Consider the following 71,757-nt stretch of genomic DNA (forward strand, 5'->3'; position numbering starts at 1 on the left):
AGTCAGAGCACAAACTTTATATATCTACCAAAAGACAAAAGGACTAAAATGGGAGATCTTGTCCAAAAGGATTCTAGGCCTTGAGGGAGGCAGGTCATTAGGGAACTCCAGTGGAGTTCAATGAGAATGAAAACAGCAAGTTGAAGGCTGAACAGAAGGAATAGCATTAAAAAAAAAAAAGTGACTGGGTCAAAGAATAAAAGACAACCGAAGCATCCAACCATCATCCAACATTTATCCTACACAAACCCAGCAGCTTGCTAGGACAAGAGTTCAACCTGCCACAGGTTTGCAAGGTCAGTGAGTGGATGGTGCCTCTGTCAAAGGCCACCCTCTAGTGCCCGATGCTGGCATTTCTTTGGCATTTCAAACCTCTACAATTTCTCCTGCTTTGAATATTTTTTTTTCTAGTACAAAGGGACATTGCTCCCATGGGCACCAGCTCTACATCTGCTCTTCTTGTGAGGTCTCAGTGCTGTGAGAGCCTCGGTATTCTCAGCCCAAGCAGCAAATCCTTAGCACCCATTCATTTGCTGGTCTAATATCAAATCATGTCAGTTGAAGGCCTCGTATTTAAGGCAACTTTGCTTTGCAGTCCAAATAAAAAAAAAAAAACCAAAAAAACAAACACTTTAAACACCAAGTGGAAAGGATTAAACATTTATTTACATACAGATACACATGTAAGCAATTTCTAAGTATAAAAAGGACATTACAAATAAACATGAAGCATCATACATTCATCATCCTGGTCCATCCAAAACACATTCCTTTCTCAAGCCCACTGTACCAAACTTGACCACAAGAACTTAAAGAAGAGACAAGCCAAATGCTTCTGACAGTGAATGATTCACAGTTTGGTGATTTTCTAACACCTATACCGTCCCCAAAGACAGCACTACCCCAGTAACGAGATCAATGGTCTGACCAGCTGTAGTGCATTTTTTCCACTGAAATGGTTGTGCTTGATCAACAAAAACCACATCCTCTCCTCATCCTTCTGGCCACATGTCTAGGAATCAGAGTTCTTGCTAAAATTCTGTACATTGTGCTAAATTCACAATTGTTGGGGAAAAGACAACAGACTTTTGTGGGGAAAAACTCCAACACAGGAAATTCCTTTAATGCTGTGACTTCCCTGGCATGGAAATCACAAACAAAATGCTGCTGTTAGGGCTTAAGCAGATTTTTAAACTACAATTCAAACTATAGTTGATGGTATAAAACATACTTTGTTCACACTGTAAAAGAAATTACGTGCTTCAATGTTGATTTGATAGTAATCAAAGCTGAGGGTAATTCAGGTTTTCTCCTGAGGAAAGGAAGATGCCTTTGTAGCATCTCTAAAAATTATCATAGCTTTCAGGAAAGAGGAAATGTTTTAGATTCAAAAGTCTAAAGGTAATGCAGAGCACGACAAACTTGTCAGTTAGATAACATTACAAAGGGAAACAAGCCAGTAAACATAAAATCAAAATGCCTACTCAAAGTATTAATGAATTCAAATGAGAACTGGGTGAGTCTTTCTGTATAGATCAAAGGCAGTTTGAAAAAAAATTTCATGATCTGCAAATTCACAGAACAGCCAAATATGTGCAGCAGAACAGAGTGAAGTGGAAATAAAAGAGCAGAAAGAGCCTTGTCCTATATTGACAGCTGAGTGACTGCAGCTGCTCCAGTCTCAGGGTTTTGGGTTTTTTTTCCTTTTGTAAACAGCTGTGGAGAATAAAATGGATGTGACATATCTGCAGTGCATCTTATTATGCTAAAAACTATGGCATATTTTAAACTACTTCCCTAATATCCAGAGATATACTTGTCACTCCAAATCAGCATAGTAACAAGCACTGGGCTTGCTCCATACTCTCATTAGAGGGCCTTTTCTCCACTAAAATGTTGGCTTCAGAAGTTAGTTTTTCCCCCTTCAGTGCTGGCTGTGTGTGAGGATGAATAGTAACCCTTTCTTCCCAACAGTCTGCAAGAGCTGAGGCAATGGTAGTGCCTGAAATCATAGCAGCTCTCTCCACCATAGACCAGGTATTTTATTCCCCCTCTATTAAAATTTAAAAATGGCATTCCCTCTCCTCTGCTTGCCCTTCTGTAAAGACTCAGCTGCTGGGACACTGCAGGACACTACATTTACTACATCTCTGTGCCAGCGACGCAACCCCGGCCCTCGGAGACACTCACAGCACCACCCAGTGACAGCTCCTCCTCCACACTGCCCCCAAGTCTCACTGGACGGAGAGCAGCACCCACCTACTCACTGGAGAGCAACTCATTTGCACCGAACTCCCATCAGACCTTAATGTCTGAATCTGTTGTATTGGTCCTGTAAGAAGGGAAGTATTCTTTACAGGGTGTCCTGGCTGGAAAGGACTTACTGAGTTAGTAAGAAGCTTGAGGTGGCACAGAAGATGAGCCTCTGATGCTCTTCTTTCTAACTAAAGCAGGAGTCAGATCCAGTGGTTCATGCAATCAGATCATCCCTCCACAGTGCTTGAGGCATGAACAGTAACTAGAGAAGAGCAGATTCATCAATGAGAGGTATTAGAGGAATCAAGCTTTGAAAAGTGCCAAGGTTTGCATTCATATGACACCAGACACTCCCGAGCCCTTGACTGCTGCCCATGAAAGCATAAGAATACTTTTAACATCCCCTCTGCCCCAGGGAACCATGCACAGCTAAAACCATGACTGACACAGGTTTTGGCCATGCCATTTTTTGCCTGAGGACCAGGCATTCAGAAAACGCTCACCAGGGACACTACCACAGTGTACTCACGAATGTGCAGGTCCTTGAGAATGTTATCCCAAGATAAGCAGAAGTGGAAAAAGCAAAGGTGCAAATGTAAAGCTGGCATCTGTTTTTGAGTAATATTGTAGCACTAATCAGAGCTAAAATTATCGAGCTTACTGGAAAAGGATAACTGGTTCAAAAAATGTGGTCACATCCACCAAGTCCTAATTGCAAGTCATTAATGTGAAAAGAGAGACAATGTCCAAGTATTGTTAACCCAGCTCTTGTTCATCCAGACAGATAAGCTGAGCTGTTGACCCTGTCTGTGCTCTTAAAACCAGTCTAATTTTTCACTGACAATGTTTACAGTCAAAATTACACTCATTGCCATCTCATTTTCTGCTCTGTCTGGGTTATCTTCCCCCCGTTATTCCATTGACTGTATTTGAAGGAGCAAGCTTTAGAGATGAGGGTTTTTTTCTGGATATGTGGCTCCCACTCGGAAAGAAACAAACACCTGTGACTCACATGGCATAGTTTTTACTTCTGGTTTAAGTTACATCTCGCTTACATGAGGGGGAAGGTTGTGATGGCATCTGTGAGTGATGACAGCTGGTGCTCTATCCCAGCTGGATATGGTTTAGTACAGCAAAGGTGACTTTGGGTCAGGTGAGTGAAGTGGTGATCAGAGGGGTAAGTCAGAGCAAGGCAGCGTGCTGCTTTGGGAGCCCTGCATCATGGTGAGGATGACTACCCTGCTGTCTGCTTTCATAGCCAAGCTAAATCCTGAACTGAGGCAGATGTGAGATCAGTAACATTTATGGTACATTTAGCTACTGCTCAAGTGGATGATTGCATTTTAAAGACATCACCAGTTCCAGTTGAGGCTGCTCTGCTTAGGATGCACTACTTGCTTATAAGAAATCAAGCTATTGTTTTCCCACCATTCATCATCATAAGACAAGACTGTCCTTCAAAATGATGATCCTTTGCTGCTTGCCAACAGCAGCTACAATTATTACCCACAGCAACAAGAAGACAGAACTGATGCAAGGAAAAAGGGTGATGTCAAACCCCAAGTTTGTTGAGATAACAAAGTTTATAAAAAGAGGAAGAAAAGATTTTGATTTAACTGGGTTTTCACTACTAGAACTGATTAGTTATTTCCTTTGGCTCTTCTGGTGAGCCCTTATGTACAGAGACATTTTAAAAAGGATGAAGAGTTTCCATAATTGCTCACTGGGAACTCACAAAGTATCCTCTAGAAACACCTTTTTCTAACTGAATTAACTCAAAAAGGACTTTGTTGGTAGGAGCCAAACACATGAGGATATTGGGTGCTTTGACTCTAAAAGTAAAAGGATGCAGAATTTCTGACTAAATTTCAAAGCAAACCCTTATGAAAGCCCAGAGCAATCAATATCGAATCCATAGATGCAATTTTAAAGGAGGATGGTATGGAGAAAATCCTGAGCATGTGGAACTATCACTTTACTTGCATTTTCTACTCCAGAGGGTCATCTTTCCCTTGCACAAAGGGCTGCAGCATTCATTCTGCCCCACAGCCAGGAGAGGATTTCTGTGACAGTGTCTCTAGCCATATCCGACCCCGATGGCACCACAGGTGCCCAAAGGGCAGCATATCCTGCATGTTTGCTCAGCCTATGTTAATAGCTAGAGAATTTCACCTATTTTCCAACTGAATTCAGCCTCTGCCTGCAGGAATCATGCCAGCTCAACATTTCAGCCTGATTTACATACAGTCCTTCATACTGAAAAGAGAAGACAAGTGGAAAAGCAGCTGAACAAACAGTGGTCCTTAGGGATAACAAACAAGGCAAAACCCAGTGGATTTGACTCTAACTAATTGCATCCCTTGTCAGCAAAAGCTCTGGAAAGCCTGTTGTCCCATGTGCGTGCCCCCACCGTGCTTCTGCATCACTAACTTTGACTTTCCCTCTTTTCAAATCACTGTCTCCTGTGTCAGCCTCAGTCTGCTGCTGTTATTACTGGTGCTGAAGGAATTCGATAGCCATTAACTGCTAAACCCAGACTAGCGGGAGCCAACTGTTACCAATACAGCCATTTCCAAAAAATCACAAACAGCACCAGCAGGCTGACAGATTTTAAGGGCTGTTTCACGTGCTCCACAGCAAAGAACAAAGTATTGCCTGACAATTTGTCATGTGTGGTTTTCATTAAATAATGATCACAGGGCCATTTAGCATTCAGCACAAACACATATCTGCACGCTCAAGCAGCTTACCTGGAGGTCAAATCAAGACTTCAGGGTTCCAGGTAGGAAGAGGCACCCAGCACACTCTTTGATTACAGAGCTCCTAATTTCACTTTTTCCATCTTATTTCTTTGACCTGAAGATTTTTTTTTATTTGAGTTTTTTTCCCTTTCATGGGGGAACACAAATATGGACAGAAGGGAGTCATGGCTTGTCTCAGCAAACTCTCAGTGTCAACACCCAATGCAAAACTTCACAGCAAGTACTTCACACCCAGTGATCTGAAGCACTGAATGTTTGGTGGTTTACTCAAGATCAGCCTGACTGAATCAGTGACTCCCACTGGAAATCAGAGTTTAGACCATCCAGTTTTCAGAGATGCTCTTACTAATCTCTGCAAACAGGCTTGCTAGATTAAGCAAACATCTGCTGATCATCCAGTATTGGCTTCTGCTTGGACATAATCATTGTGCTAAAAATGTCAAGAAAGGGCCTCATTACAGGACTACAACAAAAATTAACATTCAGCCAGAAATAAGATTACTCCATGGCTGTGAATATATCACCCTCAAAACATTCAAATCCAGCAACCACACTAAAAGCTTGGCTCCCATGATAGTAGAGAACATTCCCAGTCAAATTTGGCCCCATTATATCAATTCTGCATGGGTTTTTGATACTTTATCCAGCAAGCATCACAAGGCTTTTACTGACAGCTCTCTCAAAAATCTATCAAAGTGTTTAGTTGGAGAGCTGATTATCACATAATTGGAATTTGTACTTATTTTATGTCCTTTTATTTTTCAAGACTCTGCAGTTGATAAAGTTCTTCTTCCAGCTGGGAAGCCTTCAGCAGTGGATCAGACTGTAGAAGAGAAGATAAGCCCTCAGTGCTACACAGAAAGTTTGGCTGTATGCACTACAGAGATATTCAGAGGTGTACAAAACTACAGCTTTGGTTTATGACCTTGTAAAAATTGCTGCACATACCACCATTGTTTCCTTTCAACTTTTTAAGTCTCCACAGAATAAACACTGAAAGAAATCAGTTCAAATTTGACTGGAGAAGCCAGGTAATTCACTTGAACATCAGCCCAACCACAGCACTCCACCCCACCACAAAAGCACATCACTGTCTGGAGTCCTTACACAGAGATTCCCTAGCAATAAAAAGAACCAATGCTTTGAGGTTGCTAGTAGGCAGCTAGTCTCCAAAATAGTCACCTACAGATTAGGAAAGCACTGGGAAAAGATTTAGGCTTCTAGAAATCTCAAAGTAAACATCCAAGAAAATAGTTAGCAGTTTCTGCTATTTGACCAGCTCAGTTTGTTCAGTCATGTTAATGCATCAGAGTTCCACTTCCAGAAGTGATGCAAGGAGCACTTTAAAATGCATTTATACTAGTACACTTGGCAGGGATGAAGAAATACCTGCCCAGCTTTGATCTTTTTGGAAACCAGGCTGAGTAACCCATGGGTTTTTTATTGGGCAGTCTCCTTCCTCCCTGATTAAGCTGATCAAAGAGCCCTGCCCTATTTGTTATCAATTATATGCTGACAGGTCCAGCATCGGGGAGTAGGGGCTACTACAAATTAAATACATGTGGTATTGATTTTTAACTTGAGTGCTACCTGCCATGGAACACCCTGAGCCCAGCTCTAGAGAACTACCTAAGAGCTGTGTAGAAACAGCTGTCTTGCAGTTGGGTGCTCCTCACAAGCTCAAATTAAGCTGCATTTGGTGATTTAGGGAATGCTCAAGAAGATACTGCTCTTCAGCACAGGCTGTATCACATGGTCCAGCACAGCAGAAGCCACCAAGTCCCACACATTTCCAAATCCTCCAGATTACAACATGAGCAGAGACTGAAAAGAACCAGAGCAGAGCAGCAGCTGACATGTTCCCCAACTTCTCACACTTACAGAAGCTCTTTGCTAAATGTTACCTAAATGACAAACTTCATACCACAACTTCTACATCTTCCTTTTACCACTAGTCATGAAAATGACCTAAAAATAGCAAGAAAATATTAAAAATGGCCATATGACAAACCAATCCCCCCTCTCTCTGACACAGTCAACTCCCCGTTACATATCAAAGGCACAACATGATACAGCCCAAAGAAATCTTTCCAGGAAACAAAAAAAGCATTTCAAAATGCCTCTTTTTTTCAATTGCTATTTTTTTTCAAGATGTACTTACTGGCAGCTTTTTATGTCAATATAAAAGCTCTGTTATAATCTTCAGTAAAAGCCAAATAATATTAAATTGATTAAACTGCAGCATATCATAGCCATGTAACTGCCAGGAGAGATTTATCCAGATTAGCTAAACTGAACTCAAACTCCTAAATATAATTGTTTATGTGCACATTCACTATCTTCTGATTTCGCTTCCATGCCAACGTGTAAATTTGCAATGCGTTGTATGGCACTAGAGGTGGAGTAACATCACAAACTCCAGGGTGCTTCCATTTCAGGGGTTCTGTAGGAAGAAGTTGCCTAAACAGTTACATGTACCAGAGTTTGGGATTAAGGGTGCAAGCATCAGGTAAATAGAATGACTCTACAGCCCTGAACCTAAAAGCTACCCTAGCAGAGAGACTAGATGCCAAGAAGAGACCTTCAAGAGCATCTTTGAGAGCAGTTCCACAAGGTGAGAGCTGGATGGGTCAGACATGGAATAACACCACTTGCAACCCAGTGCTATTCCCACTTACCGTCAAACCCTCTGCAGATTTGTACTCCTGCCTGTCAACAAGAGCTGTATCTACAAGCTTTGTTTTTCAGCTGGGCACATTGCAGATTGCCAGTTCACACTGTGCTTCCTTTGAACCCTTATACACAATCCAGGCACGCACAAGACTTTGGTCATGTCTGGTGCACTTTTGCCAAGTCCACCAATAATCTTTCCCAAGGCTAACTTTTTACATCAGGACATGACTAAGTAGAGGAGGAGTGGTTAATTAATTTATTTATTTTTATTTCTGGAAAGTCTTTTCATCCTTTGTTGGATATCAAAGAAGCACACAGTCCTTTCCCACTATGTTCAGGCCTAGAAAAAGAGGTAATGAGATTTTTTTTATTTTTATGAACAATGGTAATTAGTGTTTTTTCCTAACCAGTCTAAGTTACACATTCAGAAGACAGTAATGTGGTAAGACTACATTTGGCCTATGGAATATTTGCTGAACTGCTAGCACCAAAGGGAGCAACTGAGCTGTATCCATGTCTTCTTCAATCTTGAAAATGTTGCTATCTGCAACTTTTTTTTGTTTATTCCACGTCCATGAAAGTGCCGGTAGATGAGAGACATAACACAATTTCAAACACCAGAGTCCTCCATGAGGACGCAGGGGCAGACGTTATGTACACGTCCTAAGAGCTTGCTCGCTGACAGCCCAGGAGATTGCCAGTGTAGTCCAAAGTCAGTGTCCATTGTTGCGTTTTTTCTTACTTTGTTTTACTTTAAAAAGGATCAAAACACATTGTTCTGCAAGAGAGATTTTGATCTCTTCAGTATCTTCAAGAAAGGCTGGTCTACTCTCCCCCAGAAGGAAACAAAACAGCTCCTGTTCTGCATTACGTGAAACACTTGTGCAACTCTTCCTTTTCTGACCTGCTCCACAGACTGCAAGAAAAATGAAATTTAAACCCTGTTGTATTCTGCTACATTGCCATGCAGCTGGAGCCATCAGCCTGCCATGTTTCCAGGACTGTAACCTGACTCTGAGTAAACCAAATGGGTCAGATTGGCAGGAATTCCTTCAAGTAGATAAATCCCAGCATAGAAAAAAAAAAAATCCACTTGGCCCATGGCAGAAGGGGCAATCACATGCCAGCTCTTTAATTAAAATTACAGCAAGTCAAGTAGCTGATACTTTTCCCCTCTCCTGGTAAGGGGGATGAGACATTGTTCACAAGGGTGTTCTGTCGTGCCTCGCTGATCAACCGGCAGGCCAAGTCCAGGAAGAGTTTTTCCACATTATCCGATTCTTTTGCTGACGTTTCCAGATAGTACATGTCCTGTGCTTCAGAAAACTCTGCAGCTCTTTGCTGGGAGACTTCCCTCTTATCAGCTAAATCAATCTTATTACCTGCATTGATAAAATATTTTAGAAAAGGAGTTAATTTGATTTCAAAACCAAGAGAAACTGAGATCTATAAAGAATAAATAAGAGTTTGGTTCAATATATGTATGGACAGTGGTTTGGATATGAAACTCCCAGTGCTTGCTTTCCCCTCCAAATAATGGATTCCCTGAAACACCCAAGTCCACTTAATATAAGCTCATTTAATGAAATATGCCCTGTGAGCATCCAAGTCAGTTTGCTTTAATTTAGCACCAGTGCATCTGTTTGCTGCTATCAACCAACATTAAAGGATTTCCATTCTAACATCTATTGAAAATTCTCCTGTGCTTGCTCTGAGGAGCACTTAAAATGTCAATTATAGCATATGAGACACTAAATGTGATATTCATCATGTTGTTACAAGCTTTTAAAAAAGCCTGGCATGGAAGGAAGCTTCCCTACTTCAATATTCCTGTATAGGATTCGGCTGTGCAGGCTGGAAGATGGATGGGCTTGGAGGGCACTTGCACAGCAAGGTGGGGTGAGAAACCCAACCCTTTGGTTCAGAGAGATCTGTTTAGCAGAGAGTTGATTAAAGCTTCAAGCAAGCATCTGATATGATTATGCCCTATTGCTGGCCACTTAACTTCAAACGTGGTGTTTCTGCCATAAATTAATCTCACAGCAAAGGTAACAGACCAGGACCTGCAATAACAGGCAGCTCTGCCTCCAGACTTAGCAGGCTCAGGAGGAAACATCTCCTGGCCCCACTCCTACCAGCAATTTTGTGAGAGCTCATGGGAAAAGGTGGTGTTTCCACTGGCAAGCCTTGTCTCATTGCCTTCCCCTCATCCAAGAGGGATCCAAGATGTCCTTCTTTCCCAGTAAAGCAGTGTCTTGGACCCACTGCATACACTAAAGTTACCTTTCTAAACAGACTATCACTCAACAGAAGTGATTTATGGGTGTCACCATCTTTGAAGCGTGCGTTATGACTAAAATATGATTTATATGTTGTGCTGTAGATGCTAGCAATTAGCTTAATGTTCACTGAAAAATTTAATGTACATTTGTTAGTCACTTATTAATTATTTGTACTAATTTGTATTAATCATTGTACCCAGGCCATACTCAAGGAGTATGAGTTTCTTGTATGGAAGCTCTATAAAACCCACAGCTCACTTGAAGTAGCACTGGGGCATATAAAACTCAAAAGATTTTTTTTTTTAAATACACTTTTAGACACTTCTTACAATGACCTAGATTTTTTCATTTAAATAGCAAACTATTAAAGGTCACACTGTAGCAGGAAACTTCTTAGCTTTCCCCAAGTTATTTTTCCACTGTTCTTTATATATTCTTGGACCTTTAAAAGGCAAGTCCCAAGTATCAGATGCTGAAAGCAGAGCATGGAAAAGCACTGGTAGGCAAAATAACCTTCCCCTTCCTTGTAGCAGACAGATGGCCTGAGGTCTGTTTTGCCTTGAGTTGAAGCTCTACAGATTAATATAACATTCAGTTATTTATTTTTAGTTTCCCTAAAACCCATGCAAGAACATCCAGTTTTCCAGCTCTGCCCCACCTGTGAATGCTATGATCCACACAACCATCATGTCCTGATGTGGTTCACAGATCCTTACCACTTAAGCCAAGACTGGTTGTCCCATACCTATGGGCTACAGCAACCTGCAGACATCACCAGCTCGAGCAGACCCTCACATATTTGTAGAGATCTGATCCTGGAGTCACAAGGGGAATTGCTCTATTCTTAGCTCAGTGGTAGCTGCACCATCTACACTTCAGTCCTTTATGGAGCCAACGGGTGGTCCCATCCCCCTCTGCAGGCAGTAGCCTTAGACCCAAAACAGGACCACACTTTAAGAAGTGGCCGTGGCATCCTGAACACCACTATCAGCATCCTGGGGTTATTTGCAGAAGGAATGGTCCAAGCACTGCGTTCAAGGCCATACACTGTGCCCACTGCAGTTACAAGCAGTTGGCAACAAGATCCAGCACACCAGGTCCAAGCATCCTGCACCACCAGGGGACAGATGCCAGGTTTTCCTCCTGCTAACATCTCCACCTGCCCCCCATCCCAGGCACGCACAGCTCGCCCCTCGCACAGCTCCTGGTGGTGAGGGCCAGCGGTGGCTTACCCACGAGCACAGTGATGACCTTGTTGCTGGCATACTGCTCGATTTCCCGCAGCCACTCGGGCAGGCACCGGAAGGACTCCTCGCAGGTGATGTCATAGGTCAGGATCAGCGCGTTGGCGCTGCGATAGTAACTCTGCGTGATGGACCGGAACCGCTCCTGGCCTGCCGTGTCCCAGATCTGCAGCTTTTGCCATAGCAAGGAAGGGCAGCAAAAGGCAAAAGAAGAAGTTAGTTACATTTTTTTTATTTGATAGCAGCACCATTTTGACCTAAAAAAAATCCCCTTCAGGGCAAAACCCATCCTGGGAAAGCACTTAGCTCTTCTCCCTTCAGCTTCCCTTCCCCCAGCATTATTTGTTTCTGTTCCTGCACTTGTGGATTGAAATGCAAGGCACAAAGTCAGCTGGCACTGAGGCTGACGGCCCTGGATGCTGCAGGTCTGTCAGCTTCCATGCAACTTCTAGCCTCTCCCTCTGCAGAGGGCAGAACTGCCAGCCTGGAGGGGCTAGAGGGAGAAAGTCACTTTTCCCACCCCTAAAGTCCAACAACAGCAGCTTCCATTCCCAAGAAGGAATAGGAATGCCTCTCCTTTAGCCCACAGATCTCGTTACAGTTATCCAGAGACAATGCAGTGATGGGTGGAAAGCACAGGACTGAACAAGGAGCTCAGCTGAAGGCTTATCTAAGGTTGGTAACACATTTTCTCTCTACAACTTCAGCCATCTCATCCAGCTGCTCACTGTTTGCCTTCCCAGCACATAGAATTGGCTGACATGTCCTTAACTACATCAAAGAATCCTAAAATGGTTTGGGTTTCAGCCCCCCAGCCATGGGCAGGACACATTCCACTAGACCAGGTTGTTCAAAGCCTCATCCAGCCTGGCCTTGAACACTTCCAGGGATGGGGCATCCACAGCTTCTCTGGACAGCCTGTTCCTTTATCTCACCACCATCAAAGAACTCATGAAGGTTTGCCAAACCCTCTGGATCCACAAAGACAACATACATTTCCCAATACAAACTAGACTTATACTGGTTTTATATTTTGACCATCTGATAGTTTTTGGTGGGTCACCAAAACCTCAATTCTTCAAAAAGGAAGTCCAAGAAACAAACACGCGTGATTAATATAATTTCAAGATAAAAGATTATTTCTCTGCTTCAGCTTTTATTTTTTTAAAGAACCTCTCCCTGGAATTAAATATGTGGAAGGATGATTTCTAGCCAAAATCCTGTGTACTTTGGAAAGAAAAAGGTAAAGTATTTAAGATTTTTTCCATATATTCAGCAGCCTGTACAGAGAAAAACTTATTCTTGCCCAGTTCCAAAGCTGAGCTACGCCAGCCAATCATCATAAATATGTTAGTTTGAAACGAGAGCTCTCAGTAGCAGCTTTTAGATGTGGGGTAAAATTTTGAAAAAAAAAGCCCACTTTTTTTTTGCAGAGAAAGTAATTGTGGTGGCTCACAGCTCCTGGGCACCTTTGTGCTTTTAATCTCTTGGCATAGTTGTACTCAAATGGCTGAATCTGGCATCTGTAAAGTGACACACAAACCTGTAAGTGAAATTACTTGCACATGAAAACCAGATAATGAATGAGTCCTCCTTAAAACAAAACCAGCCTCCAAACTCTGGCAGATGGAAAGATACAGATAATTCTGTTGTTACTCAGCTGTTTCCCGGGAAAAACATTTAATCACTGTCTACTGGCTAACTCCAGCCTATATATGTTCTGCCTTTACTGACATGACCTCTAAATTGATAAAAATTTGATGTGAATTTGTTCTTCTATTGCTTTAATCTAAGACATTGAAAGCAGAAGAGATTGTGCTGGGGAGAGCAGACATGAGTCCACCTGTGAGCTGGGTGCAGAACACAGGGAAGAGCCCCCAGCCTTACAGTCACTGATAAACTCTTCCTGCACACAAAATACACATCTCACACTTTCCCTCACTGGTCATTTCTGTCAAATAAAATATTTCACAGCACTTATTTTATTTGTACAATATTTTTTCCCCAGAATAAGCAAAGACAGTGTCTGACTCAGCCTGAAGAAAATCTAGATGTTTATTTTTCTTGGTGTCAGCCGATGCTTCCTGCCCTCCCAACACTTGCACACACATTTAGCTTTCCACTAATGAGATCACTGGTCCATAGAGCACAGCCCTCTGCTTGCAGCACTGAAGGTGCTTAGCTTTGACCAGCACAGTAACTGCTATCTGCTTTGCTTCAATTTGTGGGCCCTCTTGGTACAAGTACTGCACACATTTCTTGGAGTTTATTAGAAGATGCCAGGCAGATCAAAATCCCCCACAACTGCACAGTGCTCTCAGCTCATTGGGCAGTCAGCTTTGGTAGCTGCTCATATCTGGCAGAGCTGGCACACAGCTTTCATACTAGGAAGTTCCTCTCCACCGACTGTATAATGCTATTTTGAAAGCTGGAAAGTATTTTTCCCCAGAAATCCATAATTTATTTTCAAGTCTGAAAACTTTTTTGGTAAACAGCTCTGCTCCCTCATTCTGGATCACAGCAGACATGCAAGGGAGGCTGCCCAGAACAGAGGCAAGAGTCATGGCTTGGGCAGTGCTAAATAAGCTGACAGCCAGAGCAGCTCTGCTCTCTGACTCCTTTCTGTTTTTCCCCTCTCATTAAATGTTTATTCTCACAAGCACTGCTTACTCAAAAAGTTTCATCTACAAGACCACTGAAAGAAATCTGTTTGCCTTCCAGACTCCAGAAGGCTCATTCCAGTGCCCAGATGTATCATACTAAGCTCCTATCAAGTCTTGGTCATTGAAACTGAGCTCCAGCAACTCCAATTTACAGCACTGGCAGGGGCAGGAGAGGGACTTTCGGAACCCAGTATTGGCCATGCAAACTATAGCTGATACACCAGCTAGCACTTGCTGAGGCTCTATGACACACAATCCTGCCCCAAGGTGATTCAGAGAGGACACTTGTGCATTGATCAGACATTTGCAGGGCAGCAGGGACTTTTCATGTAGCTTGTAGAGCTTCCCTGAACCATCCATGCCCCTGAGACAGCCCACACTGGCACAACTACTGCCAATATTCTCTGAAGAACTCTGCACTCCCAGTCCAGATTAGTCTTAAAACAGGATTATATCACAGGAGCAACACTTCAAACACAGACAAATCCTTAGGGCAAGTTCACCAGTACAAACTCCAGACCTCATGTACAAGTGATGTTCTTAAGGCTCCAGCCAGATGCTTGAAAAGGAGAGATACCTGAAGTAGATGGGATTCATGTCCCCCAGGACTTCTTTTCTCCCTCTAATGATCAGGACAGTCTTGAGACTGCTGGTTTAAACTGTGTTTATAAGGGAAAAGAATGAATTCCACCTCCAGTGCAGTGATTAAGCCGTTTACCAGCTCAGATCCTCTGAGCTGCTTTACTGGAGCTGGGTTTGACTGAGAGAAACATCTCTGCGGTCTATGAGCTTGGGACAAGCAGCATTCATGTCCTGGCCAGCCCTGCTAATCACAACCACCAAGCTGAACACCAGCACTGCAGGGGCTACACATGATCTTCACTGCTTCCCTGCCTGCTGCTCTGGCCCACCTGCACAGCCATGTGCTGAGTATCAACTTGGTCTTTACCCAGTAAAGGATTTCTACATCTTGTCCTTCACCTCCTCAGGTGAGAAGGTCTCCTGGTGACACACCACCACTTCCCATAGGTTTGTAAGCTCCTCATTCAGCAGAGTGGCAGCTTGCTGACATGACCATGGCTCTTAAAATATGTCCTAAACTTAGCAACACAACACCCCATTTTCTTCTTAAAAACCCTCTGTGGTGCTGTAGTACAGGTTAAAAAAACCCCAGGGCTGAAAAACTGTCCAAGGGCACTGTTTCCATCCCATTACTTACACAAGCCTAAAAAACAGGTCTCAATGGCACACCCAGCCACTGTCACACTGGTGCCACTCTCACATTGGGTTTGATATAGGCAGCAAGGGGAAAACTGCTGGTTTTCACTTTGATGCCCCTGAATTTCATGCAGGCAGAGTAAATCCAGGAGCAGCTCAGGGACCGTGGACACCTTGATATTAGAGGCTCAAACAACCATACTCTTCTCTCATCTCAGACACCACAGTAGCTCAAGTGAAACCTCTACTAATGAACAAAGTGGTAGCAGCCAACATTTCTGGGTTCTGGAACCCAACCATGGATCCCATTAAAGCATGAGATTGGTCCCCAGTGTGTTTTGGCCCAGGCAAAGTAGTTCTCTGCCAAGTGATGCTCAGGCTCAGTTTGGGAATTAGCTCAGGACAAGGACAGTTTCCCAGCAGTGGTTTGGTTGCAACCACCCTATTTTAGAGGGTGAAAGAGTTAAAAATATGGAGAACTTTGCCCTTTGCAGTTCAACCTGTTGGCTGAAACACAAGTACTGTAATCATCTCTGCTTCTCCCAAATCCATAACTTGGCAGAAGTGGAAGATGAGCCTTTGTTGTGCAGAACCATACAAGAAGCCTGTTCTCCCCAGTGGCCATCTTGGAGCTCACAGGAGAAGATTTTCCTCAAGCACAGCCCAGTGGGAGTGCAAATATTTCTGCCTACCAGAAATACAGTGAGCAGACGCTGCACTGAAACACTTTGGGCTTCCTCACCTCCAGCCAGGCATGACCTTACCGTCTCCTAAGCAAGGACAAGAGCTTTGCAAGATCTCCCTGTTCCATTTTCTCCCCTCCAGTAGGTTCACTGTTACAATCCTGATGGTAATGGTGGAGAGGGGCATACAGACTGTTAGACCCTGCATTGCCTAAGCCACGCCAGACAGCTCTGCGCTTCCTTGAGTGTCTTCCAGCAGTGGAAAGGCTGCAGCAAGAAACCTTGCCTATAGTACTGCCACGTGAATTTACACTTAAAGTCATCAGGCTCCTACCTTTACTTTTTCACCGTTTATCTCCACAGTTTTAATCATAAAGTCAACCCCAATCGTGGCTCCTTGCCCTGGTGGGAAAAGCCCCTGGAAGAAAACAAGAGTTTGATTAAACTTATTTCTACAGCAAGACAAAACTCTCACTGGGTGCCAATCCTCACCCTTTTCCATCTTCAAAACTATTCATCTGTTGTCCCCTTCCCATGACACTTATTTCCATCACATTTAGAGTGTGACATTTCCCCAGCATGAAGGTTACCATAAATTCAACCCTGTTGTGTTTTCCCTGCCTAATACACCCCTAAGTTATGCAGCAAGAGTCATTGACTTCAGAGGTAGGAAAACAGGAAAAGGAGGAAAAAAAGAGAGAGGGAAAGCCCTTCTACACTTCTGTGCAGTTGGAAGAGGCAAGGGAAGGGTAAGTGAGGACCTTCCATCCTACTTCCCAATGCACTGAAAGACATGTGAACATCTGTGTGGGATGAGATGCATTTGCAACCTTTTGCAACCTCCACAGCACTTTTTCCCCTCTTCCCTCCACAGCACCCCATGGCACCAACAGGCATTTCTGGCAGCTCTCAACAACAGGGTCACATCTCTGCACAGCATTTCAGGAGTGAAGCACAGACCCAGCCATCACCAGTGCCACAGTCATGGCAAGGGACAGCACAATGCTGATGGTATTTGATTGCAGCACCATCAGAAAGGAGCAGCAGCAAACGAAATGAGAGTTGGAGTTTTTGATTTCTGGTCTACCAAGTCATGTTGATTTTGGGGCACATCTACCCCCTACAGCAGCTGTGCTACCAAATAAGCAGAAGTGGCCAAAGATTTTTGCTGTTAACCTTTTGGGTTTGACTAGCCTTAGTGCCACTGACTGCCACATGTTTTTGGAGAGCATCTAATATCACTATAGCTTTAAAACTAAAATTAACAGTGAAGGAGAAAATTGCTGACAATTCCTAGTGGAGAGTGCAACCAAAACCCTGCAACTTGTGCTTTATGATGCATCATGTAAAGCCTTCCCTTCCCCTGGATCATAGAAGCATGGTCTTTTCCCTGCTATTCTGCCACAAAAAAGACACTGGACTGACAGCTCAGGACCCAGATTATCTATTTACTAATGGCAAGTAACAGGGAGAACTCTGTGCAGCAAAGGCTGGGGAGAGCAGGCAATTTGTTGGTCCATTGTACTGGTCCAGAACACCACCAAAATAGGAGGAGTTGTCCCAGTGGCTTTTAGAGGGGACTTTCCACCTTCAGAGAGGAATGAGCTTTCTCCAACACAAAATCCAGAACAGGGCCAGGTGCAGCATTAGATACAGAAGGGCTGCTTGTGCCAGTATGTCACTGTATGTGATGAATGCACCAAGGGTGTGAACAACAAAATGCTTCGGACCTGCGATGCTGGCAGAGCTCTCAGTGCAGAGCCACAGGCTCCATGCTCCCATCCCAGTGCTGTCCCCATCCCAACATTCCACAACCCAAGAGGTGGCCAACCTTACCTGAGTGAAGCGACGGACTAAGCAGGTCTTCCCCACACCGGCGTTGCCGATTAAAACAATTTTGAAGAGGAAATCATAATCTTCCATACTCATTTACGCAGCTGCAAGAGAGACAGAGAGCATACCACTGTGTGAACCAAGTCAGTGGGGACATGCCCTTTTATCCCTGCTGAACTTTATTACTCCAAATATTCAGAACAAAGGTCTCTTGGCACACACGTGGCTCCTCAGATAAGGGAGAAGAGCACTTTTCACTCTGAGCCGGGGCATCCACATAGTCAAAGTCAGCTGCTGTGAAACCTTGGCCCCATTTTGGCTCTCATGCAGTCTCACCTGACTGCCAACAAATTAGAGATGCTGGTTGTCAGCTTTCCAAGCAGTGCTCCACAAACCTGAGATAGTGATTCCCAGATGTTCCCAAATGTTTGTTTTGCTTTTAGCTACACCAGCTCCAAAGGACAGCGTGGACTTTGTCACACTGTCTGAGGATCATGTAATTTACTCCTGTTAGGGAAATATCCCAAACCGCACTATGAGCTCCTCCAGGAGCACACTGGGTGCACACAGAGCAGGGATTGGGCACACATGAGGGCAGAACAGGTAAGGGACTTCATTTTTAAGCAAAAGCAACAGTGTTTGCCTTAAAAACAGAAAGAGTTTATGTGCTAAAAGTGTATGAAAAGTGGGGTAATAGTTTAGCTGAAGTACGAGAGGTTTTTAGAAGAGAAGAAATAATGGACACTAATAGAAATATTATACTGTGATAATTTTCTTTAGTTTTGTGAGGAATATTTAGATTGCTCAAATGGAAAGTGAACAGAGAGGAGCTTAGGAACTATCCAGCATACTCCATGCCCAAATCCAAGCTCCTTGGCAGGATGCAGAGACTGATATTTCAGCAATGTCACAGGAGATGGGCAGGGTTGCCTGCATGGGGGAAGACCCACACAGCTTCCTACACCACTCACAGCACAGGGAGGACCAAAAAGACAAAGGCAGAGTTTGCTGCAGCTGAGCAAGTCATGAGGGATGAGCATCCATGCCTCCATCTCCAGTGCTCCCAAGGGTGCTGCCAACGCTGTGCCAGAGAAGGGGTCTGTAACCTTCCAGGAAAGCAAAAACAGCCAGAAGAGATTCAGCTGGAGATTTTAGGCAGAAAGAAAAACTCAGACAAGGGAGCAGGAGGGCAGTGTCCAAACCCAGCTACATCCAGGAGGATCCAGCTATTACACATGGCACCAAAGACCTGTCCTCAAGAGATCAGAAAAGAGACAGATTTACACGCCATCAGTTCGGATACCATGTAAGGCAAAACCAAAACATCAGTACCTAACCCACCAGTATCTATAGATTAGGTAAAGAGTGAGGTGATAGAGCCAAAGATGGTAAGTGCAGCAGAAATATGGGGCAGATGGGTGGGGAATGGGGGGAAAAAATGTATAAAGAAAGTCCTATCCTCAGTAAATCCCCAGATAACTTAAAGGATTTTTACAGAGCTGATGGAGCAAATGCAGCCTGGGTGAAACCAGCTTCTCATGCTCAGTCCAAAGTCAGGGTGCTGTCTCCCAATGCCTTCAGAGGTCCTCCCTTTGGAGGGTTCACTGCAACACACACCAGAAGGCTCCAGCTACAGTCCCACCAAACAGCTGTGATAGGCTTATAGTCAAGCAACCAGAGAACACAGGATAAAGCTGAGACAGTCTGTTTCTGCCTGGCAGGGCACATTGAAACAGCTCTCCAAGCACCACCAAGAGTCTGGTGGATCTGAGGGCAAAAGAGATAGAAGACTGACTCAGCTGCTTCACATCTAAGTGGCCCTTGGCCTTTCCAACAGCCTGAAAAAAGGGTATCCACACCAGTTAGTGACTAATGAGCTGCATCACATCAGCAGATGATTAGTAGGAACACAGCTGAGTCACTGCATAGACGTGTCACTTCACCAGGTCAGGGACACAGTGCAGCAAAGTGCCACCAAGCAGTAGCAGCTGGAGGTGTCCTGAGGATGCTCTGACTTCACCTTGCTCCAACACACATGTCCTTGCAGATCCTTCTTCTCTCGGCAGAGTGAAAGAGTGGGACATTAAAGGATAGCCAAAAAAAAAACCAAGCCCTTTTTTATTTTCTGGGGTTCTTATTTTGTGTAATCATTTCTTATCTCTGTGACTGGCTTTCCCAGAGTGGGAATGGATAACAGCAGTATTAAACACATGCTGACAGTGCTCTTAAATGAAGACTAAATATTAATACAAGGTTTCACACTAGCTTCTTCCATGAAGAAAAGTGTGATCATCCACTAAAAACTATTTCAAGGCTAATGATACTCACGCAGCACCACATAATTATTCCTGGGATTCTTCATATGCCAGAGGGTATGCTCCCCCTGGAGAGATATCAGTTCCATTACTTGCACCCTAAACAATCCAAAATTCAAATTTATCTTCTTAGGAAGCTTAAAAATAAACTTTCTCTGCAGATCTTAGAGGTCAGAAATGTTAAATGGCTCAGACATACCCTAGAGTTATGTCTGATCCCGTTCATTAGGCTCTAGGACAAATCACATGTGATAATGACCCCAAACAGGAACTGAAAGATGAGCCAAGACCATAAAACAAACCATGCAATGATGAGATAAAGTCAGGGCATGGGAAAGGAGCAAGCAAAGGAAGCAGCACGGAAGAGTGCGAAGTGCTTTGTGGGGCAGAGTGGGCAGGTGAAGCCGACCATCGCTGCCCTGCCGCCCCAGCTGGTGCTTCTCCCTCTGAGCGCACACATGCCACCCCAGCAGTGATGCTGGACACACAGGCACGGCCTCAGCCACGTTACGAAATCCTCTCCTCCTGCACGCCCAGCCTTGCAGCCAAGTGACCTTTGCTGCTGACTCAGGCTCACTCTCCCCTCCCCTCTCCCCAGAGAAGATGTGTCTCAACCTCTACCCCACTGGCCACAGCTGGGGAATGTGCATCTCAGCAATACAGCACACTGAATTATGTGCTTAAAAAGAAAACCCCAAAACAAAGGCAGAGCACAACTTTTCTATTTGTTTTTGTTTTCTTGGGTTTGTTTTGGTGTGGGTTTGAGTTTTTTCTTCCCCTCGCTTTTCTTGTGTTTGCAGGTGCAGGGCTCTGCCTCGCATCCTGCAGTGGCTTAAACTGTTCAGGATGCAGCTGCCTGTCCCACTCTCTGGAGGAGACAAGACCCTGCAGTGAGGGCAGGGAATGGGATGCCAGTCCACGCCTCAGCCACCCCTCACCACATTCATTTCAATCACAAACACTGCAGCACAGAGACATGCCCTGTCATGAGATGAAGCAGGAGTAGAGCCCAAGGCTGGCAGCAGGGCAGAAAATTTGGTTTCACAGCTGTTTTTCCCCAAGGCAGTTTATGCAGCTGGCATCCCAACCAGCCTCCGTGGGCTGTTCCTGCCAGCCTCACAAGGGATCTGTTTTGCGGGGTTTTATTTCATTTGTGTCACTGCTCTGCTTCACTCCATCATGCAGCCCCGCACATGGTGACTCTGGACAGAACAAGAGGGATAAATTGAAGCAGGCTGACCACCTGGAGAGGTGGTCCATCAGTGGGAATGCAGCTGAAGGACAGCTGGACATGTTTTAGACTTAGCCAGTTTTCACAGATTCAAAGAATCATTAAGGTTGGAAAAGACCTCCAAGATCATCAAGTTCAGCACTGCCAAGTCCACCACTACAGCATTTCCCTAACTGACACATCTACATGTTTTTCAAACACTTCCAGGAACAGTGCCTCCACCACTTCCCTGGGCAGCCCGTTCCAGTGCTTCATCACCCTTCTATGAGAAAATTTTTCCTAATACCCAATCTAATTCTCCCCTGATGCAACTTCATGCTTCCTCTCATCCTACTGCTTTTCATATGTGAGAAGAGACTGACCCCTACTTCACTACAGCCTCCTTTCAGGCAGCTGTTGAGTGAGAAGGTCCCCCTGAGCCTCCTTTTCTCCAGGCTAAACACCCCCAGCTCCCTCAGCCACTTCTCATCAGACTTGTGCTCCAGACCGCTCATCAGTTCCATTGCCCTTCTCAGGAGATGCTCCAGAACCTCTGTGTTTCTCCATTTGGGCAAGACAGTGCAATAAATGCTCTTGGTGTTCTTCAGTTATTAATTCCAATTCAACCAAAAGAGTGGCGAGATCCACCCAAACCAAAAGCACAGGGACCAGGGGCTTTCACCTCTCCTTCTCTCACCCAAGCTTGTACTAACAAGCTCCTGCTCCCACAGAGACACCTGAAAAAGGAATGCAGAAGCTGTGGGCTGCTTTTCCCATGCTCATGTTCAGCTGCTGTTGACCAGCACCCCCTGGTCCTTTTCCACCGGGCAGCTTTCCAACCACTCTGCCCCCACTTTGTGGTGCTGCCTGGGTTGCTGCAATCCAAATGCAGGACCCAGCACTTCACCTTGTTGAACCTCACACAGAGGTTCAGATCCAGCTTTGCCTCAGATCCAGCCTGTCCAGATCCCTCTGCAGAGCCTTCCTGCCATCCAGTAGATCAACACTCCCACTCCCCTTGGTGTCATCTGCCACCTGACTGAGGGTGCCCTTGATCCTCTCTCCAGACCATTGATAAAGATATTAAACAGAAGTGTCCCCAAAACTGAGCCCTTGGGAATACCACTTGGGACTAGCTTCCAGCTGGATGCAACTCCATTCACTACCTCTCACTGGGCTCAGACATCCAGCCAGTTTTTTCCCAGTAAAGAGCTGGATGAAAAACAAAACAGAACAAAACCCAAACTGTCCACAGTTGCAAAGGTTTCTCCACATTTAAGGATTAATACCAATACCATATCAAGCCAGGAATACTGATAACTTGCACCTCAGCTCTGTCCCACCTCAAAATCCCATTACAATCTACTGCTACAGAAGGATCTGCAGCCTCTTCACCTGTTGGATCTAACCAGTAGGCCAGGGCAGGTTTTGATGTATTTATACAGTTCTCAAGAAACAAGTATTTTCTGTCTTTCATCATCCAACAGCTATAAACAAAAACAAATTTACCCAAACATCTCAAGTTCAAACAGCAGCAGTTATGTATATAGATATTACAGACTGCATACACCATAGGAGCCACAAAATTCAAAGCTAAGGCTAATATTTCAAGCAGAAAATTATTCCTCACAGGCCAGAAAATCGCAGGGAATTCAGGTCTGGACATGCTGCTGCATTACGTAACTCAGGATAAAATGTTTTAGTTTCCAAAGCACCTGCCAACCCAAGCAGGCTCCTGCACTCAGCAAGCACAAGCCCAGCTCATGCCCCTCAAGCAGCCTGGATTTCCCTCTGCTTCCCATCTTCCTCACTCTGCTTTCCCTCTGCTGCCCATCTTCCTCACTGCTCATCTCCACAGGGTTAAATTTCACTTCCATTCACACTAGAAAAATTAAGAGAGATTTAATTCCCAAAAAAGTCTGGATCATGCATGCTTCTGTGCTGATGGTGACAAAGCCACAAGTGCATGGGATCCACACTCTCAGCGTGGTGCAACATTATAACTCCAGGAATGTCTTCTCCAAAATCAAAGGAGAAAGATGTATTGTAGGCACTCAGGGTTGCAGAGCTTGACATCTCTCAACTCCTCCTATCACACTTGCCATTGCAGGTGAGCTAAATCCAGTTGCCTGTGCTCTGGCAATCCTAAACATACCTCTTCAAGGAAGGGAGAAGGTCCCAACAGTGCTCAGTAAAGCCATCCAACACTTCCAGGAGCCATCAAGTAACTATGCACATAGTACAGGAAGGCATTGGGCTTCCCCATGCACAGCAGGCCCAGCAACACTGGCTGATGAGCTGCTGATCATTGAAAAGTCTGGACACATTTTAAAAAGTGCATCTGGAAAAAAAAAACCAGCTTATTACAAAAACCTCAGCCCTATCCTATATGGAGAGATTCCTGCTCCTCAACGCTTTGCTCAGGATGTTTCTCCTACAGCAACCAAGCAAGTTGAGTAGGTACAACTTGTCATGTATCAGATGTATGTTCTATCCCACAGATACATTTCTATAAATAAAAGAAAAGCTGAAGCTTTAGATCAATGACCATACAGATCACACAGCCCTTACCTCTTTTGCCACCATGGAAAATTTGCAGCTCACTGGACTACTTTGCTCAGGTCATGGCTCACACGAGTTGGCCTCCAGGAGCTTGTGCAAGTACTACAGAGGAACCCCCTGACCAGCAACTACAGCTGCTTCACCACGGAACAAGCAGGTAAATCCAGCACCAATATCATCCCAAAGAAGAGCCTGGAGCCAGAGCTCCAGAGAACAGGATGCTCTGCTTTGGTGCTCACACTTACCATGAGACACACCAGCCTTACCTCTGGCTGGACACCAGATGTAACTGCCTGCAGACTGCCCTCTCCGTCTGCCTGCTTTGCTTAACACTAGAGGTTACAGATCTCACATTCAGGAGCAATCCTTGGATTTTCACATATTCCTGACATCCCTGATAAGGGAAAAGGCTTCGTGTCCAGTCTGTCCACTTCTGGGCAAAGTCCTCTGTGGGGCTTTGGTACTGCTGGAGTCAAGAGCAGCGTTAGCACACAGGATTAATCCTTTTTGGTTGGATGGTGGAAAGATGTGTTTGGGTTGGACACACCCTTGAGGATCAGCACCACCAAAGATCCTTCAGGAGAGATCAGGCAACTCACAGCTTGCCTGGTGCAGTGTCCTCATCTAACTTTCTCACCTCCTGGAGGGAAAGGGGACTCAGTGACATTTGTGCACGTCAGCATTGGGAATGGCCACGGAAGTGCTAAATATCACATGCAGACAGCAAGTTATATTCCATCAAACACATCTGAGGACTGAACTGTTAATCAATGATAATTCTCCTCGCACAGATAAACTAATCAGATTTCTGTGCTGCATAGGAATAATGAGGTACACACAGTAGTTACAAAATGATAAATAGAAAATTAATCTCTTTAGGATTAAAAAAATCCTGCTGATATGCATAGTCACAATGCCTCAACAGTGTCTGACTAAACCACACACCAGCACCCCCAGGACACACACCATCTTCAGAAGCATGAGAACAGCCTGACACTCCATTTACTGTCAGAATCTGAGTTTTCCCTGCAAAAAAAGTTGGTGCAATATTAACACATGCTTTTATAAACACCTTTTAAGACATGCGTGGAGATGGAGACAACACTGCATGCTCAAAACAACACTCCCTTGGTCTTGACTACATTTTAGCACATCATCTGACCACCAAGCTGTATGCTCTGCAGCAACATGTTTTTGTGTGTTGAAGCAGTCACACTCAGCCAGCACAGCAGACAGGCTGACTTCCAAGTGTGGAAAAAACTGCATTGCCAGAAATCCAGCCAAAAAATGCTGTTTCATCCACTCAAAAACAACAGCCTCTTCCCAAAGGGAAAAAAAACAACAAAAAAAAACCCAACAGAATTATTTTTTTAAACTACAGCCAAGAGGTAACTGAAACATATCTTGCATGGAAAAGCCAGGAAAGCTTACTTAATCCAGCTCTCTATGTGAAATGAAGCTCCCACACCAAGACATGACCCACCAAAATGGGGAGCCCATCAGCAACTTACATGAGATTTTGGGTCCTTAGAAACCAGGTGCAGAATCAGGCTGAACCCCAGGTGTCTCCCATGAGGTTCCTGGGGACAGTGCACCTACAAGCAGCGAAGCACCCAACTCGCAAGGAGGCAAAGCCAGTGGAGAAACGAATCCTCAGTTTAGAAGAAAGGCTTGTGCATGTCAAATATATAAAAAGCAAAGAAGTCTCCTGATGCATTAGTTTGCTGGGCTGGCATGGGTTTGAGTGGCATCATGATCATACGTGGAGAAGTTTTGAAACTAGGTGACAAGGCTCTGCTAAAAAACTGGCAAGATTAGACAGCCTCACACCATTTTTGAAAATAGATGAGAAAAGCTATCATAACCAAAGAATTTCAATAAAGTATTTACAGGAACATCGTGACTCAAATGAGGTTGCAAGTGCAGAATTAGCACAAGTGTAACTATGCCATTTAGCAGTGACATAAGAATCACAAACGTATTGTGAAATATGAATATGAGCCTTAGACACACTTTCATAAGCCAGCCTATCCAAGAAAATTTTCTTGAGTTTTAACTGCAGTGACATATCTTACTGCTGTTGACCATCTTGTTTCCATTGTGTCAGAGACTGGGGTATGAACAAAATAAAAAAAAGTTCAATAAGGTTTTATTTAGCAAGAATGCTTTTTAATTGAAAAAATAAGCCATTATTTCCATCTCTTCACTTCTGCTTAAGTAAGCTTGTGATTTACTGGGATTTACATCACTTCATCAAACCTATTAGAAGTAACAAGTAATTAAACCTCAGCTAATTGCACTTTCAGGTGTCTGAGGTCTGGGGTGTGCTTGGTACCTCACAGCTTGGGCTGTGGGCTCCATGCAGCCCTGTGCATGATGCTCCTCTGCCATGCCATACCACTGGTGAAAGCCAGGTTGTGCCAACTCAACAGCATCTGGGAATAGCAATCAAAAAGCTAAAAAAAAATGCTTTTGGCTCAGGACAGATATATCATACCTAAAGTCTGAAGATAAAATATATAAATATATTCCAAAATACATTTTATATATATATATATATATTTAAATATATAATACATATTTCATATTATAAATATGTAATTGAAATATAGTAATAAATTAGCAATACCAGCAGCAGAGGAACAGGCAATAAGAAAGATAAAAAACATAGATCCATACAATAGTTTAGGTTGGAAGGGACCTGTGAAAATCATCCCTGGAAATGTTCACGGCCAGGTTGCATGAGACTTTGAGTAATCCAATCTAGTGGAAGATTCCCTGCCCACAATACGGGAGCTGGAACCAGCTAATCTTTAAGGTCCCTTCCAACCCAAATCATTCTAGGATTCTACAATAACACTTCATTGAGAGGAGCTCAACCTCTAACCAGCTCTTCTCATACATTTTGTTACGGTGTGCAGCGATGCAGCCCCCTCAAGACAATTGCTTAAAGGAACTTTATCCAGGAGCAAGCACCAAAAATTATCAGGGCATTAATTTGCAAAGTTCAAGTAACCCACCTTCAGTCAGGCATCTGCATTTGGGTCACAGGGGCAGCTTCTTCCTGGTGACTCAAGAAGGTGGCTGTCACTCCCAGGAAAAACTTTCAGGCATGCCCCCTAATTCAAGTGCAAGCCTACTACTACAGAGTTGGATTGTTAAGAGAAAAGGGTTCTTTGTTGTGGCTGTTTTTCAACTTACATGAGGAAATTGAAAAGTGACCCTGTGCTTTGGCTGGAGGCTCCCTTTTTACAAGCACACATGCAACATCATGTGTGAGCCATATGTGAGCTGTGCATCACATCCATGCCACCACAATAGGAAAGGCAGCACTTTGCCACAGCACGTTTGCACTTCAGAAGAACTTCTGCCTCTGTTACAACTTTTAAAGGAAGGATTCCTATCTAGAAGTGGTAGCATTTTTGAACATGAAGTGATAGGATAGGAGGAATAAAACACAGTTGAGTGTTACAGGCTTTTGCCTCCAAAGATGAGTTTGGAATCCCTCTCTGCCACTAAAGTCCAGTTTGGGGTGATAAGTTCTCAGCTATTCCTAGGCTGATTATTGCCCCTCAATTTACCACCTCCTATTTCCAGGTGGGAAGTACATTTTACCTGTAACACTCATGCTCGTGGCACACAAGCACATATGCTTCACCTTCCTAATGGAACTACACCAGCACAGGCACTGTGTGTGCCCCCTAAGAAGTTTTCCCCTCTAAAAATGGTCTCATCTGATGGAAACCCCTCGGCCGGGATCAGCCATCCTGTCTGGCAAGTGACTGAGCTGGCAGGGAGTATTCTTTGCATTTCTGCAAAGAAACACTGCGGTACAGCTTTAACTGTGGGTATCTGCCAGAGCAGCAGATGTTTCACGAAAACAAATTGTTCAGAGAGGGAAGAAAGGAGAAACAATAGAGACTTGGGTGTAGCTTCAGGACTGGCTTAAGATGATGTCTCCAAAGGGAAGGCTTCCAGCCGTGCCTGCTCCAGACAGCTGCAGGAGGGACCCAAGCCAGATGGGGAAAAAAACCCGAGGGTGGGGCAGCAGAATTAGATATTAGAGCCTGGGCTACAGAATTTAACTTTGTAAAGAAGTATGTTTACTATCTCGAGTATCTCAGTAACAGTAACTTCATATCATGGCTCCCAAGTAAGATCTCTATGATATCATAGGTCTCTTAGAAGGTAAGGAACAGTTTTCATGTCTTGGTTGCATTTTAGCTCACACACTAACACGCAGCCTGTTTTCAGTTCCCCTTATAGTTTCAGGTGGTTACAGTACTTTTTATTTGCCCTAAACCACTGCAAATGTGCAGTTAGTCTTCTAGGGCAGCTATCTGCTGTTAAAACCTCATCTCAGCTTTGGACCAGCTGCAATTCAAGAAACTGCACAGGGCAAATTTGGCACTAAAACAAAGCCTTAAACACAAAAAAGCGGCTCTTTAGCAGAAGCTCTCTGCTCCAGGCCTCCTACCACTGCAGGGATATTACTCAAACAGCTTACCTAAAAGTACAAAATCTGAAAACATAATTTTAAAAATTGCGTTCCAGGGTCTTTGAGATTTACTGTTTAGAGCTGATGCAGCAAGCAGTACCTTGAGGACTAAGCAGGCAGGGCCCCACAAAACCAAGCACCACATGTGCATGCACACACACATTAAAAGATGGCATCGGTCACAGCAGCTCTCCAGCCCAGATAAATCCTGTCTTCACCTCTGCACACCTCCACACCCAGCTCAGCTACTCCCCTTCTCCAGCCACATGGGTTAATAAATTATTGCAGAGATCTGCAGAGAAAGATTTGCATTTGGGGAGAAGGTGAAGGCACAACCGCAGTTTCTGCAGCACCAATATTCACCCTTTTGATGTCACCAATGACCAGCAACTCTGTGACACAGCCCAGGAACTCCCAAAGAATGGTGCTTTTGTTCAAAATTATGTTCCCATCTCTCAGGGCTCTTCCAGTATAGACGTAGCTGTATTATAGATAATAGCACCCAAAAATATAATATATATTTTTTCCTCTATAATTACTATCTCCTGGCAGCAGCCCTCTGAAGTTTTCACCTCTTTGGGACTAAGATTAGGAAACAAAGTTACTTCCTCTTGTTTACTTAAAGCAAGTAGCAGCCAGTCCTTCATAGACACTGACAGCAACATGACGTGTGCAGCCTGGGCAGTGCTGCCACTGGGACAGGGACCTTTGCACTCACAGCTGCATGGTCATGGGGACACAACTTGGCACGTCAACACCGTGTTTGTGACCATCTACTTTCATTCTTTAGCAACAGAGCAGCTTTTGGGGTTGGGCTTTGAGTTTGTGGGACTTTCTTTTGTGTGTTGAATCTATATTTGGCACCCTGAGGAAATTCCTAAACAGAAGATAGCAATTTTTAAAAGGGAGGATAAATGCTGGCACTCAGCTTTGCTGACAGCAACACCAACACCAGGCTCTTGGCTCTTGGAGTGCCAGACCTGGAGCCAAGGGAAGCCCTCATGTGGACCAAGCATCAAGAGTCATATCCCTCACTATTTCTGCCTTTGCAATACCTTGCCCTGGCATAAGAACAGGAAAAGATTTATTGGCTCATAAAGTCTCTAAGCCATTTGTATCCTATGTAAACCAACATCTCCAAGGCTCTGAGCCTCATCACTGTTTAGCACCACTGATGGGTCCCATGATAATTTTTGTCCTGTGGGAGACAGTGCTGTAGCTGAGTGGTCCTCAAAGGGGGAGAGGAGCAGAGGGGGGAAGACTTCAGTACAATACAACAATTCTGAACTAAGATACCGCCCTTACCATAAATCATGGAAATATCAATATCCCCCAGCTCTCTACAGCTCTTAAATAAAAACATGCAAATTAAATCCTGACTAATCTACATGAGAAAAGCAAATAACACCTGATGTTTCCCAACTGTTAGCAACATGGCCTTAAAAATTAAAAAAAAAAGGTTTAATCATAGGAAGGATAAAGATATCACATGGCTTGGCAGTTTCATTGGTTGTCATGGCAAATGAAAATCCCTGACTCTCCAACTTGCCTGTTTTAGAGGAAAGGAGACAACAAAAATGCCCTTTTTTATGACTAGAAAGGAATGTTTTCCTAATAATCACTCATGAACCCACTGCACACTATATATAAACAGCTGCTCCTTCCCAGGGAAAATGTTTGCTGTTTCTTACTGAGCAGCTCTCGGGGATCCAGGCAATTCAGCCCCAGCAGACACTCAGGCGCGGGTAATGAAAATCATGTGCTCTTGTATGTGGTGACTTCTTGCCTGCCAAAGGGAGCCTGAACTAGCTGCAAGGGGGGTCTCAGCTCCACAAGGGCTCAGCCACCAGCGCCCAGGGGAGGCTGCCAGCACAGCATGGCCAGGAGAAGCTGGCAGCAGCGTGAGCCCCCTCCTCTGCTCCCACACTCAGCATCACCCTGCCATTTCTTGCCAAATGTCCAACAATAGGTGTCTTTTCCTGCGTTCTCAAAGCAAGCCAGAGCCATGGATATTTGTGCAAGTTTTAATCTGCCAGACAGGTAACAGCAGAAAAGACACCCTGGTGTTCGCTCCCACCCAGGCAGTCCAAAGCACCCTGCCTGCATGACCAGCATCACACATCTTTCATTACAGTAGATTTTCTAAGTATAGGGAGATAATTTGGCCATAACTTCAAGAGCAGGTCCCCAGAGAGCCTGCACCTTCCAGTCACACTGCCTTTTGTTTTTGGCTGCATGCTAAAAATCTGGGAGGCTGAGAATAGCCCCACAGCAGATTTGCATCACTCATTTCACTACCAGGTTTTAGTTCATTGGTCTGTCTCCAGCCCTTCCCCTCCTTCAAACTGCTCTCCCCTCCTGGGCTTCAGTGCAGTACTTTTGTCTAGAAGGAACAACAGGACCCCAAGGAATAACATTTATTGTACAGTGCGGTAAGCAGTGCTCCCCTGTGGGTTAGGTTTTTTCCAACACCCCCATCCACTGTGGGGTGGGACCAGAAGTTGCACCACCATGGACAGGCAGCTGCCTGGAAAGCAGCACCTTCTCTAAGGAAAGCCACGAGCTGTTTCCCTTATCTTCCCGACAAAGCAGCTCTGTGTCAACCTGCACCACAGCACTCCAACTCTGGCTGTGTACGTACACCGAGGGCCACATCCTCCCAAGGTCCCCAGCCTCAGTGACTTTGCACTGCAGAGCCTTCATCGCAACAGCTAAACCATGCTCCTGCACAAACCACATCCATAATCAAGGATGCCCATACAAATAAGCTAAAGGTAATAACACATGCATAACTAATTTGGATCCATTATCTTTTGGTTATGAGGCAGAAGGAAGGCAAGACATCATTGTCCTTCCTCCCAGCCAGGCTACGCCTGCAGGACTGCGGGTGAGACACCCCCCTTCATTTACAGCCTGCATGTACCAAAACGAGGTCACTTTGTATCAACTGTGAGATAAATAGATTAACACAATAACTTCAGCTGCAACACTGAATTGTATCACAAGCCTCGTACATTCACCCTTACCCACACCACGGGGATGAAACATTCAGGTTACTGAAGTTACTGGGAGTGCAATCACAAGCCGAGGGATGTAAGAACTCGGCTCTTTCACCCATCCGGTAAGTCAAATACACAGAAAACATGATTTTTCCGTGGAAGACTCCAGCCAGACTACCCCTCATCACACTGGTCCTGCAGCATCCCCTCCCTGCAAGGGTTGTTGGCTTGCACATGCTCAGTCCCCTGGTGGTTCAGGGTCCAGGGTGTTTCTGGATTGCTGTGCACGTGGGTGGATGCAGGAACGAATGGGCAAGGGAGAGAGCACGGGCCAAAAGGAAATTAAAAGGCAGGCTGTGAAAGAAAAAGGGAAACAGAAAACCAAAACCAAGCAAGAATAATTCTCTCTGGGTATTACAGCAGAGCAGGCTGGCACTATTGGACACCACACAGTTTTACTGCTTTAAGTTGAAAGGATGTGACAGAGCAACTATTTTCCATCCTGACTAGGAGACTTAGTTAGGCTACAGCTAGTTACACTCAGGTGTTCAAGATCTTGACACACAGTCCTGGAAGAAAACTGCTTCAGTCACAAAAAAGACTGCATTTTCAGCTTCTAAAATACATATAGACTTACACATTCTCCTTTAGGACAGAGCTTGACAATTGAGATGGTATGAGCCAGACAGACTGTGCTTATGGGGGTAAGGCACATTTCACATTTGTTCATCCCTTGCATTTTCCCAAATTTGCACAAAACTATTTGGACTAGCACCATTTGTTCTTTAACAAAATGGGCAGTCTAGCCAAAAATACTACTTGTAATTCAAAACTCAACATAAGGCATTTTTATTTAGCAAAATAAAGAATTCCCTCACATCATGTTTCAGTTTGCCATTTATCCCCTCAAACACAAGCACAGTCTCGCTGCCCCCCAGCACAGCATGCTCCCACCAAGTATAAAGCGACGTATGAAAAACAGCTCCTATTGCACAGCAAATTGCCACAAGTTATAAAGAGATTTCATGTCTAACAGAGCCTGTGTAAACCAAAGACAAGACTTCTGTAGAAGCTCTATATTTATTTCCAGCTCCTTCTCTATGTATTTCTACACTACATGTGACTGAAATTGGATAAGCAGAGAACAGAATAGTTTGAGGTTTGGTTTTTTGGGGGTTTTTTTGGTGCATATTTATCCTCTTAGCAGGTAAAAGAGGTGAAGGCCAAGGCCACAAGTCAGAATATAAGATGATTTTTGGCTCTGCTGATGGCTGCTTGCAGGACAGGTCCTATACGGCACTTTAGATTTTACTCTTTCCAAGGCAACAGTCATCAGCACTGCCTGGAAATGGCACTGCAAGCCCAAATCTACCCATCCTCCAAAGCTCTGTGCAAGGAACTTGTACAGAAGCATTATATTACATTTAAACTTTAAAAGCAGATTTATAAAAAGTCACTGGTTTTCTCTCTGAAAACAGAGGGTTTACAAAGACTTCCACAATTTTATTCCAGTCATTTAACTCCAGCAAGAACATAAAAATTCCAGCTTTGAACCACCTTTTAGAACTACTCTGTCCTTCAACCTATTTAGCTTCTCTCCAAAGGAAAAAAAAAAACCTTCCCTCTTAACTCTTAACGTGTGCTGCTGCTCCCTTGTAGCCAAAGCACCTCAGTGTCTCCGCAATAGTCATGTGAAAAACAACCTAAAAAAAACCCTAAACAACCTAAATTGAGGCAACTTGAACTACTGGATACATGTATGATAAAAAGCAACAGAGAAGCTGCTGTGGTGGTAAAGAATCCAGGCAGGGTAACAAAGCTTGTGAAACTGGCTTCATCTGGACTGGGATATTTGCTTAGCTGGCAGTACTCTCAATTGCTACACATGATGGTGAAAGGAAACATGCTACAGCTGTAAAAATCTAGGTTTAAATAGGAAAAAAAAGGTGGTTTAAAGAAACCATGAGGCAATTTTAGTTTATAAAGGAAGAAATAAAATTTATAGGTTGAAAAGACAGGGGAAACAGGAAGAACAGAAGAATATGGGATGAATCTGGGCTAAGGATGTCTAGGCAGATGCTCCTGGAGCACCAAGACATGAGCCCAGCCAGCCGCACTGCAGAGAGGAGCATCCCTGCCCAGCACAGCAAAAAAGAGCAGGAAAAATGGTGCCCAGAGGGGAAGATGGGAAGAACACATGGCAAAAACTATCCCTAACTCTGGAATGACACCTGCCAGCTACCTACAGAGATAAAAGCAATGGGGTTTACCTCTGCCAAAAGTTAGAACACCCTCTGCTTTTAAGATTGCAAAGGACGTGCATATCCTGGCAAGACTGTGTGTTGGATCTGGGAATCCAAATTCAAACCCTGAGCACAAATCAGGTTCCAATGCAAATCTCAGTGCCAGCCTGAACAACAGTCACTACAGCCCCAGCTAACACATCCATCTGTAACAGAACACGCATTTGTAAGTCACAAATAGGCTTTTGGTTCACTGTCAGCGGCACCAAACAACCCAAGACAATTGGAAAATATTAGGCATTAAAGGTCAAGTATCCCATTTGTGGTGCAATGCAAGGGGACAGGTTTGAGCATCATTTTGGCATAGACACGTAGGTGGGCTCGTGGCAAAGACAAGTGTTCCACATCCAAAAAAGTCTATGTAGCATTTGGAGCGAAGAACTTCCCCTCCAGTGGAGAAATAGAAGTTTTCACTGTGGGCTTGCTAAGCCCATGCTTTGGTTCACAGCTCCTTCAATGCTGCTCTGCAGGAGCCTCACATACTGCCCAAAGTTACAGCCAGCAGCTCCAAGTGCTCCCTGAAATTGATTTGGGTCTCTTTTCTTGGCAACTAATAACCTCTTCTCTCCCTTCCCACAAAACTGCACAAGCACCAAGGGAGACTTCCCATGTACAGCACAAGAGTTGCAGATAATGGGAGTCACATGGAAAGCACCATGTTTGCTTTTTTTTGTACATTAATTACACTTATGCAGTCAGTGAAGACAGTGTGTGCTTTTTAGAGGAGGTCTGTGTCCACTCACGTCTGCCCCAAAGCCAGCAAAATAAAGCCTCAGCATGGTTACAAACATGATCCCCTTCAACCTCAACACAAATACACTCCTGGACAGATCCAGAACCTGGCTGTGATAAGCACATAGGAATTAGGAAGCCACAATTAAATATGTAATATAGAATAAAGGTAAGATATTCCTTCATTCATTACAACAAACAACACTCTGAACCTGAAACTAAGTTAAACATTAGCTGGGTTCTGTAAGAGCACCAGAGGAGTGTTACAGACCCTATATGTGTGATGTCTCTGCTTCACACACTTCCTCAGACTGTTCTCCCTTTTGTTATTTGCTCCTTGTTGTTAATGACACGAGTTTTCTTTATACCAGGTTGTACAGAAGGTTGTATTGACTCCAACAACATATATGTGAGTTGTGCTTCGAGGGAATATATTACTTTTGTTTGGTCTATCACACTGAAAGTAGCTTGTGGCATTTTTAAAAGGCTGAGGTCAAAAGCTTCACTCAACATTTAACACTTTCCACCTCACACTACCCTCTTGTACATCCCTTAAATTTTAAAGGGAGAGCAAGTTGCACATAGACAGTACATACATATTTCCCCTTTCCTCATCATTAACAGTAACTTCAAGCCTGTATCATAAAACTTTTATTAGAGGCTGGTTGCCTGGCTATACTCTGTGCTATAGAAAAATCCCTTACTAAGAATTATTGTCCATCTCTGAGCACTCTGTACACACAGGCAAAATGGGGAAAAAGTAGCAGATCAGGTGACTTGTCCAAAGAGAGTAACTCAGGAATAACCCCATGTAAACCAGACCTGTGCCTCATATTATCTTTGTTGAGCTATTTTACCTCTCCAGCCTCTTTCCCCGCTGATGTCCCCAACTCTGCTTTGCTTTTCTTTACTAACATTGATGATCATCTTTACACTCTGCAGTCTCAATACTGACTTTCCTCTGCCCAGGTATCATGCTCTCTATGTGCATTTTTGTCTGTCTGCCAAGGAAGTTGTAAGAGGGCTGGTATTCTTCTATGGGAACTATTTTTGTGCCATATTCAGGAAATTTCCCCTTTTAACTAAGTTTTGTATAAAAGCTATAGGTACCAAAATAGAGAAGACAATACTTTCTTCTACCTTCTCTTCCCACTCACTCCTAGGTGCTGGAGGACAGGCCACCCATGATGGCCCAGCCTTTCTTGGGGTTGTCACCATTTCTCTGCAGACAGGCCACATCCCATTGCTCTGCAACTGTCCAAATCCTCACCTAGCCACTAGTGCCTTAGTGCCACCTCTGTCCCCAGACTCCAACAGAAATGCTTTCTACCCTAATTTAATGTTCTACATGCAGCACCTGAACTGGTTGATGCAGTTCTCAAGTAGCTGATACTTACCTAAGAAGATTTCAGATTTCCAGCTTAAAACAGACACCACCCACCTTCTCTTAAACCCCCTCCTCCCTCTGCTCACAGAACAGCCCTTCCCTTGCCAACCAAAGCCTCATCAACCTGCACCTTCACTGTTCACACAGGTCATTCATGTGAAGAACTGGTTTAATCTCAGCTGGCAAGAGAGTTATTTCCGGCAGAAGTACAGCAGTGAAGCCTTCAAAAAAAAAAAAAAAAAAAAGTTCCTTCAGGATTAATCCTACCCAGCATCCTCTCACATCTCAGTTATTGCAATTGTACCTCTCTAGCCTTGATAGAGCTCATCTTGCATCACTGGCATCCCCACTCAAAAAAAAAATAAAAAAGGGGATCCTGTTAAAGCACAATTTGCCTAATTTGTATCTTCAGGGTTTCCAGGTTTTTCCTCTATGGCTCCAACTCCTTGCTATTACTTTTCACATTCATTTTACTGCCTAGCCTACATCCCACTAATTATTCTTAAAGCAAAAGTAGCCCTGTCAACCATGCTCTCCCTCATAGCTGGTCAGTTCTCTTTGAAAACACTCATCGAGCTTTCCCCTGCTCAAAAATACTGCTGTTATCTGGCCTTTCCCTACCTGTTAGTGATCATAACCTGTAGTCACCCACCAGAAAGCACTGAGCTCTGCCAGGTGGAAAGTGCATTTTGTCACTGACAGTTACTCAGGATGCAGTGATGGACCACAGGATGCTGCAGCAACACACAGTGGCAGGAGGCAGAAGGAATCTTTCTTGAGTGGTCACTCTTAATGTAAAGCAGCAGGTCTCCCCTCTTGAGGCTTATCCAACCGTTCCTAAATGGAAATGTTAAGCTGTTACACCCGTGTTACCCATTTTCCTCCAGGTCTGACCTACAGAGAATGGCAATTCCTCCTGGATCCATCAGGCTGAGAGGTGATGGTGAGATGAAAGCATGTGGCTCAGGTTTCTTGCAAACAGCAGGAGAGTAGGGAATTATGAAGGATTTGAAATGTGACACAAGATGCATTTTTGATATTTACAGGGATTTCTGTGACTATTCAGAGGGAGCCCTTCCCACGCAAAAGCAGAAGTGTGATGGAGAGTCTACTTTCCCAGGAACACCAAAATAGCCATTATGAGCCTGTTCTTTGCAAGAGACAAGCAACCTCAATCACACACTGAGGCACACTGGAACCCACTTCAGGCTTAGGATAAAGTCACATATGTTCCTTTTTAAAACTAGAAGTTGGAGAACAAAGTGTCAGAGCCTTGGACAAAGCCCTCAAATGCCAAACAAGGTTCACATCTCTTGCACATGAGAAAGCCAATGAATTTCAGCACACAGCTCTTCCCAGTGTATCTGTGTATCACAACACATATTAAGACTCAATTAATACACTCTCCTTTTCAAAAGGGCACACAAGTAATGAGCACCTTTCTTCTTTCCTAAGAAGATGCCAATTACAGGAAGGAGTTCTCCGTAACAATTCTCTTCGTAAACCATACCAATTGCCTTGCCCATTTGAAAGATGCATTTGCTACATCAGAAGAAAAAAGACCCTTATTATTAGCAATGTCTGAACCACTAACCATCAAAATTATTTGCTTACTGGACACATTATTTTTTCCGCATAGCACTGCTGGAATCCCTGTAGCACCTTCCCAGACAAAGTGCCATTAACATGCAAATGAAAAGTTCACACTCCTCCTTGAGATGGTACACAATTATAGTCATAAGCTAAGGTAATGAAAGGCTCTAAACAAGACAGGTTGGTTACACATGTCACAGTACTGCTTGCAAATCATTCTCTCCTCTAATTACCACAGCATTTCCAGGAGGAATCGATCACAGCAATATGGATGAATGGGATCCTAAAACTGAAAAATGTACTGAATTAAACATTAATGCACTCATTGACTGTTATCTATATATATATATATATTTAATGGTATGGCCTAGGAAAATACAGAACTAAGTATCTAGAAAGACCAGAATCTTGGACACTGAGGCATTAAAATAGTCCCAGAAACAGAATATACCAAAAATATAAATTCATCCATCAGGCTATAATTACACTTCACATTTTGTTCTTGTTGTGAAGATTAGTGTAAGCCTATAGCCAGGCAGAAAGCCAAGCCACAAACTGTGCTCTGTTGACTGCTGAGGTCTCCATTAGGTGCTCCAACAGAAATACTCATTTGCCCAGACCAAGCCTAAACATGATACAGTGCAACCTCTTCTCCACACCAGGCAAGCTTTGGACAAGCACTGCCAAACAAGCATCTGAATTCAACAAGATCCCTGCTCCTCAAAGCATTACACACACTTTAGCCCTGTTTTCTAAGGAAAACAAGCTTTTGCTAACATCTAACCTGGCCAACAGACTCAAAAGTTACTGAAGGAAAGAGTGTTTTGGCAGTGTTTGGCAAATCAATACTCAAAGAACAATATAATTTCTACAATTCTTTTGATCCCCTGGTGACTGGGATGAGGCCAGAATCAGCATCCACCCTGTCACTATTGGGCTGACTTCTGCTCTTGCCATTTTTTGTTTGGCTACAGCTGGCTGGTGGTTTAGGACACTGATGCCTGTCAACCAAGAGCACACTTAGCAGCTTATGCACACTGCACACTTATGCATTTCTTCTCCAACAGTTCCAGTCACACCAAGTCTAGCTACTCATTTGTGCTATCCAGTTTCTGGGCCTCTGTCTACTGCTTCTGAGTCCTTGAAGATGCAGCACTCAGCTACCAGAGTGGAAAGTGCTCAAAACCTTTCTAAAAGAGATGCTCCTGCATGGGACACAAAAGCTGAACCACCCCTTTACTAATGAGTGATCTGACACCTTGAGCCCTGTGCCTAGTTTCACTAAAACCCTAACTGGTCTGGCAGATCACATTGTACAGGATGGCACTGTTTTGTCTCACCCACCTTTGAGGAATTAACCAAAATGACCCACTTCTGACTCTGCTATCTCTCTCCAGTGATGGTGTCTGGGACCTAAAATAACAACAGTGTTATTTAGACAACGCAGCTTGGGCACCTGTGATTCGGGGGAGAAGCCAAGGCTCCACCATTCAGTGAACAAACCCAACTGAACGCAGCAAATTATAAGCCAACATCTTTGCAAAGTTATTTACGCTTTCTAAAAGGATTTAGGGTTAATGGGATGTCAGCTTAAGAGTAAGAGGGTATGCTTTCAAGTCTTTTGGATCATATAGAGGGCAAACTCCAAGCAACTGTGCTTTTTGCCTCTGCAAGAGAGAACATCACAGAGCCAGCCACACCAGCCTGAAGAACCACTGAAATCACATTGTTGCACCTCACTATTTTAATTAAGACATCCAGAAACACACATGGTTTTTGTCACGGCATGGAAAGAAAACCTTGGTTGCTAGCAAGGTTCTTTCTGCTCGACTTGAACTGAACCAGTATCACAGCACCATGAGGCTGTGACAAAAATGCTGTGTTCCACATGAGAGTCCCTTGATCTCTAAGAATTGGTCACATCAAAGATAAAAATCAGAATTCAGGTAGTGCCTGCTTCTTTTCTTAATTCTCTCCCTTTGTCATCTCCAACACTTGCAGAATTCCTTTTCCTCCTTGCTATCCCCTCACATCCAGCTGCCAGCTGCACTGCGATATCCATCACAGCACCCCCCCGATAGCTGGTGGCTGCTAAGGCAATATTTACACTAGGGCTTGCATTGCAGTTTATAAAATTCTTTGGAGCTCTTCCAAAGGGAAAGCCCCACATAAATCAAAGTTATTAGTGTCATCTACAGGCTAAGTCCAGTCAAGAATTTGCTCGAGCTCACTGTGGAGACTGCAGATCTTTGAAATACCAATCAATGTGCAGCAGAGGGGCTGAGTAATAAAGTTCATTAGCATTGCTGGCAACACGTTTCTTCAGTGGCATACAGTAAATAATTGGTGAATATTCAAGGCATCCCTCTGAGGTTATCTTGATTTTATGCATCAAGGCAACCAAGAAACAGAAAGTTTAGAAGGAACTTGCCAATAAACACAAGAGAGATGCAGAATTCAATTGTCTTGCCTTCAAATTACAAAATATGTAATTACTAGAGGAAACTGTGAATTATATACATTGATTTGCAATGAAATTAAGGAGACTGTCTTTCCCCAAAACCACTAATGGCTATTCCCACCCAAGTTACAGCACTAGTTACTCACATTACAGTAACACCTACAGACTGCAGAGAACTGCAGATTTTTCACTGTAGAAAGTAGGGGCTAACAGAGAGAAGTTCTATCCCAAAGACCTTATCATGGATAATAAAACCCAATCTATACACACAATACAGGAGCAGTCATAAAGAGATTAATGACTCAAAAAGTGCATCAGAGGAAGAACGAGAAATGGACCAACCCTCCGGAGTATCAGACAGACATCAATAAATTCATTAGCTAAGCATCACCCAGCATTGCCCAGGAGATATTTTTAAAACCTTTCTCTGTATCTCCAAGAACTGATGTCATCAAGCAAAATGAGAAATATTGTGAGAGATGTGCTAACATGATGGAAAGAATTTTTATGTAGCTTCACACATTTTCCAGCAAGAAGCCTGACATTTAAGCAGAATGACCTGGTTACTAGTGGCTACTCCACAAATTGATGCAACACGCTCACCCCCGCAATGACTGACAGCTGCAGTAAACAAACAATCATTCACGCCAGGTTCTTCCTCCCTGTGGCAACAGCTTTTGCAAAACTGCGGAACTTAATGAGATACTTTATTTAATATTTATTTCACAATCAGCCTCCTTTACTCTAACAGAATTAGCTTCAGCCCACAATGAATGTTTTCCTTGGTTATTTCATTGTGCAAATCAATACTCAATTTATTTTGAATTTCTTCAGTTGCGAATTCTTAACTAGGGGGGATTTGTTTTAAACATGCCTTTATTTATTATTATTAAATACCAGCTAACTACCCACATGGCTGGAAAATGAATCAGCCTGAGGACACGATCCCAAAAAGTTAACCTAGCAAAAAAGATTAATTTTAAGACTGACTTATTCAAGCAGTTTCCCAATCCAGAGGTTCAATAGATTAGAGACAACACTGATATATATGTGACAGTCTTTGACAAAAGACTGAACATTCACAATGAGCAAGGTGAAGTTACTCATGATGGAAGCACGCACAAAGGCCAGACAGCAGCTTGAGAAAGAGCTTTACAAGTTCCCCATACTACATTCACATCTGCAGCAGAAAATTCAGGAGTGGTCCATAATAACCATGTATTATGGCACAGGACAGGGCAATCTCAAGCATCTCCAGCACAGGGATGTCCAATGTGACCCAGCAGACACTTCTCACAAGCCATGCTTTTCAAGACCATTTTGCTGGTGCTGCCTAGTGACACAAAGGGACCAGTGACCTGCATAGCTAAGTGCAAGTGCACCAAGACACAGCCTTCCTGCAGAATTGTGACAACAGAACTGCTACTTAAAATAAAAGGAAAAAAATATTTCCTAGAAGAGGGAAACACTCTACATTAGCAAAAGTCATTTACAAACATAATGGAAATACTGAGAAGTACCTCAGGATCACAATATGGATATATTTAAGTTTATCTTCCAGTTTTGGGTAGTAGGCAAAAGACAGAATTTGGAGCTAACAACTGCTAAAAGACACTGATTGTTTCTGCACTGAACATGCACTACATCCCTGCACAAGGTGTTCAGGGCATGCCAACAGCAGGTCACAACACAAGATGAGCCTTCATTCCTACAGATCCCACACAGCAATTTCCATCTGAGTCCTACGTTCATGCCTCCTTCTCCCAAATAAGTCGACCAGAAATCCATTACCCTGGAGTTAAAGAGTTCAACTTTAGACTCCTGCTTGCCTGCTGAAATTAAAGAGTTAACAGAAACCTGTGTTTATCTGGGGGGTTTCTATGTGTCCATAAACACATCAATCCAAGCAAAATGCTACTACCACATTTTAGAAATGTGAATACTGCTGACTTGAAGGGAATGGGCACAGTTCCCTTTTTAGAAGGAACAAATTGTTCAGAACAAGGACAAATGCAATAGAGAAATCAGGCACCGACTCTGCTTCTACAGTTTCAAGCTGCTGGTACATGCAGCTCTGACGCAGTCTTTACATGTTTGGTTTTTTCAATAGACCCAACATTGTTCAAGAATCCCCCCATAACCACCTAACACAAAGAGCAAATATTTACAGTGAGGAGTTTTATACGTGAGAAATCAGAGGGTGCCACAATCTTCTGTTGGCTACAGGCAGGAGACAGCTATTGCCAACAAGGCTGGAGTAATTGCAGTGGTGCAGATACTCACTGCACTTGAGTATATTTTAGACAGAAAAAAATGGAATTAGCTGCAAACTGTGTTAAAACATCCCCTTCAGAGTAACAGCACTTTCTGTAATTATGCCACAGAAAAAGGAATTACAGAGAAGAACAGAAGAGCCCAAAGCCATAATCACACAGGTTAAACTTGCTGCTATATCTCCAGTGAACCAGATACTCAACTATTCTGAGGTCCTCAGCAGTCCATAGATACACGGACACCCCAAACCTGCCCTTACCTTTCTGTGAAAGCTAGAGATTTCTCCAGTCTTTGCTAGGGTTTAATTAAACTTATTACCATGGGTTTATATGAATTTATACCTTTTCTCCACAGGACATGCTGTACCATGAACTTCAGGGGGGGATGCAAGAATAAAAAGGCTAATGTTACTTCTCTCAACCTTCTTCTCAATATGCAAAAATAAGCTGACACCCCCACCACAATTCCAGGCTACCTGATTCTCACATCTAGAGACTACTTGTCACATGATGGAATAATCTGATGTCTCCAGAGGACTAGCAGGGATACCAAATGAGCCAGGAAAGATTTTTTTAAGCCTACATTTACTTTTCAGGTATTTGCATTAATAGTGGAAATGCAAGAACAACAGAAAAAGAATTATTTTTTCAAGTGGCAGTTGTCCCCTCTCTCAGTTAATCAAGTTCAGTAGGTATTATAATAAAGTTTCAATCTCCAGTGTTGGAGAAGATGGAATTTACAACTCCCTTCTACCATCAGAAAGCAACAGGAAAATCAGAGCACACAGTATGGAGATGCCATAGTGGATTTCTTGATGTCAAATCAGGTTATACAAGGTTGTCTCACTACGTTTTTAAGTAAGGGTGTTATTTTCAGTAAATATTCCCATGCAGCCACAACTGTCATGAAAACACCATGCTTTAGGTCCTAGAAGCACCATGAAGAAATTCTCACTAATTAGACACGAATCAGGCTTTCTTTAAAAACTTGTTAGATGAAAAGCCTTGACTGATCTATTTTCCATTTCTCTGAGTTCAGGCAATGAAATTTAAATCACAGAGAAGTGCTAATGATTATTTTTCAAGTCCGCTTTTCAATTGAAAGCATTCTTTGCAACATAGAAAACCCAAAATCTCTTTTCTAATCCTGGCAATCCCTTTAAGTTGTTCTTTGATTGGTTGTAAATCTGAATGCTGGTGTTCGTGTCTCAACTAATGGTCTACATCCCGAGCATGGATCTGGGATTTTTCTGGAGCACAGATTTTTCTGGATCTCTCATCACACTCATATTTATGGATAAATGACTATTTGGAGCAAAACAATGACCACTGAAAAGACAGGAAGGTTTGACAAGCTCCTGTGCTTAAAGTTTCACCTGTCTCAGGTAAGAGCAGAGGTAGGGTGATCTTCTAACCAGACACAAATTCTTCTACTCAGCACCTTTAATAATCTGTTTCCTATAGGCATCACATCTTCTTCAGCTAAGAGTCTGCATTTATACCTAGTCCTCAGATTTATCTGTAGCCTGGGAATATCCAAGCTCCTAAAAGTGCAGCTGGGGTGGCTGCACTAGAGCAAGAGGCTCAGGCAGATGGAAAACAAGCAGGGAGAAAGCAGGTGGGAACAAGAACATTAGCAGTTCCCCTTGGAGCTGGTGCTGCCTCTTTAGCAATGCCCCACTGAGTAGGGAAACATCCTGTACAACCCCACACAGCTTCATCAGGGCTGGAAGAGCACTACAAAGTGCAGCAAAGACTTTGGGCTTGTCTGGTTTGGAGAAAAGGGGTGACCTCATTGCTCCCTGCAGCTCCCTGAGGAATGGAAGTGGAGAGAGAGGTGCTAATCTCTTTCCCCTGGTATCCAGTGACAGGATGCATAGGAATGGTTCAAAACTGCACCAGAGGAGGTTCAGACTGGACATGAGGAAGTATTTCTGTATCAAGAGCATGGTGAAACACTACAACAGGCTTCCTAGAGAGGGAGTTGATACCCCAGCCTGTCAGTGTTCAAGAGACATCTGGACAATGCCCTTAACAACATGTTTATGGTCAGCCCTGAATTGTTCAGGCAGCTGGACTAGATGATCCTTGTAGGTCCCTTTCAACTTCCAATATTCCAACAATATTTAGAATAGAAAATATTCTATTCTTAACTACTTGATTACTCTGGATAGGGGTCCCATCCTTCCAGAGCGAGGTAACAGGGTAATCCTTTCTGCCAAAGCAATAGTTTTTTTGGCTGCAAGGATTTTGGTCCAAAACACTCAGGAAAGCACATGCAAATGATTGTTACTGTGGGGGATGCGAGACTCTCATATGCAGTCGGATTCATTTTCTGCACTGTTCCAAAAAAACTGGCATCAAGGCTCAGCACCAGCCTACAGGATGGTGGTTCCATGACAATTCTCTTTTGCAAACAACAGCCTGGATTTATATCAAGAAATACTCACACTTTAAATGCACACATGCTGCCCTTTGAGTAACTGAGATTTTGCTTAATCAAAAAAGCAGAGTTTAGTTTTTGGAACCTTCATTGCAGAGGAGAAGAAGCACAGTGCAGCAGTGGGTTGGGCTGCTGAGGCACTGCATGAAGTCCCTCTCTCTGTGGAGGACATCTTTAGCAGGACACAGTAACCCAAGCACTGCTCAACTTCTGTACTTTGGCATCTCTAACACCTTTTTTTTTTTTTTCCCCCTTTTAAATTCAGCCTGCAGGATACAGTCTTTTAAGAAACCATGCACAAGCTCATCTTTTTTCATGCCGGTACAGCCTTTCCTCCCCTTCCTCTTCTCTCTTCCCTTTTCTCATTACTCTTTTCAAGGTCTAAAAGAAAACACTATTCAGATACTTAAAGGTTACAGTTAACTTTTAGTTCAGCAGTGCTTAAAAGACAGTATTTCTGCTAAAAGGAAAGAAAATAAACAGGGTATCCTGTGATGTTTAAAAGGGCAGCAGATTTGTGAGACCTTACTGAAGGTTTTCTCCTCTGTTTGTGCAAGTATTCCCTAATTTTCTCAGAAAACTAATAGCTAGGTTAAATAGGTTTAAAATAGGTTTAAATTTTGCCTTAAGTATATTAGGGAAGAGTGTACCTCTGCAGTGTAGTGAGAGCAGTAACTCCAGGAGAGGCAAGATGATAAATGGTGTGTGAGTCTCAAGCTGTTCACAACCTAAATATCTCTCCTCAGCTCAAAGCAACAAAGCTCTCTAATTATTTTTATCTATGCAAGGTGAAATCAAATGACATTACAACACAAATCTCACCAATACCTTATGCAGGGCCAATGTTTAATAGCGTAGATTAGTCACGAAACTACTGCAACAGCAGCAGACTTCACTGTGGTCTTGACTCTGTTTAAAAGCTGACAGTGATTTTAAGGGACAAGTTGATCCTTGTTCTGCCCTAATTATTTCAACATATTAGCACCTGAGGAATATTTGACTCAACCCCTTCCCTCCCCTCACTTTAAATTCATGATTTATGCACAGGCCAACCAGGATTATATGACAAACATGACAGATCACTTCTTTCCCACTGTAAGAGAGCCATTAAAAATAAAATGAGAATTTAGTTAGTTATTGACAGAAGCACTGGGAGGGAGCAGGAAGCTAAATGACTTGTTGCAAAATGAAATTGTGGAAACTAGAAAGTCAATCAAAACACTGCCTCAGGTCATCTCATCTGTCCTCCAGCCAAAGCAGAGCTGTTGCTGAGCGTCTCTGCGCCAAGACCTCTCCAACTGGGCTGACATTTTTGGTGTCAGAAACCCATCTGTAATATAGAAAATTATTTTACTGACTCCTAAGTCTCCTGTTCCAAAGTTTTGCAAACATCCATACAAGCATCAGTACCTAAACAGTTTCATTACTGCAAGGTATGCCCATCTTGTGCTACTTTCCACACTCCTGCCATGCCAGACACACAGCTGAAATGAATCTCTCTTACTTTCTCACTGCCTGGGTGGTTATTTGACAACATGCACGAACTAGCACCTAGCACATTCCCCATTCCTCCTTCTGTACTCAGACAAAGCAAGGCTTGCACTCAAACTGCTGGTCCTGTCCTTAGAAAAAAAGGCAATAAGCCTTAAAATGAGAAATGGAATCAATCTAGTTCCCAGCTATTATAACTTCTTGTTTGGCTATTTTATGTAAAAATAAGAAAAGGCCAATAAACCTATACCACCCACAAAAAACCCAGCTGCAAATACACCTCTCTGGGACACACCACAAAACTTAGAGCAGGTGTCTCAGTTTGCCAGTTGATGGATGCCAACTTGGCTGTCCCAGCAAGGACCAAACAGAGACAGCTCCAGAGCTGAACCCAGGAGCTCTCCACAGCTTGCATTAGAGAGCCACCACACTTCAGCTCAGGTTGTGAGCAACACCTACCACCTGCAGCTGGGTCTGGGAAGATGGGAAGTACAGCACAGATCAGTCAACAGAGAAAAGCTCTTTCACGACAAACGGGGGTTGTTTGCTTGCAGATGCCTTTCTCCCCTTGCCGGTTTGGGAAGTGACTGCTCAGTTCCTCCCTGGAGAGCCACCTTCAGCCATCCATCTCTTGCTTCAGGAACTTCAGCTGTCTCACCAGATCCCAACTCCAGGCTACAGAAATCCCTGTCCTCTCCTAGCTCATCTCTGGAGCAAAGAGGAGAGTTAAGCTTAAAAGTCAGCAAGGCTGGTCCAGCTCTGGCTCTTCCCAGTTCCCCTCATCTCGCCAGTCTTTGGGTTCCCCTCATCTCGCCAGTCTTTGGGTTCCCCTGTACACGAGGTTGGGTGACACCCAAACATCCCAGGGCAGCAACAGTTCTGGGATGGGCAATTTAACACAGTTCAGGGCACACAGGTGATACTCATAAAACCAATTTGCAAGGGTGTGATTTCTGGCTTGACTAAGAAGCCAGTAATTGGCATCATACTCAATTTCATGAGGAACAGGACTAAAATGCAAGAAAACTCTGCAGAGTATGACCATGAGACCACCTAACCCTGAATTTCCCTTCAAAAACTGGACACTAGTAAGAAATGGGGGAAAAAAGGTAAAAGACCTGAGGAAATATTTAGTGCTGCCTTCCTGGGATATTCTCTTTGCTTCCAGCAACTGGCATTTCAGAGAATTCTTGAATCAGAGTAAACACGTACACTGCATTTAGGTCTTTGCAGGACAAGAGGAAGGATCCCCTAGCTCATCTGACTTTTTTCACAGTAATCATTGAGTGATTTTCAGCTTTTGGTCCCTTCTTATGTGTCTGTATTTCAGTTGCTGAAAGGCAAAATTTTATCTGATTAATACAGTGTAGATTTCTGTGGTACATTTTTAATCTATCTCCTGATATAGTATAATACAGCTTGAAAATGCTAGCATGCATTGTCACAAGTATTCCTAAATCCAACAAATGTAATAAATATTGAAATATATATAAATATGTACTGCTATTTATGGTTGTTTTGTTCAAGATATATATATATACAGAAAGATGAAAACAGAATAAAGAAAGAGGGGCATCACAAAAATTGTCTTACTTAAATGCAAAATCACCAGCCATGGATTCCTTGCTTGTTCTCACCAACTTCTATAGCAGTATTTCCCAGGCTACAGTTTCAAATTATCACTTCATATCCAGTGCCTTCTATACCAGGCTAACAAAATCACTGCTATAAAACTTCTCCTTTTACAGCCAATATGGGAAACCCTCTATTAGATTATCTGTTCCCTCGCTTGTAAAATAAAGAGGAAAACGCCATTCCAGGAAACAAAAATGTTAAAAAAAGACCAACCAAAGGCAACGCCTGTGTGCACTGTTGTTCTTCCCCTTTGAGTCAGTAGTAAAGAGGAAGGAAGGAAAAAACACAGATAAAATAAATGCAAGGAGGTGTGGATGCAGCATATTTATTCCACTCGAAGAGGGGAAGCTGTAAAACACCATCCCTTGCACACGGACACCCCAACACCGCCCGGGTGTTTACAAACACTTTGAGCAAACCAAACAGGGAGTTTCATTGTCCCCACTGCACTCATGTCACCCGCACCCCAGCACTGCAATTCCAGGGAGAGCCCTGCCAGAGGACACACAGCGCCAGTTACACAAGAGAAGCGCAGAAGCAAATATGAAGCACAGGGGAGGAAAAAAAAATTAAAAATATCAACTCAGCTGCACACTCTTGCTGCTCTCAGAACAGCCTCCAAGTCGGGCTTTGGTGAGGATTAACTTTAAAGGGCACTGAAAGATACTGACAGACTTGAAACAAGCAGGACCCCTCTGTGTGCACACATTTCATTGCCATCAGCACAAAATGAGAAGTCTAGAGTCCACTAGCAACTGCAGAAGTAATTCAATTATAAAAGGGGATAAAGCCTTCTGATGTTATATACTAAGGAAAAAATTATCTGTATGTTGCACTAATATCTTAGCACTGTTCAAGTAAAAATCCGAATTGCACCTCACAAACAGAAAGGAACAGTGAAACAAATAAAAAGCCCCACGACAATGAAGCTCTGCTGGACCACAAAGTTTCTACAAAGTTTAAAATATAGGCATTTCTTATATTTACGATAAAAATGAAAAAGATCAGAGCAGTAGTTTAGAAGCTGAAATAAAACATCAGGCTGTCAACCAAGAATTTTTAAGATACTAACTCAAGATGTGACTTGGAGAAGAAACCTGGACCAACTGCACATAGCCAGGACTGAAAGTCAGTTGGATTCAAATGTCCCCCGTTTCCCTGAAAGGGGGGAGGAATAGCGGTGTCAAAACAACGAAGCCGCACGACAGCACACCAACGCCCCAAAAACCATCCCAAAACACACCTCGTATTTATTTTGTCCGCAGGAGCCCGGCTCTCGCAGGCTCTGCAGCGCTTAACGACAGCAATTCAAAATCCATCTTATTTTCCACTCTTATCCAGCGAGGGAGCCAAGCCAGACAGGGCTCCCCGCCGGCTCGGGACCGCGCAGCTTCGGGGCGCCCGGAGCATCCCGGAGTTGCGGGAGTTTCCCAGGGGCTCCGGGACGCGCAGCGCGGCCGCGGAGCTACCGCCGGGCCCGAAGGGCGGCGAGGGGGACTCATCTCCGCGGGATGAGACCATTTAGCGGGTTAGGGCTTTTTCTCCCCGCTTCCTCCGTCCCTCCGCCCCTCCTTTTTCAGCAGGACCAGGGAACGACAGCGCAGTCCCTCTCGGCAGCGCTGCTCCTCGCTGAGGAGCACACAGTGCGGGGAAGGGCATCGGAGATGGGGGCCTGGGAGGGAGGGGGTAACAGGACAAGGAAAAGCACACAGAAAGAAAAGATGAGCGCAGAACTCACCTGGTTTGGGATTTTTCCTCCCTCTCCAGGACCATAAAACGAGGCGGGAGCCAGGAGCCGGTCAGCGGCGATGGGAAGAAGCGGCAGCCCCGGGCCGCCGCACGCTGGGGATAGCGGGGCTGGGCGCTGCAGCCCCCGCACGCCCCGGGTAGGTGCTGACCCCGGAGATGAGCGCACAGCAGCCCACTTCCACTGGGATGGGTGCTGGCCACCCTCCCGGCGCAGGGCAGCTCCCCGGGATGGGCGCAGCGGGGTTGGGCGCAAGGCAGTCCCACTCGGGGATGGGTGTTCAGTCCCCACTGCCCGTGCAGTGCCGTGCCGTGCAGCGCAGCCCTCCGGAACGGTGTCGAGCTACCCTGGAGCCAGGACGCCCAGGATAGGAGCAGCAGGGCTCGGCGCAAGGCAGCAGTGTGCGGGGATGTGCGCAGGGCCGCCCGCCCCAGACAGCGCAGGAGCGGGAGCGCGGCCCCCCCGCCGTGTCCGGCAGCGGAGGCGGCACCGGCCGAGCACAATGAGCGGCGGCGCGCGGCGCGCCCCCGCGGCCCCGCTGGGCAATGACATCACCCCTCTCGCCCGCCGGGGCGGGGCCGCTGCCCGCGCTGCCGTCTCGCCATTGGCTGGCGCCCTTTCGCAGCGGGGGTTTCTGGGGCTTGTAGTTTCCTTAGGAGAGCAATAGCGGGGCAGCGTTCAGGACGTGGACTCGATTTCCCGGCAGATCCCGTGAGGTGCGGCCGCGTTGGGTAGCGGGGTGGGGAAGGAGGCGGCCGCGGCCGCCATGTTGGTGGCGTGGGACGCTTAGCTCGGGAGGAGCGGTCGGGGAGCCGGGTTAAGATGTCGGAAAAGGGGGAAGGGCGGTAGTCCTGTCTTGGTTTAAGGGGCAAGAAGGGGCTTGTGCGAGCGGTTGAGGAAGAAGGGGGAGGCTGAGGAGTAGCCGGAGGGGCGCGGCGGGTAGGGAGGGGGGCCCTGAAGGACACGGCCGATTGTCACTCGGTGATTGTCGGCTCTGGGTGGGGCAGCGCTTCTCTGTGGTGGGAGCGGGGCCGTGGGGTGCGAGTCTGTCCCGGGATTTGGAGGGGCCCGTCCGGCTGCGGTGGATGTGTGGCAGGAGCGGGCGGCGTGGCCTTGCAGCGACGGCCGGCCATGGCTGCCGGGGCGTGTGGGCGCTGGGGCGGTGCTGGTTGCGAACGGGGAGGCCGCTCTGTGTGGCGCAGGAGCCGGGGCGGGTCCGGCGGCTCTCGGGGCTGTGCCCCCTCCCCGCTCTCCTCCTCCGGGGAGAGGGGCCCGGCGGGGCTGTACCAGCTACGGTGTTCGGGCCTTGGACGGAGTACGGACTGCGGGTTATAGAGCAGGGCTGGCCTTGGTGGGGTGGCCGTCAGCAGGGAGCAGACTGGGACGTGTCCTTGTCGTACGCCAGGTGACAGCCTGTGCTTCGCTGGTTTAAGGGTTTTTTTAAGGGTTGTGGGTGGCTCTGTCTGATGTCTGGTAATTGCACTAATGGTGTCTGGCTGTCAGAGACATGCGGCTTGGTGTGACCAGCAGGAGGAGCTTTGCTTCCTTCTAAAGGCCTTAGTATGTCTGGAAGAGTGTAGGTTTAGATTAGATACAAGACAGAAATTCTTTACTGTGAGGGTTGCCCAGAGAAGCTGTGGACACCCTCTCCCTGGAAGTGTTCAAGGCCGGGCTGAATGGGGCACGGGGCAGCTTGGTCTACTGGAAGGTGTCCCTGCCCATGGCAGGGGAGGGTTAGAACCAGATGATCTTTGAGGTTACTTCTAGCCCAAATGTATAATTCTATGTCCATAGACACATAAAACAAGTTTGAAAAAGTTGAGAAGGCAGATGAGATGGTATAAGACATCTCAGCATGGTATGGGAGCAGCCAAGCCAACTTGCTGCCCCCCTATTTTACCTGTGCTTGCTGTCTCGGGTTGGCATGGCTTAGCCACCTGTCCAGGTGCTGTCTTAGTTTCAGCCCTCTGGCTGGCATGCAGGAAGTAGGATGGACTTTTGAGCAGTGGTTTTAGGCTTTCTTGTACTGAATGTTACCCCTGCTTGTGCTAGTCTTTTGTGTTGGGGAATGGGAAATACGTGTTCACCAGATGAGAGTAATCAAAGCTCTGTGAGGCTTAAGGCGACTGGAGTTCCCTGAAACTATGCGTGGAAGGCCTGTGCTCAAAACCTGAAGGGAAGATGGTCAAAGTATTGCATGGCTCGTGAAATAATATCGTTTCTAGTTACAGCTGATTCCTGTGAAATAAAGCACTTTATTATGCCAGGAAGACACTTAATTGAAAAGAGTTGTGAAGAGTTTTGCAGGCTTGCTTGAAGTGTTGGGTAATACCACTGGTGTTACTGCTCAGGTAAAATGGAGATACAAGGGTTTATTTGATACTTTGGCTCCTCCTGGAGGTAAGTACAAGGCATTTGCTCAGGGTATTGCTGCAGAATAACTACACAGATGGCGTGTTTGCTCCAGGATACAAAAGTGTTGGAGAAGGGATGTTGTGAGATATTCTCTGGTGCAGTTACTTCCCCTGAACATTGCAGCCTTTCAAGACTTGCTGGTACTACAGCAATGTGTGCTGTTCCTTTATCACTTTAGATGCAGCTCCCTTTAGTTAAAGGAGCTGAAGTGGTTGCATGCAGTCCTGCAAATAGTCCAGTGTCCTGAGGGTGCTTCTCCTCACAGCCAAGTTCTCCTGTTTTATCATATTCCTCTCTGAAGAAAAGGAATGGTGAGGGTGTAAGGCTCTGTTAATAAAATTCATAGCATCAATAGTTCCATATATATGGAGAATTCTGAATTATAAGTACAGCCCCTCTTATTTCTTTTCTAATTCTGTTTCTTCTCTACGCAGATACCTTTAGATTAGGTGAACTGGGGGTGAAATAAAGGGCATTGGCATGATGACTTGTCACAACAGTTGTTCTCTGTAGACTTTAGGCCTATGCTTTTTATTTCTGCAGCTGATACCTGATAAGGATGATAAGTGTTGCAGTGGAATAGTTGGGTCAAGCTTGGTTATCTTTTTTATAACTGTCAGAAAAAGTGCACGTGAAATCTTCATCCAAGATGGTCTGCTGGCCTAATGGCAGTATGTTTCCTCAAACTGGTTTAGAAACAATTGGTTTTACCTGCAGTGGTTCCCTTCACTCCCTCCCCATCCCCCTGCAGTCAGTGCTGCCGCTCTGAGGAGGATGCTGTGTATCCTGCTTTACAGATAATTGTATTTCATTATTTATATCTTCTTTATCTGTAGATGTTGATGCCACTGATGTCTCAGCTGAGGTAGGAAAAAGGAAACAACTTCAGACACTACTCAAATGAACACCTGACGCAAGAGAGAAGTAAAAGAGTTTTCTTTGTGTGTATTGTTCACTTTGGTCAGTTTGGGGGGATTTTATACTTGCCAGTGTATGGATCAGCAGGTTGATCACAACGTGTCAGAGATGTTAATGATGAAACCTGTGTTATTGTCTCAGACTTGGATAATCTGTTCACTGAAAGTGCTACTGTCCAGATCTATCCTGACCCAACAGGCCTTAGTTGCAATGTCTGTAAGAAGCTTCCAGTCCTATTGCAGAAATAAGTGGTGTGTCTGCAGTTCATATGAAGAGATACAAGGTGACAGTAGCATCGAAAACCCACTTTGGCCTTTCTTAAAGATTGGTATGCTCTGCTTTAATGCTGTTAATGAAAACTTAACTCCAGTGTGTGTCTGGTCCTCAGCCTATGATGCTGATGGGTTTGTGTGTACTTTACTATGCTGACATCCTACACTGCAAAACCTATGGCTTCTTGTTGCTACTGAAGTGATTCTGAACACTGTGAACTGGTAAGCAACCACCCTTTTTGCTGACCTGAAGAATCAATTGAAAGATCCCAAAGGAGGGATGAGGAAGATAAGTAGGCATGTGTGATGACTTTGCCTAAAGAAGAAAATGCTCAGTCTAAGTAATCTAAGTTCGTACATAGAAACGTGTCTTTGTGTCTCAGCGCTCGTCCTGACAAGTTTGCTCTTAAAGAAACTTCAAGCATTTGGATGCTCTAAATTGAGTACTCACTGGGTAGTATAGAAAGCCAGGCTGCATGAGAAACACAGATTTTGAGATGAAGTGTACAGATACATCATATCATAAATTTTAAGATGTGTGGTGATGTAGGTCTGCTGTCACTGTCAGCGTCCGTGTCAGTGCAGCACAGAGAACTGTTGGGGTTGTCTCAGTTCTTGGAAATGATGGTCAAGCCTAATGTCAGCCCTGGTAGGAAAATTAACTGGATGAAAAGATTTGCATGTGGTTTCAAACAGAAAGTAGAATATGGTTTCTAAGGGTGATACCATCTATGCTAGTCTTGGCACATAAATTCTGTTTTAATATCATGTTTTCTTAATTACCCCAGCTTTAAAACATAGTTGCCTGCAGTCCCCTTGGAGGAAGGAGTGGAAGTATCACTGACCAGCTGCTTATTTCAAAGCCTATGGGGGAAGGGGTGTAAACATTCTTTTACATTAAAGTTACTGCTCAGATGATAGTGGATGAAGAAGCTGTGATGAAGGTTGGTTGATTTTAGTTGTTTCCCATGGAGCTGTTTGCCAAAAAGTTTCAGGAGCTGCAAGAGGAAAGGTGAGAGGATGAGTTTAGCTGGGTGGAACAGGTAAGTACTTGTATATCATGTTACTGTTTCCAAGTATCTTAATGATAACACTAAGAATACGTTGTGTAGTCTACTTTGTTCTTTGATAGGGGTGCTTGGAAAAACAGGAGGGAGTGGAAGGCTTCTGTGCCTTTTTTAAGTGTTTTCAATTAAATTGTGGGGAGGCAGCTGTTAAACCAATATTTGGAAGAGCCTAGTATTTGTGCATAGCCAAAAGAGTGTAAAGCGACTCTGGAAATAATTGTAATGACTAATTATAAAGTCTTACTCTTTTTTTTTTGTCTTTCAGCAAAAAGAAGAGTGCTGTAAGAGCAGTCAAGAGTCAAGTTAGCACGGACATGTTCTTCAACTGAGAGATGGCAGCAGTTCAATAGCAGTTACACAATGGGAAGGGGTGTGCAGGCTGCTGCAAGTCCCTGTGTTCCTAATATCTGGTATCTGAAAGAACTCAGTAGAGAGAAAAAGGTTGTTGCTTCCACAACTTCAAACCCTTTTGAGTTGAAAAGAGAGCTCATCTAATACTGAAACAGGAAATTGATTTTATTTTAGATACTGGGGAAGAGAATCACTATGCAGAACTTAAAAGTGCTAGTCAGGACACTGAAAAACTGCAAGTAGCTCAAGCACAGGAGAGTCAAAGACTCCAGTTGTGGGAAGGTGCACTAGCAGTGGGGAGAACTTCCTAAACACAAGGAGAATCAAAAGTTCTGCAGCTGTTAGCTACACATGGATGTATCTCTTAAGGTGGGATGCCCTGACATGACCACTGAAGACCATAAGGCTGTAGGCAGACCACATTTCTTTTAAAAGGATGTATGCCACTGCCCAGCTCAGAACCACCCAAACAGCTTCAGTTTTTGTCAAATATTCTTAGTTCCTGGAACAACAGCTTTTCTCTGTCTACCTAACTGCTGCAGAGCCAGCTGGCTGATTGCAGCTCTGCACTGAAGATAAGCGTTCCCACCCCTGCATTGCTGGATAATGGCACACAAACATGCCTCAGATGGGCTCCAGGGCTGAGCATAAATCTTTCGGCTGCCACTGTTCTGGCTTTAATATACACGATGGGTGCCCGAAGCACTTCCATGTGGAACAAGAAACACTTGGAGTGCATATTTAGATGTACTTTGAGTGTGCACTGCCCTCTTCAACACAAAGCTCGATAAAACCCTGTATTGTATGAAGCAGTGGAGGTATCACACTGAGATTATGCTTGGTGTGTACCTGACTCAGTTGCTACTAATCCTGGGAAGGGCTATTTTTGTTGTGATGTGGTAAACCTGAGTTGGTAACAGATACTGCTCAGCTGATGTGCTTGTCTGTGCCAGGAGAGCAGCCTATGAGCTGACAAATACTCAAGCATGGTACTAGCTTTTACTTCTTTCAACATAAAAAAATTTTAAAAGGTGGGAGGGGGAAGAGCAGAGGATTTTTAAGAGTCACATAAATTCTACTGAAATTAAAGGCTCACTAAGAGTATCTTTGTTGAAAGAATACATTTTGGGAAATTAGCTCCTTTGACAAAGGCAATATGAGCCTGTGGTTATGGCAAGCTTCCAACACCATTCCTTGACCCTTTTTTTTGTGAGGTTGTAGGGGGAAAGTGTTGGATGTAGCGAGACTGAAAGCCATAACCAGAGGTTACAATTAAATTTTAGCAACTATATTTTTATGTGAAGTGATGCACCATTATTAATTTTCAAAGGCAGTCCTGCACCTAAACTGATACACTGGAATCCCTGATCATGTGTGCAGGTGTCTTTGGGTTCTTCAGCTGTTTGAGTGCAGTGGTGCAAAATTGCACATGCTTCCTATATGATTCAGCTTAAGATACAAGCTCAGGCAGTGTGAGTACCTAAACAACAGTTGTAGTCAGAGCATTCCTCAGTGCACACAAACCATTTCCTTTTGGGTAAGTACTGCTGCACTGTGAAAAAGCATGCAACTCCTAGGACAGCAGCATTTGATCATGTTGCCTGTGCCACAGTTCCCTTGGTTTGCTGTCTTCCTTGCCTTGGACTCTTCACCCAAACTTTTAGTTTTTCTGTACATTACCACTGGTTGACTCTTTCATTTTTGAGTGGAACTTTTTTTGCCGTTTCTTTGCAAATGCCTCTTCCTGGAAAACTGGCAGCAACAGTAAGTATCTCAGGTTCCTAGCCAAGTTTCCAGTCACATGTTTTCACTTGCTCCATTCTGTCAAGTTATTTACTTGCAGTGTCCTAAGGATGTAATTTAGTGGACTGCTAGTGAGGAGCTAACCTTCATGTCTTGGCTGCAGTCCCATAGGTCAGGTTTACACAAATCTGCTTCCTCATGAATTCAGTGGCTACTCTTGCAGCACTTGGTTTCCTGATGCACAACTTTATGAAAAAGATAATGTTACACTGCTCTTGCAGAGATTTAAAGATGGTCACGCTAGCGTTGGTCACTTTACCTGCTGAGTTGCATGACCCAGAATTATTTCTGAACCTTGTTCTGCATGCACAACACCTAGGCTCACTAGGGCTCACGAGGTGAGAAGGCTATGTTCTTCATGTCTTAATAGGGCTGACATGCCACAATACAGGAAAGATTTTTCAAAACCAGCATAGAGATGCTTGCTGATGACTTAAGCAACCTTGCTCAAGGCAGTCTTACCCTCGTGTTCTGGTGTCAGGCATATCAGAGTTACTTTGTTTCTAGTAGGGTCTCTTTGGGCATGCATTCCTAGGTGGTGTATTGAGCTTCCTGCTTGAGCTTTCAAAAAATGCAGTTGCACGAAGCAGAGGCAGCGGTGGCATTGCCAGTTTGAGGAGTTTGGTGTTACCTTCTGCCCTTGCCTTCCCATGCTGTAGTACACCATTCCCTTTCACACCAGTGCAACTACCTGGAGCGGCACACAGAGCTGTCGGTGTCTTAATCAGGGTGTTAACACACACTCCCTGCCCTGGGTATGCTTTTCTGTGGGTCATGGTAGAAGTGGAGGAGGTTTGTAGTTCTGTGGCTTTATGAAACCTGAGTTGGATTTGTGACCTGGTTGAGAGCATTTGCACCATAGCACAAAAAACAGGTACCTGGGTGCATGCCAGAAGTCAGAAGTCCTTGGGCTTGTTGCTGAAGTGTCTGGCTCATTAAATCATGCATTTAAGGATGCAGTTAATTTTGCGGAAGAGGACCAGCAGTGTCCCTTGTGTACGTGGGTGCTTTTGTTAACTATGTTTTTCTGTGTTAGGTCTCATGACAGAGCCTTTTTGTGGTTTTGCTGTGTGTAGCCTTCTGACCAGGCAGCAGTAGCTCAAGAGTTGGTGCTGTCTGTAAGCAGCACGAGAGATTGTTCAGTGTAGTCCAGACAAATCTTTGTGCAAACAGCGCTGGAGTAAGATGTGGAACAGTTTTCTTTTAAGTTTGGGGTTGATTTTTTTTTTGTTACTGAGACTACCAATGTATTTTCCTTTGATGGAACTAATTCTTACATATAGGGAGTTGCATGTTACCCCTACACACATAGCCAAATGTCATTTTATAAATAATGGCAGAGTAGATCGGCTAAAGAGAGAACTCGGTACTAAAATGTTTCACATATGATAGGTGAAAAGCTAATCTCAGTTTTCCCTACCAACATTTTTGCAGTGCTCCTGCTACCAGTGAAGGCTGCACTGCTGTGAACTCCTCTGTTCTGATGATGGTGAATGTTACCCTCTGACGAGGACAATGAGATGGCAGCTGTTTAAGAGAGACATGTGGTGGCTTCACCGTACATGTGCTGCCTCCGTGGATGCCAGCTAAGAGAGTAATTGCATCCCCCAAGAATTAGGTTGTTGCTGCTGTTAACCTTTCTGGAGAAACAAACGTGAAGTAGAGGCAGGTGCAATCCTCACATGAGTTGGCAGCCAGGTGGGTGCGGTGCATCACCAGGGATGAAGGGCAGTCGCACTTCACTAAGTCATAGCATTGAGGTCCATTTGGCCTCTTGAAAATTCCTGCCCACTGAAAGCTCCTCTCGTCTCCAGGGCAGATTGTGACTGGAGCAACTGCTGTCCCAGTGCTACCTCCTGGAAACATGGGGGTGATGAGATGGAGTTTATTTTAGTAGGTCAAATGAGAATAAATAAATATTCTTCATTATAAATATTTATACAATAGTAATTAATACTTTTTTTTTTAGTGTAAATTGTTTATAAATACATACCTGGAAATCTAGGCATATATGTATATAAAATGTATATTTTAAATACATTTGTATACATTGTTTTATGTATTATTAATTCATAATTTAGCACTTTTTAAAATACAGATTAGTAAATTGGGAGAATCATGGAAGAGGAGAGGAGCTTTGTGTTGTTGGCAGACTCATGGGATGGAGGAGCTATTCCCTCTTGAGAACAAATCAAACGCAAATGTCTGGTCCCCAACAGATACAGTTGGCGTGAACTGTTTTGTTAAAGTGTCTGCTCACATCTGTCTTTTAAACTCTCATCCTTGAGAGGGTGGATTAACCTTGTCATGAGTACTGAGGCATGTGACAGGCTTGGCCATGAAAGCAAGGATGTGAGGGGTCTCTCACAAGTTTCTGTCAACACTTGAGTGATGTGGCTCTCTGGGATGGGTGGCATTGCCGCTGTTCATTCTGAGTGGCATTGCAGCCTCATTCACATGGGTTTGATGGTACCTCAGATATCCCAGCCTTTTGCTATAGTCAGTTCTCTGCTACCTGAAGGTAAATTTAGGTACAAATCACATCAGCCAAGATCCTAGGTTTGGAATATGCCTGCCTCAGTCATTCTCTCTGGTATGAGTGGCTCTGCCTTTTGGGTACTGTCAATTTACCATCTTATTTCTCCCAAAGGAAACATGCGCCCTGAATGCTCCCTGTGCTCTGGCAGTGCTTTATGTGTGCAACCTCCAGGTAATGTTCACCTCTGTGGATATAAGGGGATAGCTATCCCAGTCTTTCCTGAATTTACTGCTCAGCAGTCAGTGACATAGCAAGAAAAACAAGGCATTCTTTTGCTCACATCCACCATCCACAGATGGCATTTGGTTTTCATCACCATTTTGTTTCTAGCTAATACGTAGGTGTGTGCCAACACACAGGGTTTCCCAACTCCCTTTTTTTTTTTCTTTTCTTTTTCTACTTTTTCCTTGTCACCCATACATAGTACATTGCACTCAGTGTTTAGTGTGTGAGAAACCCTAGGATAATTCCCTACAGTAATAATTTGTTAGCTGTGGGGAGATGGGGATTTTGGTGGCTGCAGAATTCCGCCTATAGCATCCCATCATTATAAAGAAAAAAGTACGCTTGGAGGAAAGAGCCCTCCTTCTTGAATCTGGGTGGGGAAAGAGATCTAATAACACTTCAAAAATAGGCCAAAATTGCTCTTCATGTGCTGAGTTTCATATTTTTAACCTTTTCATTTAAAATTTTTAAAGTAGTACCTTCTATTTTGTAAACTGATTACACCTGAATAAAAACAGATCTCTGTAGCTAATTGCCTCAAATACCTCCAGTACAGAAGTGGTGTTTTGCAGATGCCCAGGGAAGATGCAGACCCACTGTATTGCTGGGAACCAACCTGTCACAGCTGAAATACAATAGTGCAAAAACCCATCAGCAGGCTGAGCAAACCCAGCCCTTTGTACTCGTTATGTCTACGGTGTTCTGTCTGAAAGCTATTATCCCTTGGAAAACTGGCTGACACATTTTAACAAGGAGAATCAAAGACTTAGCAGGACTTCTGTAGGGTTCCTCTAATTCTAATGCATTCATAATCATAGTCAACTACTGCTCCTTCTTTAATAAGGATTATATTGGAAGCCATCCATAGATAAATGTAACTTCTTGATACAGTTTTAACTATTCATCCATTTTCATATGGCCTGATTTTGACATCAGCAGATGTGTTCACACTTCTGAGTCCAAGATACGTGGCTTTGTGTTATCTTTAGAAAACAGTAAAGGACATAAAAGAAGTGCTAATTTTCAAAACAGAAACATTAGATTTGTATTTTATTTTAAATAAAATGAATGCATGCAGATGGTTGTGCAAGTCAGTACAGGGCTTGTTTGGGCAGGGTTTGTGGTTTCCTAGCCCACCTGTTTTGCCTGCAGACTAGCAAAGAGAGCACGGTTTGTGTTAGCAGTCATAAATCCTGCTCATGTCTTCCATGGCAGACTCCTAGGCTGTAAGGTGAAACCCGGTCTGGATGTAGCTGTAAAGGGAAGGAGGGAACGGCAGAGCTCCCCGCTGCAGAACCCGAGGCACCCTGTAACGCGAACGGGCACAGAGAGGCCTCCCTCGGTGCCTCCCCCTCCCAGCTCCCCTCGGGTCACACTGCTCAGGTCTTCAGGGTACCCGAACACTCCGGGGTGCTGCAAAATGCTCGTCGGGGCCGTTGGTCTCTGCTGGCTCTGAAACTGGAGAGGCTGCTGTTCGTGCTGGCCCACTGTAGCAGTGGGTGTCAACCAGCAGAGGGTGGCTCTAAGACTGTTTATGTATTGCTTTAATGTTTAAACACTGTACAGTGTGAATATTGAGCGTGACGGCTGTAGTGCTTCCTTTATTTCCTAGTACTTCATCTTTAGTTAGTAATTACAAGAAAGGAGTGTCTAGCAAAGATTTTAGTTTCAGCTTTTCCTCACTGTTTTGTTTTTGTTTTTTTTTCCTCTGGCATTATTCTTCCAGGTGAGACTAACCAAATATATTCAAATTTAGGAAGATGGGTTTGAAATAATGTTGGTCTTGATTGGGAACTACTTCTGCCTAGGAACAAAGTATTTGAAATAAATAACTGCATAAGTTGTCAATGCTCTAGCATTTATTAGGGATTGAAACGTAAGACACTAGTAGTGAACAAAGTCATTTCCCTGAACTTGAGACACCTAACAGATACCCAGTGTGTGCCTGGGCTTTCATTGCAGTCTGTGGAGAGGACTGCACACATCCCAAGGTTGATTTCAGCACCTCTTACCCTAATTCAAGAATCTCAGTTTAGAGGACACAAGCTAGCAGGAGCCTGAGCCCAAAGAGCATTTGTGTCTGCATAATTATTCTCACGTGGAGTCCCCCTATGTGCTACAATTAATGACTAGATAGTTAATTATGTGAGTAGCTTATGTAGGAATGGGCTCAATTCTTGTGCCTGTATTGCAGGGAGACTAATTTGTTTCTTGAGATGTCTGTTCCTTTCCGTTGACCACAGAGGAAGCAGAGGTTAGACTAGCTCAAAGTTAGGTATCTGACCTCCACATCTAGCTGAGATACAGCTCAGCTGCTGTGCCTGCAGGCTGCTGCTGCTAACATTGGGTAATACTCTGCCTCATCTTTGAAGGTCTGCAACACTTAATAGATTTTATGGATCTGATTTCACATATAAGGGAATAAAGTGTGACAGTTAAAGTCACGTAATTAGTAGACAGCCATTAACTTTTCTGAAATCAGTGGAATTCCACATGGGACCATGTGTGAGTGAATAAGTAGTTCAGGCTGTTGTTGACTGGAGACCTGTTGAGAAGCTATACAAAAGAAAAGGTGGTAGTAAATGATGATGGAAAATGTTTCATGTTCTAATATATCGTGATTTATATTCTGAATTAGATGCTGTGTTCAGAATTTTCCTATATATCTTTAAGTAGTTTTGAAAGATTTGAACAAAAATTCAAACATTTCTGTCCTTTATTTCAGTTTATTTGCTGCTCAGAAATTATTTTCAGAATGGAATTCCTATCTAAAGTTCTTTAATTAAAAAACCCAAACACCTGGGTACCAGCAATATTGAACTATTGCATAAGAACAGCACAGATCCGGCCTTAGTATTTACTAGAGTAGGTAAAACTCCTCTCTGTTTACAGAAATAGAGCAACCTAGGGACCAACTCAAGCAAAAAATTGAAGAGGCATCTTCACAAAGGCTGCAAACAGCAGATGACATCTGGCTTTCTCTTCCACAAAAGACAGGCAATACCAAACATCCAGAGGATTCACCTCCTCCTCATCTGCAGGTATCAAGCCTTTTGAACCTGTTTCCAAAACTGTGTCCATGGTGCAAGAAGTGTGTTTGATGTATTTAAACACAGAGAAATGCCACAACAATGATTAAGGGATTAGAGGAAAAGGGTCAGGAGGATAAGAGAAGGTTATTGCAGACACAAGGGTGTATTCATGACACCAGCATACACTGTGGTTCTTCTGGAAGTTTCCAGTCTACACCAGACTATACAAAGCTTTCTGCAGGATTTAAGCGTGCCCAGCACTTGTGCTCTGCTTGAGGTTAATAACATGGAAAATCCTGTGTGTGATTCCTTGCTGTAATGACCTGTTTGTATACAGATGGGCTTTCAAGTTATGGAAATGACCCATGACTTACGAAATAGCCTCTTCCTGTTTGCAATGATGCAGTGAAGTATTGAGTCATCTCTAACCCTCGAGCCTGCCCTGTACAAGCTCTTTGTTGTTTGCGACCTGTCCCCTGGGATTTGGATTGATGATACTGGACAACTGTTTTCCCTTGAACTGGTCCCAGTTTTACCAGTTTTGGATGAATTACTGCTCTTTCCTAGGGAAAAGGTTTGATCCACATCAGTGCTGATTTGATTATAATAACTTACTGAAAAATCATCTGTATGTAGTTAGGTTTGAATGAATGAATTCTTGATTTGGGGGATTAATTACTTGAATTTTCTGTATGTACCTAACTGTCCTCCCGTAGAGTAATGGGTCCAGCAGTCCACAAAGTTCTGGATTCAGATGGAAAGTACATACTGAAATGCTCCACCAGGTTATATTTCACTGCCTTTTGGAGAGAAGCCCTAATGCCAGTGAAATCTCAGCAATATGACATCTGTCCCTTCAAAGGATGAAATAGAGTAGGTGCCTGAAAACATAACACAAAATCTTACGTGAGGTATTTCCTTGGGTATTTGATCCTTTCTCTACAGAATACAGCAGAGGCTTAGGTAGAGCAGGTTGGATGGTGTGGTGGCCGGTGAACATACATTACAAGGGACTGAGAGTTTTCAGTAAGACGGGTCCCTAGCACCACAGGAACCACGTTATGTTGGGGTGACCAGAAAGGGCTTCTCCCGGGATGCTTGTTCCGTTTTGTTCATCTATCCCAGTTTGGATTCCCCGGTTGGCTGGCAGCCTCTACCCCTCGTCACTCCCCCAGAGTTCCCCATTGGTCCCCGTTCCCTAGTCCTGCCTTTTCCCCGCCCCCGGACAAAACTGTGAACCTCGGGATCACGTTTCGTATTTGCTTCTGCTACTTTCGACAGTGTAGCTGCAATAAATGCTCCTGCCGGAACGCACATAAATGCTCTTCTCGACTCTTTGCTACCGACTGTAACACTGAACCCACCCATGCGTCTGTGGGGGCACGCGGGACCCCACGGAGCCGGGCAGGGACGGTATTAGGATGGCCCTAACTTACAGTGGCTAAGTTTAGTTTAACTTTGACATAAGGTCTTTGCTAAAGAGCTGCATTTCTAGTAGCTGTGCAGAGAGCTGGGTGTGCTGCCAAATAGCTGGAGATTGCAGGGCTATGTTGTTGTTAATTCCTTTCTGCCAGAGAGACGTTCCTGTTCATCTCTGGGACAGTGTCATAAGTCACTTATTGGTCCTGCCCATGGCTGGACCCGGTGTGAACTCATGCATAATGTATATGCCAGTTTACAGCCATCGTGCCTTCCTAGAAGCAGCTCATTTTAGCTATTATCCTACAAAGAAGGAGGAAAGAAGGTGGAACAAGCCAAATTACATCGGTGGAGTAAAAGAGCCAACAGTTTTCCAGATTTGAAATGCAATGCCTTTAGATATTGACAACTGACAGTTGCTTCATCAAGGCACAGAATTTTGCAAAGTCTTTGACAAGTTAAATACAGATGCAACATGATACATTTTCTTGTGGAACATTTTAATGGCTATACTTGGCTTTCTCAGTGGGATCTTACTTTCTTAGAGCAGAGATTTGTCACCAGTTAATTGATTTGTCTGAACTTTGTGCCAAAATCAACAAGGAAGGAATTGACAGGATGGACTTTAGAAACAGGGAAGTTGTGACATGTTTGAAGAGAACGCATGCTCAGAGGAGGGCCTACTCTTTCAAAAAGCCGTTTCCTATTATCAAAACAAGCTGTATTCTTTCCTGCGCCTTGTTTCTGCCTTGCAGCAATGCTATGGAGATGCTTCATCTTGTGAAGAGCCAAGGGAAAGAGATTTATTAAACAACCTTGCACATGCTATTGCAGTGCCAGTCATTCTATTGAGTTAAGCTAAGGCAAGCATTAAAACAAGCTGAGACTGTAAGGATTAGAAGTCTTCACGGTTATTACAGGGTCTGTTTTTCTACTCAATCAACACATGCTGGAGCTTCTATGGCAAAGGAAACAAGTACATATTGGTACAACAATCATGTGTGGGGCAGACATGTCACTCTCCTGAGAGAAATCAACAGTGCAAAACTTGAGTGGTTAAAAAATGCCATTTTTTAATACTGAAAGATCAAACTTCAAGCAGCAGAAAATGTGAGATAGTGCCCAGAGCAGTTCTATCTTTCAGAAATCTAACTAAGCACAAGTAACCAGGAGTTCAAGAACTAACTTAAAACAGTGATGATGCCACTTCTCTCTCCTCACCCTTCCCTGAAATACTACAACCAAAACCAACAGCACACCATGTCTTCTCAAGCCTCAGTATTCATTCACACATGGAGGAGAACATGGGAAGCTTTTTAAAATCCCCTTGACAACTGGTACAAGAAAACTGTTTAGCTATGAGTGGAATGTCCTCTTACAAAATGCCAAACAGCCTTGGTTTTTTTAGGCCAAAAGCTAAAAAGTTGAACTGTGACCTCTTATTACTTCTTCTGTTCCTCCACAGTAAGAATTTGGAGTGCTTTAAAAATGCTGAGAGCATGACAGTGATTGACAAGAAAAGAAGGAATGTAAGGACATACTGTGCTGAAGAAATTTTGATTATTTTTGTAAAACAAAATTGATACTGATGGAGGTCCTGCATTTGCAGTTTGAGCCAGAAGCCACGGCTGTTTTTGCAACCATGACCCTTACACACTCTGCCTTGCACCCTTATGTAGGAACACCTAATTTGGTAAAATCCCAAAATGACTTTTAAGAGAGAGATCCTAAGAAATAAACAGCTGCTTGAACCATTCATGTTTTTTAACTTTTTCTCAGTGAAAGGATGTCTTAATTGTAGTGTGAGCAGTGCGTGTATGAGACTCTTTCCATCATTTTTATTACTGGATGTGTGCAGTGATGGATCTCCAAGCATATGGGTTTGGTTCCAGTTCAGTATGGGCACACAACCACATTGCCATTGAATTAAGTATCTCTGGTATGGAGTTCATACGAGTTTTGTAACAGCTGGTAGCTGGTATCTAATCTGACATAAAGTGACAATGGCACAGAGAGAGCAGTATTTGTAATCACATTAAGTGTGTCAGTAAGAAATCAGCAAAATTTTAAAGAAATTTTAACTGACAGCATGAGTGAAAGCTGGATCTACACCTTGGGTAGCAGGTTATGGTATAGCTGGTCCAATGCCAAGGGCCCTGATGTTGGATTTATTGTGTCATTAAGCCATGGCCAGAGAGGAGGAGGGTGAACCGTGTCTCTTACAGTTGCTAAAAAAGGAAAACACTGCCACTGGTATGTTCTTCTCAGTGAAGAAGCCAGTGCTATGTGAAAACTGCTGTTGGAGATGATTCAACCATCATCTGTCTACATGTTAAATCTTCGAAATACTCTGTAACTGCATAGAGATGGCAAAAACAATGTAAAACTGCTAACATGTAAAAGCAGAGAGATTTAAGGATGTGTCACAAGCATTTGTATAACTGCACTTGTTGAACTGAGCTCAGGTACAGCTCTTGTCTGCTTGGATCATTTCACTGGCCAAAGACCAAAATATACACTTAATATTCCACAGGCTCCTATGCCCAGTAATGACAGGGTCTCCCAGTGACATGTTAACTGTGTCAAAAAAATATTAGCTAAAGAGTAGCTGGGCTTTTCTGGTTAAAAGAAAGCTAGACCTTCATTATATTCCAAGATAAGCTTAAAAAATTTTTACTTTTTTCATTATGTGACCTGGTTATCTGCTGTGGTAACTTGGTGACTGGATAATTTGGATCTGCTAATTTATTGACTTAACTGAAAACACGGCCTAAATAATCTAAAATATAGATCACTGCTTTGTTTTTCATCAGTCTGCTGAAATTTTTAGTAAATTGGGTAAACGTGCTTTGTGAGATTCATGCATACATGGGACACGAGATGTGTTTACTTCATCAGCCCACAACCTGGGTCACAGTCTGTGAGGGCATACAGCTCTGGGGTGAAATCACCAGCCTCTTGCACCCATCTCCAAAGTGACTACCTACATCCCTGACATTACACAGGCTTTACATCCCCAATAAAAGTGACCACAAGAGATACCTATCTTGCAATACTGACAATGTAGTTGTTTATATAGAGTATAAACATGCTTGTGCACTCTGGATTTGCTAACGTGCCTTCATTTACGTGCTTAAGTCAACACAAGACACAAAATTGCCAAATATCTTCACCTCTAATGAACACCTACCTGGACACACAGCTGCTTTGGAACAGGACAGAACAGGCAATTACAGAGTGTCTAAACTGACCGCCTCAGGGCAAAGCAGCCACAGCCTTCAGGCCTCCTTCTGCAGCTTGCAGGGGGAGTACCTGCTCTCTTTGTGTTCACCATCTATTGTGTTCCCTAGAACATGGTGTGTAATAAAACATATATATTACAGCTGGTGATGAGGTCTGCTGAGATAAGAGATTTCTGCAGGGCAGGGGCTGGGCATACCCCACACATACAGGCTGTTTTGGCATCGGGAAAGATGCTGCCTCTGTCTTGGATGCTGCAGCTGTGGTTGCAACCCTGGAGAGGGGACAAGATGCTTTACTTTGATGCAGTTAAGCATGATGAGTTGAATGAACCACTTTAGGGACAAGATGAACAGAGAAGTGTTTGAAAGAAAGAACCTAAATTAACAAGGAGTTAATTTAGAAAGTTTCTGTTTCTGTTCTGCCTAACTTGAAGAGTTCTCTATTGTTGTTGGGGTTTTTTTAAAGTATTCCTTCATGTTGAACAAAATCTGATTTCTGAAGTTAAGAGCTTTGTGTTTTGGGATGTTTGTTTCAAGGGAAAACTGGAGGTAGGTCCACCTCAAAGATCTGCTGAGTCCACCAGAGTGCTAGTATAATTATATATGTTTATTACCTCCAAAATGAGGAGGTGCCTGCCTTAAGGTGTCTTGCAGGATTATAATGTGAATTCCTTAGTTAATTGCCAGAGATGCTGTTCCTCTGCCCCATGCTTAGTGGATTTGCACTTAGCAGATTTGCACACTTACATGACGAGCAAATTGCAGAACATAAAGTTTTGAGTGTAAACCCATTGCTAAACTTTGGCCTGGAAGCATCGAGTTGTTCTTCTGATCACTCACATTTACAGAAGGTGAGTACAGAGGTAAAGAGCAATAAAAGGGCAAGGCAAAAGAGAAGGACTCATAAAGCACCTCAGCAGAGGAACCCTGTTGGACTGTATTAATCAGTCTGAGTTTTGCCCTTATAAATGCTTGTGCCTTTGCACACTTTGCACCATGGGCCCTTTATAACAGATGCAGAGCTTGAACAAAGCATAGTTACCTGTTTGTGAGCCTGTGTGTACACTTTGCAGTGTTTCACATAGTGTGAGTGAAACAAATACGTACCTTTACACTTTCTTATTCCTGATGGAAGCAGCAAGGGGGAAAGGACAAAAGGGGAAGCCAGAATTTCTTCTATCAGGAAGAAAATGCAGATAGAGAAAATCTAAAAAGATTTTATTTGAGCAACCTACTAATGTGTCTGCTTGCTAATGAGTTCTGCTGTAAATAACCAGTTCATTAGTATGTATATATGATGCTTATTTGCTGTACTTACTTGGTGACTGGGTAATTCAAATCTGCAAGTTTATTGACTTAAGTGAAATTGCAGCCTAAATAATTTAAAATGTAGGGTATATACACATATGGATTATTGTGGGTTGGTTTTATTATGGGGCTAGATTGTGTCTCCTTTCACAGCACTGAAGTGGTTAATTAGACACATAAACACATAACTTTTATCTTCATCTTCATATGTTTAAAAATGTGCTAAGATCCCCAAACATAGTGTTGTCACATATAAACCCAGCTCAAAGCAACAACTGGCTGTGATGAGGCCAGTAACCTGTCTCAATTCTATCTCAGCTGACACATCTGCAAATGCTGATTCTCATGGTATATCCCAATATACCAGCTGCTCCCAGTGTAAAGACAACAGTTTGTTAGTTCATTATGGATTGTTTATGATTGACAATATTTACTGTATGTACATATCAGACAAAGTGTTTAAATAAATAGGGATATTAGGCAGCTGTATGTTCCTACACCATGCAAATAAACTGTAGCTGGAGTTTTTTTCCTGCTAGCAATTCAGGCAAACAGATTGTAAAAGCAGTTGGGAATTAGCCCGGGACTTTTATGATGGTTGTGAAGAAGTACATTTTGAGTACTTCTGTAATCATTCCATTTAGGTTGGCCAGGGAATTATTTTACTGTAGAGCCTATGGAGTCCTCAAAATGACTGCACTTAGTCTGGCATTTACTGAGGGACAGGCAAGGGCTTTAGGCATGGCCAGTACGGGAAGAAGTCATTGTGCTTGTATCACTTTGTCTTTCAGGCTTGGGGAATGGGCTGGCAGGCACAGATCTGCTGCAGGGCCTCTGCTTCAAGGCCATATTATCTGTCCCCACCATTTCCCCCACACTAATGTGCTACCATTGCACTGATGCAATTGATAAGCAGGGTCTACTCACACCTTTGATGAAAGTGCTGATTCATGTGGACCTTGTGTGGGACCCTTTGGGCGGGGTCTGCAGGGGTGCCATGACTTTAGCCCCATCCTACCCACCGCCAGCCACTTTCCAACTCCACAAAGCCTTTGCAGCACAGCCAAGGGAGCTTTCCTTTTCAGTATAGTGAAGTGATTACTCTGCTATAACCAAAATAGGGTGGTTTTTCCAAGAACTGTGGTTGGTGGCATCTGTATGCAACTACAAGTCTTTGGGGATCCTCTGGAGATGGATGCAGGCAGGGTATTCCAGCTTAGAAGTCCTCGAGAGCAGCATAAAATGTGCACAGTCATTAAGTCCTTCTGTTTATTCTGACCCTGTACAAGATGAAGCTATGTGTCATACGCTTAATATTAAATGGACTGAACAGGTCACTTGGTTTCTCTTTAATTATTTTAATCTTCTTACAAGATACAAAATAGGCTTAAGTCAAAAACTGTTCCTTAATGTAAAGGGTTGAGGGGGATGGTTGCTCACTTGGCTGTATTGTGATGATGACAGCTGTCCCCTAGAAGGATTGGGTTTGTCGAGTACTGATACTACTCTCCCGAGCAGGCTTACGCCTCGCCTCCTTGCATAAAGGTTTCCCTGAAGATTTCTGGGAGACAATTGCAAGCATAGCATAGGAAGAGTCAGAATGTAGTTAAACCTCCCAGCCCACACACAGTAACAGGAAAATCCTGTTTGAAGAATCAGGGAAGAGCCTATTCTGGATAACAAAAGATAATGTGCTGATAATGCTGCAGTCTCCCCACCCTCTATGTGGTTACCGCGGCAGCGGTGTCCAGCCCACTGTGGTTTGATATTTTTCAGGGGCTGTCCAGGATGGGAAAAGGAGAGAAGGGTTTCTGGGAAGTGTTTCTTCAATTGAATTAGCGACAGTTGTATTTTAATGAACACATGAGCTTGGGGGCACTGCAAGAATAATTTGTTTTCTGATCCATAGGTTTTCTTGTCCAGGCTGAAAATTAGAGAGGGAAGAGCTGTGTTAGTGGGGAGATGCATAACATTTCAAGCCATCCATCATGGGAGTGGGAAAAGAGAGGGAGGGTGCCTGTCTTGCCTCCTACTCAAGGTTCCGTGGGTGTTAATGTTGGAACCATTAAAGCTGGAACCACAGCTGTGTTAAATAAGAGTTAAAACATTATCCTGAGACCAGATTTGCTCAGCTTTCAAGAGAAATGCTGGAAACCTTCTGCAATACAATACACACAAAAAGAATTTTCACCACTATAGAAAGCTATCGTTAGTATTGTAAGCTGAACTCCAAAAATGGACACTTTCAGGCAAATGAAATGAGATTTTTAGCCTAGAATCACATTTCTTCCTAGAAAAATGGCCCAAGGAGCAGTATAAAATTCAATTCAGTTAGAAGGTGTTCCTTCTAATCTAAATGAAGCGCTAAAAAGAAAGACACCACCTACCTTATTCTATTGATTTTGGGAATACTACTTTGCACCTCACTGCCAAACGAAGCATTTTCTGATGGACAGGGTTCTTTTGTTAAAAGAGAAATTGGAGCTTTACTTTTAAGTAGAAAACACCAACCAAACAAAAACCCCAAAAATATACATTTTAAAGAATGTCTTGCAAATCTTTGCCAACATTTCAATTTCTTTTTTTTTCCACAGTAGATAACAAAGACATTAGTAATTGGCGACATTGATTTATCTGAAAAAAATCTTATCAAACCAATAGCAAACCCTGCATGGGTAAACAAATTCTTGGAGAGGAAAAAAGCACTGAAAATGTCCACTCGAGTAGGGCTTTTGTCTCACATAACAGTCCCATAAGCAAAGCAGCTACAACTTCTAAAGGGGTGCAGAACTGGTTGTGTAACTGTACTCAGAAAATATTTATCAGTGATTCACTGTCAGAGCAGAGTGATGTGCACCTGCAGGCATCCATCTCAGCTCCACTTCCATAAAGCCATAAGGGAGTAGCTCTGCCTCTTCAGAGCTTGATGTTTACACTGTCTTTTTTATTCCCAATTGATTTTTACAGTGTTAGTGCAAAGATCAGATGCTCCTCTGTTAGTCAAGTCCTCAGTCACTGTGAGCACACAGTGGTGCAGGCTGTAAATTAATTATATAAATCAATTCCAGCATTTCTAGTGGGTTACTGTAAGGTGTGTAACTTCAATACCATCAATAAGAAGTAGGATCTGATGGGTTTGGTCTTTGGAACTAACAAATTAAAGACCAGCCACCTTCAGTTCCTTCAATTTGGAGTAGATAAAGAGTTATTTGTAAGCATTTGGAAAATAACAAAGAGAGGAGTAGCAGCTACCATGGATTCATCAGGTATAAATTACATCTAGCAACAACTGCAATCAAATTTCTTTCTATGGTAGACTAACAAGATTCATAAATAAGCAAAAAGCTGTAGATATCATCAGATACGTGGACTTCAGTGAGCTTTTTGTCATGGTGAATGTTCATAAACAAGCTAGCCAAAGCCCTACAGGGCCAGTACAAATCTGGTTTCATATAGTTTCAGCACAGAAAGGTGGCTACAGGGGTATCCAAGTTTTTACAATATTTTACTAACAATGTAGGTGATGGAATAGAAAATACATGCCTGAAGTTTACTGAGAGTTTACTGGGAAGTTATAATGAAGGATGGGATTTAAATTCAAAGCAAACTTAGTGGCCAGAGCAACCTTTTCAGGACTGCAACTCAGGCATGAACAATCGGACACATAGGCTGAGTAGGAGCTGGTGAGCAGTTGGTTTTCCCAATTTCACAGATCTTCAAGGATCTGTGAAGTAAAATGAATCACAACACACCTTCCATCACCCATCACACTTTGCAACTGTTGTCTTTGGCAGAAATATCAGTTGCATGAATATGACTGCATTAGGTCTTTACTCTCATGTGGATCTGTGTGCTGTCATTGTTTGGAGTAGAACCCACAACCAGAAGTCTATAGCTTTCCAG

The 71,757-nt window shown here is 43.8% G+C and overlaps 1 protein-coding gene and 1 long non-coding RNA gene across 7 annotated transcripts; one reads left to right on the top strand and one right to left on the bottom strand.

The window, feature by feature from the left end:
• Nucleotides 1-8,797: 8,797 nt before the first annotated feature.
• RAB30 (RAB30, member RAS oncogene family) lies at nt 8,798-49,781 on the bottom strand. 4 transcript variants are annotated; one of them, XM_069015836.1, is made up of 5 exons: nt 49,255-49,781; nt 17,618-17,718; nt 16,116-16,199; nt 11,206-11,389; nt 8,798-9,073 (listed from the first exon to the last, which is right to left on the bottom strand). In XM_069015836.1, exons 2-5 carry the CDS (start codon nt 17,708-17,710, stop codon nt 8,823-8,825), a joined length of 612 nt encoding a protein of 203 aa, XP_068871937.1. In that variant the 5' UTR covers nt 17,711-17,718; nt 49,255-49,781; the 3' UTR covers nt 8,798-8,822. The 4 variants fall into 4 exon arrangements, with proteins under 4 accessions (XP_068871937.1, XP_068871958.1, XP_068871967.1 ...); XM_069015857.1 differs by lacking the exon at nt 49,255-49,781 and adding an exon at nt 46,341-46,667; XM_069015866.1 differs by lacking the exon at nt 49,255-49,781 and adding an exon at nt 45,219-45,272.
• Nucleotides 49,782-49,959: 178 nt separating this feature from the next.
• Nucleotides 49,960-58,039, top strand: LOC138110670 (uncharacterized). 3 transcript variants are annotated; one of them, XR_011151012.1, is made up of 2 exons: nt 49,960-49,979; nt 52,515-58,039. It is a non-coding gene; the product is annotated as an uncharacterized lncRNA (long non-coding RNA). The 3 variants fall into 3 exon arrangements; XR_011151010.1 differs by lacking the exon at nt 49,960-49,979 and adding an exon at nt 50,027-50,202; XR_011151011.1 differs by lacking the exon at nt 49,960-49,979 and adding an exon at nt 50,210-50,668.
• The last annotated feature ends 13,718 nt before the right edge of the window (nt 58,040-71,757 follow it).

This window comes from Aphelocoma coerulescens, chromosome 1 (assembly GCF_041296385.1).
Source record: "Aphelocoma coerulescens isolate FSJ_1873_10779 chromosome 1, UR_Acoe_1.0, whole genome shotgun sequence".
In the NCBI taxonomy this organism is placed as follows: domain Eukaryota; kingdom Metazoa; phylum Chordata; class Aves; order Passeriformes; family Corvidae; genus Aphelocoma; species Aphelocoma coerulescens.

Coding starts and splice junctions, on each gene's coding strand:
- RAB30 (XM_069015836.1), bottom strand. CDS start 17,710: ATGAGTATGGAAGATTATGATTTCCTCTTCAAAATTGTTTTAATCGGC. Junction 16,200..17,617: donor TAGTCCGTCGCTTCACTCAG/GTAAGGTTGGCC, acceptor GTTTTCTTCCAG/GGGCTTTTCCCACCAGGGCA. Junction 9,074..11,205: donor GGTCATCACTGTGCTCGTGG/GTAAGCCACCGC, acceptor TTATCAATGCAG/GTAATAAGATTGATTTAGCT.